Source organism: Procambarus clarkii, chromosome 22 (assembly GCF_040958095.1).
Source record: "Procambarus clarkii isolate CNS0578487 chromosome 22, FALCON_Pclarkii_2.0, whole genome shotgun sequence".
NCBI lineage: Eukaryota > Metazoa > Arthropoda > Malacostraca > Decapoda > Cambaridae > Procambarus > Procambarus clarkii.
The window spans coordinates 40033314-40100065 of record NC_091171.1 but is presented as its reverse complement, the minus strand read 5'-3'; the positions used below and the strand labels follow the sequence as shown (position 1 = coordinate 40100065).

At 40.5% G+C, this 66752-nt stretch overlaps 3 protein-coding genes across 4 annotated transcripts in view; 2 read left to right on the top strand and 1 right to left on the bottom strand.

Moving 5' to 3' along the window:
• Positions 1–7326: 7326 nt before the first annotated feature.
• APP-BP1 (Nedd8-activating enzyme E1 regulatory subunit APP-BP1) lies at positions 7327–22528 on the bottom strand. The gene is made up of 9 exons (XM_045745945.2): positions 22413–22528; positions 19698–19862; positions 18335–18517; positions 16872–16965; positions 13950–14199; positions 12408–12687; positions 9839–10041; positions 8931–9067; positions 7327–8668 (listed from the first exon to the last, which is right to left on the bottom strand). Exons 1-9 carry the CDS (start codon positions 22517–22519, stop codon positions 8438–8440), a joined length of 1650 nt encoding a protein of 549 aa, XP_045601901.2. The 5' UTR covers positions 22520–22528; the 3' UTR covers positions 7327–8437.
• A 3691-nt stretch (positions 22529–26219) lies between these two features.
• LOC138367537 (uncharacterized) lies at positions 26220–26942 on the top strand. Its single transcript, XM_069329226.1, has one exon. It carries the CDS (start codon positions 26220–26222, stop codon positions 26940–26942), a length of 723 nt encoding a protein of 240 aa, XP_069185327.1.
• A 20351-nt stretch (positions 26943–47293) lies between these two features.
• The window catches only part of sdk (sidekick cell adhesion molecule), a 404110-nt gene continuing 384651 nt past the window's right edge, over positions 47294–66752 (top strand). For both annotated transcript variants that reach the window (XM_045746005.2, XM_045745957.2), the window contains exon 1: positions 47294–47795. In XM_045746005.2, coding sequence (XP_045601961.2) covers positions 47735–47795 — 61 coding nt within the window. In that variant the 5' untranslated portion in view covers positions 47294–47734. The remainder of the gene's footprint in view (positions 47796–66752) is intronic.

Sequence of the window (66752 nt, the reverse complement as noted above, 5' to 3'; positions counted from 1 at the left end):
TGACAGGGGTACAACTAACCACCGATAACTATAACTACTAATGTAGTTGTTCAACACACACCCTGTCAATGTAGTTATACTTTACAAGTACATTGACGGGGTAGATATGGACGGATTATTTAACAATTATTTAACATTTATTTATTTATATACAAGAAGGTACATTGGGTTTGTGAGAATACATAGCATAGTACAGTATTTACACTCTTGTAAAGCCACTAGTACGCGCAGCGTTTCGGGCAGAAACAAAAGGGACTACTCGCACAAAGGGACTTAGGTGGAAGCTGAGTTTTAGTCTAAGTGTTTTTTCCCCACCTCACCTTGCCCGAAATGCTATGTACTAAGCTCTATCTATAAATCCAACATTATGTTTGTAACTAATCCTCTATGTATGTACTTTTACCTGAATAAATATTTGATTTGATGTGATTTGATTTTGACATCAACCAGCAGCTGCTACATCAGCCAGCAACTGCTACATCAACCAGCAGCTTTGTGAAAGAGAAAACATGCACTCTCTTGAACATTATATTGTAGAATGTCCCATACTGACTGACTTTCACCCTCCTGGGCTAAGGTATGCTGAACTCTGTAATTACTATATGAGTACTGGAACACTTGATGATATATTGGACTTGTATCCAAGATTGACTATGTAATGTATCATTTATTCAATGTATATATATGATATAACTATATAACCTGAGCTTGTAAAGGCACCTTCATCACCTTCAGTGATTACGTGCTTAATTGCACACTAGTTTCTTTATCAGCTATCTCACCCTGCCAGAGTAAATGAGACAGATGTATGTGAATGCATGTGTGTGTATATATGTATGTATATGTGTGTGTGTATGTATATGTATGGGTATAAAGTATATATGGAAGCTGATCAGAATTACATTTCACCTTTGAGAATGTACATTAATGACACTATGTAAAAGACACATCAAACACTTTATGTAGGGTATACGTAAATCTGTGTATCTATGTATTTACCTATGTAGGTTAGCTAAGCATTTTAAAAGCACCGAATCACCTTCTGTGGTTGAGTGTTCAATAAACCCTTGAACTATATGTTTAACACTTCTCTAACCCTGTCCATGGACGACAGAAGAAAATGTATATATGCTGGTTAGCATTGTAAATGTGTGGCCACGTCTGTGGTAGGAAAAAAAAAAAAAAAACTGTCTGGCTGTTGGTGGTCCCATTGTTTTTTTTTTTTTTTTTTTTTGAGATATATACAAGAGTTGTTACATTCTTGTACAGCCACTAGTACGCGTAGCGTTTCGGGCAAGTCCCTGGAATACGATCCCCTGCCGCGAAGAATCGTTTTTTCATCCAAGTACACATTTTACTGTTGCGTTAAACGGAGGCTACAGTTAAGGAATTGCGCCCAGTAAATCCTCCCCGGCCAGGATACGAACCCATGACATAGCGCTCGCGGAACGCCAGGCGAGTGTCTTACCACTACACCACGGAGACTTACAGAGAAGGGGGCGCCCGCCTGTTGCTGACGCTCAGGTAAGCTGTTCCTGTGTTGACCTGACCTCCTCCTCCCTCCTCGTGGTGATCTGACCTCCATCCATCTGGTGACCTGACCTTCTTCCTCTACATTTTGACCTGACTTCCTCCAGGTGTTGACCTGACCGTCTCCTTCCACGTGTTTGCCTGGTGGTGGTGATGGGTGGAGGTGTCCAGTTACTGTACTCATCTAGTTGTACTTCCCTAAATTGCCAATCAACTGGTTGATACCTGGTTGATACCTGGTTGATGGGGTTCTGGGAGTTCTTCTACTCCCCAAGCCCGGCCCGAGGCCAGGCTCGACTTGTGAGAGTTTGGTCCACCAGGCTGTTGCTTGGAGCGGCCCGCAGGCCCACATACCCACCACAGCCCGGTTGGTCCGGCACTCCTTGGAGGAATAAATCTAGTTTCCTCTTGAAAATGTCCACGGTTGTTATTTCTTATGCTTGCTGGGAGGACGTTGAACAACCGCGGACCTCTGATGTTTATACAGTGTTCTCTGATTGTGCCTATGGCACCTCTGCTCTTCATTGGTTCTATTCTACATTTTCTTCCATGTCGTTCACTCCAGTACGTTGTTATTTTACTGTGTAGATTTGGTACTTGGCCCTCCAGTATCTTCCAGGTGTATATTATTTGATATCTCTCTCGTCTTCTTTCTAGTGAGTACATTTGGAGGGCTTTGAGACGATCCCAATAATTTAGGTGCTTTATTGCGTCTATGCGTGCCGTATATGTTCTCTGTATTCCCTCTATTTCAGCAATCTCTCCTGCTTTGAAGGGGGAAGTGAGTACTGAGCAGTACTCAAGACGGGACAACACCAGTGCCTTGAAGAGTACAACCATTGTGATGGGATCCCTGGATTTGAAAGTTCTCGTAATCCATCCTTACAGGATGTACAGGATTTCGAGCCTATTGGGCTCTATTATATGAACACTTGAAACTGTGTATAGAATCAATTTCCACCACATCACTTCCTATCTTGAGGTTATCTTGAGATGATTTCAGGGCTTTTTAGTGCCCCCGCGGCCCGGTCCTCGACCAGGCCTCCACCCCCAGGAAGCAGCCCGTGACAGCTGACTAACACCCAGGTACCTATTTTACTGCTAGGTATCAGGGGCATAGGGTGAAAGAAACTCTGCCCATTGTTTCTCGCCGGCGCCTGGGATCGAACCCAGGACCACAGGATCACAAGTCCAGCGTGCTGTCCGCTCGGCCGACCGGCTCCCCGCATTTCATTTGTTAACTATTCAGACACTAAACAAATTCTTTCGTTTGTTTCACTCTAAGGTTCTTTTGGGCACTCAATTTTTACCTGTGTCCCTTAGTGTGTGCCCCTTTTGCTAAATAAACTGTCTTTGACTACCCTATCAATTCTTTTGAGAATCTTGTATGTGGTGAGCATGTCCCTCTAACTCTTCTGTCTTCCAGCAACGTGAGGTTAAATTCCTATAGTCTCTCCTCGTAGCCCATATCTCTCAGTTCGAGCACTCGTCTGGTGGCAAACCTCTGAACCTTCTCCAATTTAGTCTTATGCTTGACGAGATATGGACTCCATGCTGGAGCTGCATACTCCAGGATTGGTCTGACATACGTGGTATACAAGGTTCTGAATGATTCTGTAGCGAGTAGATTATCCAATAATATACTCGCTCCAAATGCATTGTTAATATTCCTATCAACCTTTGGAGATGAATGAGGTGAGGCGTTGCCCGAGCAATACGGTGAGGAGTTGCCCGGGCATATAAGCAGCAGGATAGCAAATATTAAACCAGAGTCTACTTTCAAGTGTGGTCTAGAGCAGACACTTGCGAGATACTGTACCGACGCTCAGTGCGCTCAACTCACACCAAAGTATCACCTGTGTACTTCTGTATATTCGACCAAATATATATATAGTATCTTAGTGTCTGTGTTTATTTGTCACCATACTTTACGTAACAATAGAACCGTTACAATTCCTTACACAAGTTTCTAAATGTTATTCTTATGTTGGCCTATAATAATTCATGGGAATAGTGAGTACAACGGCATGGAGACAGTCCTCAGGGACTGACGACGACTCCCAGACCTGGTTATACAGACTCAGCAAATACTGAGACGTGCAAGAAGGGAGATGGTGAAGCATCTCATAATGAATGTCATCCGAACCCGCTGCCGTAGAACCGCAGAGGGCCAGGGCAGACTGAAGTTCAGAGAGAGAGAGAAGGGATCGTTATAGGGAAGGCGGAGATGAGTGCGGAAATCTAAGGGATGAGATTCAAGAACGGGCTTACGAAGAAGGAAGGATCGATGAAGATGAGAACCAGAACTAACAGTAGAAAAGTTGGAGCCCAGTTCGGTCGCGACCTTCACTGGGTCCGCCACAAGAGTACCACGGAGGAGAAGAACCGGCGAGACATCTGGAACGAACTTACCCGCTATCTTGTAGATCTTCTTCAAGATCTGCGGCAGAGGAATATCGAACGTAATGATGGAAACATAAGATTTCCAACTCTCACGTTTAGCTGTACGGATGGTCCTACGGGCCACTGCACTTGCCTTCCGAAACAAAATAAAAGAATCAGCCGTCTGCCGGCGTCAGTGTTTCTTCCAGGCTGCACGCTTACAGCAGACAGCCCGAGCACAGTTCACATTCCACCAGGGAACGCACTTCCGCGTGCCCCGGGAGGTGGAGCGAGGAATAGAGCGCAGGGCAGCGTCGAAGTCAGTGTCATGAAAAAGGAGGAGGGCGCGAGGAAGAGGCAGAGAGGAGAGGTCAGAGAGAGTAGCACGGAGGGTGAATAGGCACCAGTCAGCCTTGGCAAACTGCCACCTAGGGGTGGAGGGGAGGGTAGAAAGAGAAAAAGAAAACGAGGATGGGGAAATGGTCACTGTTATGGAGTTCATCAAGAACCCGCCACGTGAGATCTAAGTACAGGGACAACGAGCAGAGAGAAAGATCAAGACAGGAAAGAGTGCGAGTCCGAGAGTTCACATCTCGATGTACATCTCTAGGTTCTCCAAAATATTCAACAAAATACTTCTGTAGTTCTCCCAAAACTGCTGCACAATGAAGTCCTCTTCAAACACCAGGGATGCTTCCTCACTGGTTCCACAGAGACACGTGAAACTACCCTCACTGCTCCCTTACACTGCTTGAGGTAAACTGCTCACTATGGCATTCTGCTCTCCCACAGATTTCAGCATACACTTCTCCAGCCTCGAAGTTTCCTCCATTAACTCCTTCCCCCGCCTCAAAATTCTTCCATCAACTCCTCCCCCAAACAAACCTGCAATTCCATTGCCATGCCAATACGTTTCACTACTAATACATAATTAAATGTATTCACAGAAAATAAAACTCCTCCATCCGACAAATCTTCAAACTCTAACGCGTCGCCATGACGGTCTTCCCCCACCCTGGGCGAGTCCATCTTCGACGTGTCCAGACATGCTGCTGGCCACAGCCACCAGCTGGGGGCTTCCCCCTCCCCCTCAGTCATCCACTGACCTTCGTCGAGGGAGGACGTATCACTCCTCCCTCTATGATGTTCTCCTACCTCTACTCTCTTACTCCTGCTTACTGCCTTAATAAAATATCTATCCTACATATATAAACATCTACCATGATCGCTGGGCACACGATCAAGCGCAATTAACCACTGTAACAAGTGTTATATGAGCTTACCGCAGAGTCTGTCTCGAGGGCGCTCAGGTCCTGGTCCTCACAATGGCGCCCACTAAGGTCACCCACAAAATCTCTATAGGGCGGCCTCACAAAGCTTCTTCTAGTCCTGACTTGAACACTTTAAATCGTCCTCGAGCTTAATACCTGCTTGATCACCTCCTCTTGTAGGAGCACACAATTAGGGCTTCCTCCTTTGCCAGGAGCTCAGCAAAGCGCGACCCTCTTTCCCGACCTGTTACTCAAGTAAGGTCAAGACATCCTAGCGAGCCTCACATCATGTCCTCAAAGTATCGACATCTCCCTCTGTCAGTTATTTACATGTTCACCCTCTACTCAAATTTTAAATTTAACCACCGACATTTATTGCATAGATATATATAATCTTTTCTCTGACCCTCTCAATTTGGTCTCGTATGTGGAATAACTCTCAGATAGGTAGACCCGTTCTTCAGGCTTCCTGGGGTCATAACAGTATGTGTGTATTTACCTAGTTGTATTCACCTAGTTGTGTTTCACCTAGTTGTGTTTGCGGGGTTTGAGCTTTGCTCTTTCGGCCCGCCTCTCAACTGTCAATCAACTGTTTACTAACTACTTTTTTTTTCCACACCACACACACCCCCCAGGAAGCAGCCCGTGACAGCTGACCCCAGGTACCTATTTACTGCTAGGTAACAGGGGCATTCAGGGTGAAAGAAACTTTGCCCATTTGTTTCTGCCTGGTGCGGGAATCGAACCCACGCCACAGAATTACGAGTCCTGTGCGCTATCCACCAGGCTCATATACACACTGTGTATGTGTGTGTATATATGTATGTGTATTTGTATACAGGCTATGTGGAAGCTGGTCAGAATTCCATTTCACTTATGTAAATGCACGTTAGTGACTATGTAAAAAGACACCTTGAACAGTTTATATATATACTTTATATGACATGTAAATCTGTGTAGTTTTGTGTGTAGGTTAGATTAGAATTTTCAAAGCCCTGCAATCACCTGTGGTTGATTGTTCAATAAATCTCTGAATTATATGTTTAACAGAACTCTAACCCTGTCCATGGAGGACAAGAAAATGTATATATACTGGTTAGCATTGTAAATGTGTGGCCATGTTTGTGGAAGAAAAAAAAAACTTACCAACATGTGCCCAACAGTGCTCTAAGCAGAAGTTGGGCCATGTTGGCAGAAGAAAACATGGTCTGGCCAACATGACTAAGTTGGTAGAAGCAATGGTTAATCGAACAAAAATACTAAGGCAGTATGACTACTATACAGCACTAAACTCACCATGTATAGTGAATTGAGAATATGCATTATAGTTCTTTGCAGGTAACCAGTGGAGAGGTTGAATGGTAACTCAGGAACGTATAGGAATACAGTCCCTCATAGTGTCTGCTTGATCCTATTCCAGCTTAGCTTTATAGCCAGACTAGCCAGTTTAGTCACACTTGTTTCACCCTTATTATTCATCCTTTCCATCAACGCAGCAGTTTCCCTCCAGGAGCTGCAGTTACCAGATAGCATTATTTCCAGGACGAAGGAAACATGGATCACCATGACAGCAAACACATGGATGACAAAGTCAGAGCTCTGGTCCAGCTTTTTTCCTAGAAGTAGCCTAGCCACTTGGACTGAACGGTAGAGCGAAGGTGTCACTTTTTGCAGGTCGGCTTTCGATCACCAAGTGGCTGGGCACCATTCCTTCTCTCTGTCCCATCCTAAATCCTTGTCCATGTATCCCTTCCGAGTCCTACATAATCTTTAACAGCTTGGCATTTTCTCCTGATAATGACCTTACCTTGCCCAGAAGTGTGGCATTGTAAACCAAGCCAGGTGCCTGAAGAACCTATCAACAGAGCATGCTGGGGCTCAAAGTATTAAGGCCTTACTAATAACTATGCAATTTAAAAAATTGAAATAACCCAGAATAAGGTAGCAAATGACGACAAATTCACATTTATCGTGTTAAGATCATTTGGCTTAGAAATAATTTTTTTGTAACGGAATGATAATTTATTTTTTCTATAATTGTACCAGCAGCAAAAGTGTTAACGCATGATAATCCTGCAATATAAGTCTCGCACCTTTTAAGAAGCATCCTGAACAACATTAGTACAGAGGTTAATGTAACAAATTTGCACAGTTGAAAGATTTACTTAATTACATACAGTTCTTGTTTACAGATACAAATGCAGTACAGTAAATAGCCAATAGCCTCTGACATGAAAAAGGATTTTCAAAAAACTTTATATATCATATTTCTAAGGAGATTTCACATTAATTCATTATGTACATATATTGTTAAAATATCCTTTTATTTTACAAAAACAGTTCACTGAAATATTTTGAACAATCTTTGTTGCATGCAAGGCAAACATTTCCTTCATAGGGAAAAAAGAGAGACTTTCTTAAACCAGAATTTGAAACAAAAAAAATTATTATTATTTTAGATACCATGACATCAACTATCTGTCTTCCATAACCTAGGCACTTTAATGCCCCAATTCCAAGAATATCTTCATATTTCACCAATAATAATATACCGATTCATACAACATTTATAATTAGTTTTTTAATTTTGTGCAGTCATGAAACAAAATTAACCAACATTAAAGTCACTGGGTCCACAAGATCCCTATAGTAAGGCGAATCTTTCATCACCAACATTTCACTCGGGGGGTAAACTTAAATCAAAACTTCATCAAGTTTACACCAGATTAAATAGTATAAAGGCTCAAATTGCATTTCTTTTACTACAATACAGTATTTTGTTCTGGTATTCTGACAAGATAAACTACGACCATTACAGTGACATGGTTCATTAATCGCTATGACCATTACAGTGACATGGTTCATTACTCACTATGACCATTACAGTAACTTGGTTCATTACTATCTATAACCATTAGAGTGACATGGTTCATTACTTGCTATAACCATTACAGTGACATAACTCATTTACGATTCTGAAACTGCCACAGAACTGGTTAAAACTCAAGTTAATCTCGTCAATAAACCGAAATAAATACAGCAGCAAACTTACCACCCCTAGAATGCAAAGAGTGTCCCCTGCATAGAATAATTCAAACACGCTGCAGAATATGGAGTACCTGTACATGATACTAAATGGGTTAAATTTGTGTAAAATTGGGAAATTAGTATGTGCTTGTACAGCCTATCAATATTGTATACCTGTATTTATATTTAGATGACTCATTATTGCTAGCAGTCAAATCATAGAGCAATCACAGCATAAACGTTTCCGATGTTGCTGTTATGGCATTATAGATGTGCGTGTTGCTAATGGGAACATACTGACCGGTAATTATCTTTATAACTTCTTGGGCTGCACATCCACCAATATATGCAGCTATCGAGTGCACCTCTGCTGCGCCATACCGACACATCTCGTGTATGAAATCGTCCTTGATAATAGGTCCACAACCCCAGTCTGCTAACAACCTATTTACACAAACCTGAGAAAGTAAGGCCATTATATGAATACTCATATGAAAGAAAATAGTTTTCAGTAACATTCATATTTACCATAAAAAAAATTTGCACAATACTTCTAGCATTTAAAAATAAATACACAATTTGTTTATCTTGTATTATAAATTACAGTGGCTACAAAGAAAACTGTCAAGGAGCCAGAAAAATAAATCACCAGTACAAAAAGATATCATAAGGTATCCCTACCTGGGTAACCAAATTAATTATGTACCCTCCACCACTGACCTTTAGTCGTACAATGTCAGTTTCCACTTGATCCTGAAAAAAGCCTGGATAGGCTCGAAACTCGGAATGAAACTGATCCACAGCTCGGAGCATTACATACCACACTAGCTCACTCTCAGGATTCTCCAAGTGTGCACCTGAAGAAAATATTACATTTGCTGTCTAATTTTATGAATGTACAAGAAATGATCTTCAATCATGTTATATGCTGTATGAACTTTCAATTTTTTGGAAATGTACAGTATCTTTTAAATCAATTTTAGGGATAACATTTATTTTCTGAACAAAAGAACTTCAATAAAATTCATATTAATACACCTCACACTACTACGCATCATATAAATCCCTAGCATGTGAAGTCACGCAGCCACAATTTTTTTTTCCATGTGATATTATTGAAATTACAGGAAGTACTTATTAACTTCCTTATTAACTACTTATTAACGTATATTTACTTAGCCACCTCAGATGTGAAAATGATCTCTTTAAGTGGTTCCAGTCTTGATTATGACAATTAAATCATACAACAATGACTGAATTATGTAAAGCACAACTATCAAAGTTAGAGCCCCTGATACTGCTCGCCACTCACAACTGAGGTATGTAGGTGCAGTACTGTAGTGTAAATACTGTCATTACTCTTCCAACTCTTTCACAAAATTATAAACAAAAATGTGCCTGCATGATATTAGTGCAAGGGGGTCCAGCTAAGTAATCTTATAAGCTACAGAACCTCATTCTTAGTTTTTTATTTTCCTCTGAGCTTTATGAAAAAACACGTTTTGTTACATCATTATCAAAAGAGCAAATGACATTAAAACATATGTACTAATTTTGCCATATTCACACAACTGGAACTAAATACTACAAAGAATACATATAAGCAGACAGCATTTAAGTACACACACCTATTTCGCCAAGATTAATGCTGCCCTTGTATTCCTCTGCGATAGACTTGCCCTTAACAACTCTCAGGGCATGAGAATTCTTGCAAAATGTTTTAACATCACTGTCTATTGATGCCATAATTTTCCTTGGACCCAGCTGCTGGCTAAGTTCTTGCACTCGTCTCAAGACCCAGTCGGCATCTTGTGCTGCTTGCTCACGATAACTGCCAAAAAGAACTCGTTGCAAAGTTGCCAAGACAGTGGTCTAAATTAACTAATATAGCCATATATATATTATAACTATATAACTAACAATAATCAATTAATTAAATTAAATAGAACATAATCTAAATAAAACTAACAATAATCAATTATAAACCTATGTAGAACAGGGTTGTGGTGTTGGAAGTTAAGACTATACTGAACTTCCAGTGATACCCATCATGACAGCAAAAGTTAATAGATTTAAACCCTGCTGCTGATCAACACAACCCTTCAGAGACCAGAGCAAAACATTAAAATACCTTTATAAAGTATCCGCGCTCAAATTTTTTCCTTTTTTTTTTTTAAGAATACTTTATAAATTTAGCACCAGTTTTACCGATAATGAAAAATATAGCTAATGTTAAGCCACTAGTTTATTCAAATATATTCTAAATTTGCATATTAAATCTATCTAAAAAAGAAAATGAGTTTACAAAACTGTTACATGTCAAAGTCACTATTACTTCGAGATTTTCAAGGATGATCCTGAGAAATAAAGGCAGGACATTATGTGTATTAATTGTGAAACCTTAAACACACAAGAAACAATTCTCAGACATCATTTTACATATTAGTGATTTATAGGAATTATTGTTTCTGGGTTTTAATCCTTAAAGTGCAGTCATCATTATATGCTAATTGACACGTGAAATGCACTCCTATGACGATTTAAATTTTCTGTCAACATTAGAATTACAATGTTGCTGTAGTTCAAATAGCTCAATTGTTTTTCCCAGCAATCACAAAAGGCCACAAAATAATTTGATGTTAGATGTAGTTCAGCTCGGGCCGGTCTCTGAGCATCATATGATGAGTGTAGCACTTACTGGCCCAACAAACATCTTCACTGTACTATACATTATTTCATCATTTGGTATTTTTATTTTTGCATACAGATTCCTTACTTTTGCATACATTTCATACAAAAAATTTTAGTTTTGTCCTGGCTTCTATCAAATTGTAATGCTGATAAATGTTATATTGAGTACCATACACAAATATATGAACGAGTGCAAAGAAGATTATCAAAGATAATTATCAAAAGAAGGCACCAAACCGAGAAGGCTATGTAGCACCATCAAATGTGCAGAATAATCAGAGGGCGCTAAATATCACCAAGGATGCCAATACGAGAACAAAAACGCATAAGGCGAACGATATCAAAAGTATCCGAGTCACCAAGAATTCTATTGAGGGACAGGTGACCGCGAGGGGCGGTCGGAAAGCAAGACACACGCTCGTCCTGGAAGTCAGGACATTCAAGCAGGACATGCACAACCGTAAGAGGGACAATGCAATTAGGACAATAAGGAGCAGGGCGGCACTCCATCTAGTGACCACGGGTTAAGCGAGTATGGCCAATACGCAACCTCGCCAGAGCCGTTTCCCATCGCCAGTTATGGTGGTAGGAGGACGGCCACGAGGAAACGCACTTAGGGAAGGCTGACCTAAGCACATGCAGCCCCGATACACTTCAGGTACACCTGGCCATCACACCACGAAGATAAAAACACTGCCAGGAAACAGAGGCCAAAGTTGATGACCTCCCTGGATTGCATTAGCCAACAAACTGGAATGGCTGGGACATCGGTGCAGGGAGTCCGGGGCTCTTCCCTCCCCCTCCTAGGTGGGGGGGGGGGGGGGGGGGGGAGGTCTGCGCGGACAAGCAGCGCAACAGTGGGGTGTGACGTTTGCTTGTTTCCATGAGATTGGTGGGAGTTCTGCCTCTCTGTTCAGCTGCAATTTTCTTACCATGTGGGGTCTGTTTTGTTATGCCTACCTTTCTGGGTGCCTAACCCCAGTTGATGGCAGAGAAAGAAAACCCCCAACCACAGGGAAGGGAGGTTTTCCAGGGTCATTGCTGCCTGTGCCTCTCTAACGGGGGCCAGGATCTGGCTCATGGTCCCCATAAGGCTGAGCTCCTTTGACCAAAACCCTGGTCTAATGAATTGCATATTAGCCCGATAGCTCCAGGGAGCTGAAGGGGATCCCCACAGAAAATCATCTTTTATGACCTACCACAACCAAATTATAGATTCTAGAATTTATTCTTCATTTTTCAAAAACTAGCCATCAATTTCTCTAACTTTATGCTTGAATGAGTCATAGAATTTTGTAAAATAAACAAAATCACACGCGAGGTAACCCAAATAAATGCCACAGTGGGTGTTAAACAAGTTACTGTGGTCACTGATTTTGTTGAGAGAATACTTGCAATGGAATTAATTACTCAAATGATGACAGCACATTAAATTGCCTGTAGAGATAAAAGAATATTTTGATTTAATTATTCTTAATAAAAAAACTACAAGTAAATATTGCGTACAGGTTCTGAATTTTGATGTACTTCTCAGAGTCGGCAGTCATATCTGGTATTGTTCCCCTTACTGGCAAAGCTCCACGTCCCTCTGAAGTAACAAATTCATGAAGGGCTCTCGCCATAATCCAAAAAGGTTTAGTTGTAGGACTAGGTGTTATAGATGCCGCCTCATTGAGGATGGATTGCACTCCAGCTGGTATGGATGTAGGCAATAATGATGTATTAACGGCCTTTATTGCTTCTTCAAAGTTTTCTTCGGGTTCGTTGTTTTCTCTCTCTCTCATGCCTAGAATTATAAAATGGAAACACTGGTTATTTAAGTAATATTTCTTGTTCAGTATAACTAGTGTGAAGTACAAAGGTACAGCAAATTTTTCAAGCACAATCAATTTTACAAAAACAGTATAGTAATGCTCTACAATATCTGCAAGTTCAAACTGTTTAATACACTCTTGAGCCCAAGACACTAATTTTTCCAGGAATCAAGAAAGCCTATTTAACACATGTAGTAACCAAATATAACTACAAATCAATATATTTTTATCCAGTTCTGTATACACAGCAATCCTCCTCATCCTGTGATGGCCAGGCACGCAGCCCAGGAAGCATCGATCCTATAACTCAATTCCCAGGACAAGACCCGAGCACTGGGGCCAGGAAATGCAGTCCCGGCGCATAACATTGGATCACCAGACCCACCAGCAAATCTGGGATCTACCGGAGACAAATACAGTAGTCTATAATCCTTATGCTCCCCACTCCCATCACTTCATAGAAAGAGCCAGATTCTGATCCTGTCATCTCCCAAAAGCACCTCCCTAAAGCTTGGCTGGATCCAGGTACTTCACCATTCTGCTTTGGTGAAAACACTAACAATATTAGCTTTTATTCTCTCTGGGAACTTGCCATACTTGAGGAAGTGCAAATGTGTACAGTGCATACAGTACAGTACATATTGTACATATTTCCGTCAAACATTTCAAAACCTAGAAGTGTACAACACAAAGGTTTAAATGCTGGTCTGGCTCTCGTAAAAGTGAAGCTGTCATCACTTGTTTGCACTGAGAAACAGAACTGAGAAAAAATTGAAGAGTTTGTCAACAAACACATACAAGTATTAAATGGAACAAAAAATGTGAAACAAGAAAATAAGTCAATAATATATTAAATAATCAATAAGGATGCTGACAAAATGGAGTAGACCACCAAATGGTACTGTAATGTTAGTGTAACCAAAGAGAAGAATGATCAGTATGGGAATAAATGATTCCCCTTTTTACTTCTCAAACTGAAGTGCTTCCATCAGCAATTGAAGGCCAACCACCTCACAATGTACATCAATGCCATTATTTACATGCACTTAATACAATTAATTGTGAGCGTACAATGTTAAAGAGAAAGCCTTTATAGTGCAAAACAACCTAGGTTTTCCAAATCTGGTAAAACACCTCGTACAGATTTATTTTCTTTTTTAAGCAGACAAAAATGGTTTAAAGATAAATAACAAAATGAAAAGAAACCTTATATGAACATTCACATGACTCATACCTGTTTTACAAAGCTCAATGAATGCTTTTCTTTCTTTATAATTCTTAGGTGGAGCTCCATGCTGCTGATTCCAAAGCTGTAAATACTTGTAAAGAATGACAACGTATGGAACATGAGAATGCTCTTTGTTGTCCATGGCTTCAAGGTCGAGACTATCCATATATTTCTGTAATGCAGGGAAGGGTCTGTCCAAACGCAGATCAGGAATCTCATTATCAGGATGGCTCTCGACCACTGTATGCTCTTCCATCTGTAACAAGTACATCTCTTCAAACAAGAAATATCAGATAAAAGCTTGTGTCACTGTACTGTACTAAAGTGCCATTTTAAAAGCAACATTTTAAATCAATCTGCAATGATGAAAAGTAGATTTTCAATCATTGCATTTTCCTATACCATCAATTCTTTAATACCATTTCTTTCTGTCCAAATCATTGACAGAATAACTTCCATGAATCTACTTGAAATTATTTTCCATTAATGTTAATTAATAGAACTGAATTTTCATGAATGATGTGTAAAAAAAGGGATAATTTAGAAAGGATAAATTAAATTAAATACACATCAGGCACAGATATACAACATTCAGCCAATATTCTGACATGCATTTCAGGCTACACAGAATTACCGTATTATATTACCGTATTATTATTATTATTATTATATTATTATTATTACCGTATTATAACTATTACCATTTACTTTTAATATTACTATGAATTCATTTCATTTCTTACACTACACCTGCATGCCAAGCTTTTAACTTGGTTGCTTTTAGGCAATTCAAACATTTTTAGGATCATCATAACATCAATTTATTTTGTTTGTATCACCGAGAGTCTGATGCCTGGTAAAAATCACTATGTACTGTACAGTTATTTAACTACATTTGTAAATGATAAATTTAAAATGCAAAATTAAAGGAATAAATAATGAAAGTTACACATAAATATTTAATGTAATGTGTAGTTTTTCTTTTTAAAATTAGAAACAGAAACCTATGTAATCATGTCCAAGATAATTAGTCAAATGCCTTCTAGTAGTTTGTACCTGGCATGCTAATTACCATTTTCAACATTAGCATCATATTGACTTCAACAACCTCTTACTTCAATGCATTCCACTTGACAACCACCTGTACATGGAACAAAAGCTTTCTTACATCTCAATACCTATCGTATACCTGTTGATGATTCTGTGGATCAACGTCCCTGCGGCCCATTCTCTGACCGGTCCTGGCTGGTGGTCCGGTCAACCAGGCTGTTTAATGTGGCTGCTCGTAGCTTGACATACGAGTCACAGACTGGTTGATCAGGTACCCTTTGAAGGTGTTTATCAATGACTTAATTGCATGTTCAAGAAATCAAGAAAACAGTTGTAGGACTGCAAGTTCAAATTGTTTAATACACTCATGAGCCCAAGACACTAATTTTTCCAGGAATCAAGAAAGCATATTTAACACATGTAGCAACCAAATATAACTACAAATCAATATATTTTTATCCAGTTCTGTATACATAGCAATCCTTCTTGAACTGTGATGACCAGGCACACAGCCCAGGAAGCACCAGGCCTATAGCTCAATTCCCAGGACAAGACCTGAGCACTGGGGCCAGGAAATGCAGTCCTGGCGCATAACATTGGATCACTAGACCCACCAGTAAATCTGGAAATCTGGGATCTACCAGACAAATTGTTTATAATCCTTATGCTCCCCACTCCCATCACTTCATAGAGCCAGATTCTGATCCTGTCAATCTCCCAAAATATCCAGGTTCCATTTATGTCCCCTTGTCTTACCACTTTTAATTTAAATAAGCTTCCTTTGTCCACTTTGTCTATTCTCCACAGGGTCTTTGTATGAAGTGATCATATCCCTCGGTTTCTTCATGGTTTTAAAGGCGAGTTCCTTTAATCTATCCTCATAGCCATGCCCCCTCTCAATTCTGGTACCATCTTAATTGCAAACCTCAGAACTTTCTCATGGTGGTTGTTTGTTTACACCCAGGTGGGTACAGGAACAGATGACTTTTGGTCCCTGTTAACAGGCCAAGAGCTTTTCCTTCCTATAGCTTCTGGAAAATTTTACCTACTAGTTTTCCCGGGAATACGACCCACCAACCAATTAACAACAACGTACTCAATTACGTTGTTGAACGTGGGTAAGCAGAGGCAAACAGTTAAGGAGTGGCACCCAGCCAATCCTCCATGACCAAGACTAAAACCCAGACCAAGTAGTTTGCAAGGCACGTGGGCGAGTATGTTACCATTGCCTCACCAAGGTGTGGGTTCCATGCTTACATTACAGAACACTTATTTGCATTGAATTCCACTCCTTAAGTTTGTTAAGGCCTCCTTGTAGCACCTTAGTCATTTATTTTATTATTTTTATTTATACAAGTTCCTACATTCTTGTACAGCCACTAGCACGCATAGCATTTCGAGCAAGTACTTAATCCTAATTTTCACACACACACACACACACACACTCTCCCCCAGGAAGCAGCCCGTAGCAGCTGTCTAACTCCCAGGTACCTATTTACTGCTAGGCAAACAGGTGCATCTGGGTGAAAGGAACTCTGCTCATTTGTTTCTGCCTCCGCCGGGAATCGAACCCGGACCTTTAGGACTATGAAACCTGAGCGTGTCCACTCAGGAGTTAGGCCCCTCCTCAGCCATCAGCTGATTAACTTTGCATTGACTGTAAACATTGACATTATATGCACTCACTCCTTCTGGGAGGTCATTTACATAAATTAGAGTTATATTCTGAAGAACAAAATTTAAATTACTGTACACATATAATGAATATTGTATGACTTAATACAAATTTATTACAAAATTGTCATAGCTGCAAACAGGTACAGACTATAAACTTCAAGTTTAATTAATTTAATAATTAACCAAAAGACTTGAGCTCACCTGCACTCGTATGTAGCCTATCATGCCATAGCTGCGTACTACCACCAGCGGAACATTTGCTTCCCACACAACTTTGGAGAGCATCAACAAGGTACTGTAAAATAAGAAAAAGGAACTGCATAGTAGTTTTAAAATCCCACAGAATGCAATTCAGCAAATAATATGGTTCACATAAATATACAAATTATCAACTTCAATCCTCATACAGTACTTTATACTCGTGCAAAAAATTAAGTGCCAGTGGAATATACATAAACTATGTTGGTGGAGTCAATTAATTATCACAAGAAGGCACCAAGCCTGGAAGACTATTTAGCACCCACTGTGGTACAGAACAGTTAAAAAGTGCTAGATATCACTGAAGTGCTAGATAGGGTGTCCGAATTGCTCATTTGATTGAGACGTGTGCTGGCCAGTCTCTTTAATTACTATTCTTGTATTACTGTGCGCACGTTTGTGTGTTCCCGTCTCATGCTTCAGGGCAGCCAACCCTTGCAGGTGTGAACTGCCAATATTTCATAAATTACTATTATGTAGTTGTTATTATATGCATAGAACTGCAGATGTTCTAGTTTCTGTTCTTTATTCAGGTTTATTTGTTGTTTTATGTACCCTGAGAGGTTATAAAGTTGGTACTGTGTAGCAGACACGTAGGGCCGGATGAGCTGCCTGCCTTCACTGTTTTGGTAGCTGTAGGTAGGGAATGTTTTGTGCTCTGTTGAGCATGTAGTATTGTTTATATTTTGTCGGGCAAGGTAAGACTTGATTATTTGTGGACGATTGTTTTTGAAGTTATCAATGTATCTATACAGTATATATTTTGACTTGTAAATCTTGTTAAGTTACATACATTATATATTTTCCTGTGGGGACTTAGTCATTTGCTTCATGACATGTGGGACTAACTTTTGGAAGGAATTTTGACTTTGCCAGTCCAGTTGGAACTAAGTTTTTTAGAGGGCAAAGTGTATAGTTTCATTGATATGTTGCTTTGTTATGTTAATAATAAGTTGTCCCCGCACTGATTACTCGATTGTTGTCGAGTCTTGAGACTCGAATTTTGATTAGTTCTTAGTGACTGCTTTTGAATGTCACCATTTATCCATTTTGTCCACAATTTAGGTGCATTTCACTTTTTTTGTTGAGCTTTGTCATCTGATTAACTTAGTAACATCTAGCTGCAGTGACTAGTACCTTGAGATTAGTGCACCTTGACAAGTGCACTTTATTGTATGATGATGATTAACTTTATTGTGGTGTATATCTTGTAAAGAGCTATGTCATGCAGATTATAGTCACCCCAGTAAACTGGGGGCTTTTATTCTAGACTTTCACTATATCCCTAGGCCATTAAAGTTGTGATTTACTTGAGGCCAAGAGTGCCAACCATTGAGCGGGAGGAAAGAAAACCACGAGCTTTACTTGGGGTGGTCATGACATAACAGTAAAATTACATGCCCTACCATTCTGGCAAACAAGTGGCAATAACACAGGTGAATGAAGTGAAGAAATCTGGCTGGTTGTCAAGAATCTCCTGTAGAGGTTGCTCAACAAATGTACCTCGAACTTCATGATTTAACTCCAGCAAGAGTCGTAGTGCTACTTCCCCTCGTGGTCTTCCGACACTCTCACTATCCACAAAAAAACTGAAAAAATAAAGACATTCCTTTACCATTCTCAATTCCCAATCATTTTTTATGCTGTAAATGAAATAAAATAAAAAATGTCTAAGACAAAGATACAATTACAGTAATTTGAATTTTAAGGACTATTAAATAGAGAAATTTAATAAAATACAAAATGCATAGAATAAAAATTATTAGTACAATTTAAAGAATTTTATATTAGCAACATAATACTGCATAGTTAAAATAATTTAAAGAATTTTATATTAGCAACATAATACTGCATAGTTAAAATAATTTAAAGAATTTTATATTAGCAACATAATACTGCATAGTTAAAATATCTGATGAATTCTAAATATGGTTAATCCTCTTGAAGGTGAGCTGCAAGAGAGAACAATACAGCAGAAGATAATGGCACGGATAGGATATCCAAACAATTTGCCTAGCAGAACAAGAATAAGATATGATTAGATTTTATAAAATTCATTGTGAAACTCCTCTATAGTAGTCCCATAATTAGCTGATCATTTATTCTGCAAAAAAATAACAATAATACAAAACACATAGAAGACAGTGTTATGAATTCACAAATCACAATCACAGTCAAAATGATGGTTAATCTCACACTGGCACCCCAAAAAGAAAGTCAAGTGAGACTGAAGAGTCTACAGGGTTAGAACACATTCAGTCTGTCATTTTTTTATCAGACAAGGGGCTTCACAAGCTACCCTTACCTGCCTTCTCGATCATTCAGGGCACTTAAGCTACCTTCATCCCACAACCAGCATCTACCACAAAGTAACATCCAAGGAAGAGGAGTTTATCATAATACAAGTACTGTACATACTACAGTAGTAGCAGCAGCAACAACAAAATGGAGGAACTTTTAATATATATAATATATTATCAAAACAGAAATCTTCTAGAGAAGGAGAAAAAATTCTAAAAATAAGCAATCCCGATTACCAAAATACCAAAGGAAAAAATTATTCAAATACTGTACTGGTAATGAGTCCAATAAAAGATACAGTACAAAGTAAGGGAAGCAACTGCAAGGAAAGCCCCATCAAATCTTACAGGAATCTCAAAGCCATGGGAAATCATCTAGATTAACCACCAATTTTGATATGGTGAAATAGCATACAATGTACAGTACTATTGCTGAAAACGACAAAAAGTATTCGGTTTCTCGACTTACTTGTTGCCAACATCTGTTGGTGTGACCTTAGCATCATCAACGATGGTGATAGCTCCTACGCCTGGCAGAACTAGGGACTTGAATGTTTCTGTTCCTGCTGCACTGGCATTGATCAGACAAACATGGCCACATTCTAACGATGACTGTCCATGATCTCCCCATAATCTGAAAATAGAAATATATACAGTACAGTATTACAATACTGTACAGTACCCATGAACATCAGCCCAATTTTTTGAACGATGATATGTCATATTTGTATCTTGTCACCAGGTCATGATATCAACATCATATCCAATCTCCTGTTCCTAAAGCAAGATGTCTGGATGAATGTTCCACAATGTTGAAACTACTGTACCGATTTTATGCCTTCTAAAATTTGTCTATCACAGTGAACATCTTTCCTAAGCAAATGTAGCTTAGAGTATTGCAATGAAAGGTTAAAAACTATTAAATAAAAATAATAAATAAATAAAAAATAAATAAATAAAAACTGGCAAAACCCAATAAACTGTGGTAAAGATTCTGGTGCAGTAAATGTCAAAATATGTAAAAATTCTGAATTTATTAAATAAAATTAGTCAGTAGATTTAAAGTAACAAAACACTGGATCATTCTTGAATTAATGCACGAGGAAATTGACATCTCAGTAGTACAGTCGGGTTCGTTCTTGACACAATCAGGAATCCCAGGTTCAAATCCCAGGCTGAACAGAAATGGTTACGCACATTTCTTCTCATCTAATGCCTCTATTCACCAAGCAGTAAATAGGTACAAGTTACCTATTAATAAGTACTGTACAAGCAGTAAATATTTAAATAGTAAATAGGTACAAGTTAGGTAACTTGTGTGGTTGTAACCTAGAGGTCTGTAGTTTCAACAGTTGGGGTGAAGGGGGGCCAATACAAGCCTGAAGTATGGAAGTACTGTACATATGAACACACAGGATGGACGTGATTGCGTACCCCCCCCCTCCCCTTGCCCACAACCCTCCACCACACCCCCAACACATATTGGATGATTGAAAGTCGAGCGGCGGAACCAGAGCCGAAGCACAACCCCTGAAAGCACAAGTAGTAAATTTAATATATTCTGTTGATATTTTTGTTGTTCCAATGATTGTTTAATAATTGTCATTTATATTGATCTACTTCAATTAATTATTTTTTTCTTTCATTTAGTTTTAAGTACAGTTTTTTAGTTTTTTTTTTCATTTTATGCCTGAAACACATGCTGTATTAGTAGCTTTAGGCATTGCATCTGCCCTACCCCATGATTCATACATTCTTTTATCTACCCATGATTCATTTGTTCTTTTATCCTATGTATGCATGTACCTGTACTGTATTATACTTTTGCTTACATAAATATATATTATTATGGCTATTATTATTTAAATTTACCTGCCAATTTATTCCACAAATGAACGACCTTAATTCCAAATCAGTATATACCCAGGTCTAGCCTGAATACACAAGGAAATCACAAGAACGTGATACATCCATGAAAGATCTTTGGAGCAGGTCAGGGATCAAACCAGCATTCCGGGGAAACCCCAGGAATATGCCTTAACCCCCTGGACCATGACATGCTAAAGTCTGCCACCAATTTGCATTCCTCTCTTGCAATTCCAGTCTAGAATTAGATATTATATGGTACCAAGAAGTTTTTCAAATTCATGTAGTTACTGATCCAAAAAGTAGAACCTTGCTAGATAGGTACAGAAGCAGGGGTACCAATGGAAGGAAAATTCAAATTTGAGATGACTTTTTTGCATTTTATGCTTTTTCATAAAAAATAATTAATACAGTAATGAGCAAGTGAATTAGAGTAAGGAAGGCATGGAAGGTTGGCCCATCGTGGTCCCCTGTGGACAATGTCCGACCTTGACAGGCGGCAACCTTCAACTCTTGCCCTAATCTCAGCTACCTATTTATTGCCAGGTGACAAGTCATCAGGTGAATGGAAACATCACCTTCTGTTCTGCCATAGGAATTTAACCCACGACTCTTGGCCTGACCTACACATAGGCTACGCGAGGAACGAGATGGAAACGCACCAGACTGCAAGCAGCAGCATCTAACAGCCTGGTTGACCAGAAAACCATCCAGGGGGGCCCCCCCTAGTCACAGACCACCATCCATGGGGCCCCCTAGTCACAGACCACCATCCAGGGGGCCCCCCTGGTCACAGACCACCATCCAGGGGCCCCCCTAGTCACACAGACCATGGGGGCCACTGACCCCCACAACCACGTTAACCATGATACTTAATCACCACACAGTACTGTACATGAACCTTACGCGTAATCTCCAGGAGGTTAGTAACCACCTTAAAAGCTAAGGTGGTTACTAAGCTAAAAGCTAAGAAAACCATCCTCCCCCCCCCCCCAGCAGCTCTCGGGTGACAGCTGACTGGACGTAAACATAAACAACACACAAACCTCACCAAATATACATCATAAATACAACAGCTAGAGCACCGAGGGAGAGAGAATACGTCATTGTATGACAGTTTCGTGTTGGTCTGAAGACATATCAACCTCTGGAGGAGTTATTAAAGCCACTTAACAAACATTTTACTGACCATCCAGCAACCATACTTTATTTCCTCAACACCGTCCAGGGGGTAAAGTATATACACGCTCCCTGTATATACCCCGAGATAATGGGTAGAGCTCTCGGTGTATATATCCCTGACCTTATGACACTTCACCTCAGCTGGCGGTCGTATCTCTTGGACTTGTCGGAGAGCTCGCAGGACGGGGCGCCGGACGCCTCCATCTTCCCACACCTGGACCAACCTTCCCCAACACAACACATTTCGTACACCACGCTACTCCCCCCTGGGATTTATTTATTCATTTTTAGTTATACACATCTAACCTAACCTAATGTAACTTAACCCAATGCTGCTTAATTTGACGATATATATACAGCTTTAGCAATTAGAAGACGAGCTATGTAGGGGGGTTGGCTATCTCTTTTTCGTACACGAAGTTTAAGGCAATCTAACCTAACCTATGATGATCTGTCATGTCTTGTCTGCAGTATGGATGTAAGAAACACTTAACAACTACGTCATAGTCTTAACAAATATATTTCTAATGAACTGACTAGCGAACGTAATTAGATGTGTACCAAATGTCCACATTGTTTTCGAAGGGCGGTGAGCGGCGACAGCAGAAGGCCGCCATCCGGTCCCTTAATGACTTGGGATGGACGGTAAAGCGAAGCTTTATGCAAGTCGGCGTTCAATTCCCGACCGTCCAAGTGGCTGGACACCATTCCTTTCCCCCATCCCATCCCAAATCCTTATCCTGATCCCTTTCAAATGCTGTATAGTCGTAATGACCTGGCACCTTCTCCTGATAGTTCCTTTCCCCTCCCCTTCATTTATTTATTTATTTATTTATATACAAGAAGGTACATTATGTTTGTGAGAATACATAGCAGAGTATTTACAATCTTGTAAAACCACTAGTACGCGCAGCGTTTCGGGCAGGTCCTTATAACCTAACAAATAATTTTAAGTAGGTAAATTCTAGCGGAATTAATAAAATGATAACAGATACATTGCAAGAAAGAAAAAAATGAGATGAGAGAGATTAGTAGGTATATTAAAGCACATTGGTATATTAAGGCTCTCATTGTTTGCAGTAACAGCTTGATTGGTAATTTAAACGAAGATTAATAGGCACCATACAGCAAATTGAGAGTACATATAAGAAGACAGCAATGATCACAATGGTAAAGTTGTTTGGATTGGGTACACGAAGATTGGGAGATTGGGTAGCATGTACGTGAATGACGCAAATGTTGGACAGCTTTTCAATTCATTAGGGACTGAGTTCCATAGACTAGGTCCCTTTATTTGCATAGTGTTTACACAGATTAAGTTTGTCTCTGGGGATATCAAAGATATATTTATTTCTGGTGTGGTGATAATGGGTCCTATTATTACCTGAATTTACCTGAGGGGCACTAACACTCGTGACCTCGATGAAGACAAGAAGCTAGCGGCTTGTCAAAGGTCCCTCCATTTGCCATGATGATCTCTTCGAGTTGGATTTTAAAATTAAGAGTTTTGGCATTAACAGCTTCGGCGAGTTTTCGTTTCATTGGGTTTTCATGGGTGAAAAAGCATCTCCTGTTCTCAGTCTTACACTGTAGCTTGTTGAGCTTGAAACCGTTGCTCCTTGTTTGTGTTACGTCTGAATTTATGAAGAAATTATCCGGATCAACATCCTTCAAAATGTTCAGCATTTTAAGTTTCAATGAGATCCGCCCTGTCATGCCAGGTTTGCAGTGTTGTTAGCGCTGTGGCCCTCAGCCGTTCCTGATACGTGATTTGACTTAACTCTGGAATAATTTTTGTTATTCAAGTTGTCTGAGGGAGCCGGTGGCTGAGCGGACAGAACACGGGGCGCGTGATCCTGTGGTCCCGGGTTCGATCCCGGGCGCCGTCGAGAAACAATGGGCAGAGTTTCTTTCACCTTGATGCCCCTGTTACCTAGCAGTAAATAGGTACCTGGGTGTTAGTCAGCTGTCACGGGCTGCTTCCTGGGGGTGGAGGCCTGGTCGAGGACCGGGCCGCAGGGACACTAAGCCCCGAAATCATCTCAAGATAACCTCTGTTTTCCTATAAATGGGCTCAGGAACTGAATCTTAAAATTCATTAAGCTAAGCAGGTTACAGTCCTGAGCTAGTAACAATAATGTTTATATGAACAATGGATTCGAGAACAGTCTCGAATAATAATAATAAATTCAATAACACAATAAATTATAATAATAATTTATTGTGTCAGGGGACAGGCAGCCAGAGTATATTTATACCCTTTAGGTTTATATCGAGGTCCATCCACCCAGGAGGTCCAATTACAGACCCCACTCAGAATGCAGCCTCATAACAAGCTGCCTGGGTACCTACTTCCTGGTAGGTGGCAATTTCAGCGCCATCTATGAGTCTGCACTCAAATTTCCCGGTATTGGGTGCTACGCAATCAACGCCATCTGTTGGTGGTGGAGTGGCATCGGTGAAAGGCTCCGGTTTCCTGCCTCAGTTAGAAGAGGAGGTTGATGATGATGACCTCTGGTGGGTGGCGTATCGAGATCAACGCCATCTAGGTTGTGGCTACAATTTACAATGTCAATTCCCCGGTGGAAGAGTGTTATCATAGGGTCACCCAATATGCTGTCTGTCTATCTAATAACGTTTTATGTTCACAGAGGTGACGTAAGGAGGCGATTGATTTGAGGAAGGCAATTCTCCTTGGGCAGTCTAAGAACTCTTGACTTGGTCCTGTGAGAGGACAAAGTGGCCACCGTCGGTTATAGCAGTGTGTTAGCTGCTGGTTTTTGCAGTGTTGGATGGGTCGACGTACCGGGGATTGGCCAGGAAGAGTTATTGAGTACCCATAGACAACCTGTCCTGTGAACAATAGGTTATCGAGTACCCGCAGACAACCTGTCCTGTGAACAATAGGTTATCGAGTACCCGCAGACAACCCGGCCTGTGAGCTATAGGTTATCGAGTACCCGCAGACAACCCGGCCTGTGAGCTATAGGTTATCGAGTACCCGCAGACAACCCGGCCTGTGAGCTATAGGTTATCGAGTACCCGCAGACAACCCGGCCTGTGAGCTATAGGTTATCGAGTACCCGCAGACAACCCGGCCTGTGAGCTATAGGTTATCGAGTACCCGCAGACAACCCGGCCTGTGAGCAATAGGTTATCGAGTACCCGCAGACAACCCGGCCTGTGAGCAATAGGTTATCGAGTACCCGCAGACAACCCGGCCTGTGAGCTATAGGTTATCGAGTACCCGCAGCTCTCTGTATGAACGGCAGCAGAAAAGCATCAGAGAGAGCAGTCCAAGGACATAAACAACAAATAATGGTGACACTTCATATCCATTACACAAATTGTTTAATAGTGTTAGCACTGCCTGTTATTTACCTATCATTTAAAAAATAAGTGTGTAATAATATTATACGGTTCTATATATATGTTTGAAACATTTACATTAATTACAATGACATTGACACAGTGTTCTCACACTTGGCATTTTTGTGTTCGAGTATAAGAGCTAAGGCTTAGTCAAGCTGAAGTCTGAAGCCTAGTAGGCACTTGTTTGACCTTAATAGCCCTGCAGGGTTATTAAGGTCAAACAAGTGCCTACTGACTAACCAGCAAGTATACTTAACTCCTGGACACAGTAAACTCTCAATGTATATACACAAGAAACTGAAAACTGACCTTGGGGGTATATATATAAATGTCATCTATTAATTTAAACTGGCTGTTGGCCGTCTTATATTGCAGAGTCTATCAGTTGGCCTGTTGGGTCTTGATTGGCTGCTTGCGGACCAATCATGCAAGTGGATTGGGCAATCACGCGTGAGGTTTGCAGAATCTGATTGGACGCTTCACTTCTCTGATCAGTGATTTGTTTGAGGTTGAGCGTAAGGCCTGTGGCATGGTTCCACACTGTTGTGGCATGGTTCCACACTGTTGTGGCATGGTTCCCCGCGCCTGTGGCATGGTTCCCCGCGCCTGTGGCATGGTTCCACGCGCCTGTGGCATGGTTCCACGCGCCTGTGGCATGATTCCACACGCCTGTGGCATGGTTCCACATTCCTGTGGCATGGTTCCACACGCCTGTGGCATGGTTCCACGCGCCTGTGGCATGGTTCCACGCGCCTGTGGCATGGTTCCACGCGTCTGGGGCATGGTTCCACATTCCTGTGGCATGGTTCCACATTCCTGTGGCATGGTTCCACATTCCTGTGGCACGGTTCCCCGCGCCTGTGGCACGGTTCCACGCGCCTGTGGCATGGTTCCACACGCCTGTGGCATGGTTCCACGCGCCTGTGGCATGGTTCTACGCGCCTGTGGCATGGTTCTACGCGCCTGTGGCATGGTTCCACGCGCCTGTGGCATGATTCCACACGCCTGTGGCATGGTTCCACATTCCTGTGGCATGGTTCCACACGCCTGTGGCATGGTTCCCCGCGCCTGTGGCACGGTTCCACACGCTTGGGGCATGGTTCCACGCGCCTGGGGCATGGTTCCACGCGCCTGTGGCAAGGTTCCACGCGCCTGTGGCACGGTTCCACGCGCCTGTGGCAAGGTTCCACGTGCCTGTGGCATGGTTCCACGCGCCTGTGGCACGGTTCCATGCGCCTGGTTCCATGCGCCTAGGGGGCCTCGTAGCCTGGTGGATAGCGCGCAGGACTCGTAATTCTGTGGCGCGGGTTCGATTCCCGCACGAGGCAGAAACAAATGGGCAAAGTTTCTTTCACCCTGAATGCCCCTGTTACCTAGCAGTAAATAGGTACCTGGGAGTTAGTCAGCTGTCACGGGCTGCTTCCTGGGGGTGGAGGCCTGGTCGAGGACCGGGCCGCGGGGACACTAAAGCCCCGAAATCATCTCAAGATAACCTCAAGATAGCCTGTGGCATGGTTCCACGCGCCTGTGGCACGGTTCCACGCGCCTGTGGCATGGTTCCACGCGCCTGTGGCACGGTTCCATGCGCCTGTGGCACGGTTCCATGCGCCTGTGGCATGGTTCCACGCGCCTGTGGCATGGTTCCACGCGCCTGTGGCACGGTTCCATGCGCCTGTGACACGGTTCCATGCGCCTGTGGCAAGGTTCCATGCGCCTGTGGCATGGTTCCACGCGCCTGTGGCAAGGTTCCACGCGCCTGTTGCACGGTTCCACGAGCCTGTGGCATGGTTCCACACTCATGCAGCGTGCGTTCCACGTTCCTTATAGCACATGACAGAAACCACTTACCTCAACATAATAAGAAACATTTCTGTACATAAAAAATGTGTACAATATATATATGGACCAAGAAAGTGTCCCACAAAAATTATATATATACCAGAAGCGTTCACGGAATGTTGCTTTGGACAATGTTTACATTTGAGGCTGCTTTGTCTCTGCATGTCTGGCGCTGTATTTCCCCCATCGCTCATTGGTTTCACATTCTTGAATATCCTGATAGTGTACATTTTTGAATATCTAGTGTAGAGCACCTGACGCAAGGTAGAGTAATGCCGGCAAGTGTTGTGGAATGCTGAGTATACATCCGGCTCCTCACCGGTCTGTTTCCGGGGGAGGATGGGAGGGTCTCTGTGTCCTGAGGTTGAGAGGGACGCTATCTCCCCCTCTCTGAGGCAAGGGGATACATATAGTATGCTATCTCCCCCTCTCTGAGGCAAGGGGATACATATAGTATGCTATTTTCCCCTCTCGGGGGTAAGGGGATACATATAGTATGCTATCTCCCTCTCTCTGAGGCAAGGGGATACATATAGATCACTATCTCCCCCTCTCTGAGGCAAGGAGATACATATAGTATGCTATCTCCCCCTCTCTGAGGCAAAGGGATACATATAGTATACTATCTCCCCCTCTCTGAGGCAAGGGGATACATATAGTATGCTACCTCCCCCTCTCTGAGGCAAGGGGATACATGTAGTATGCTATCTCCCCCTCTCTAAGGCAAGGGGATACATATAGTATGCTATCTCCCCCTCTCTGAGGCAAGGGGATACATATAGTATGCTATCTCCCCCTCTCGTAGGCAAGGGGATACATATAGTATGCTATCTCCCCCTCTCGGGGGTAAGGGGATACATATAGTATGCTATCTCCCACTCTCTGAGGCAAGGGGATACATATAGTATGCTATCTCCCCCTCTCTGAGGCAAGGGGATACATGTAGTATGCTATCTCCCCCTCTCTGAGGCAAGGGGATACATATAGTATGCTATCTCCCCCTCTCTGAGGCAAGGGGATACATATAGTATACTATCTCCCCCTCTCGGGGGTAAGGGGATACATATAGTATGCTATCTCCCACTCTCTGAGGCAAGGGGATACATATAGTATGCTATCTCCCCCTCTCTGAGGCAAGGGGATACATATAGTATGCTATCTCCCCCTCTCGGGGGTAAGGGGATACATATAGTATGCTATCTCCCACTCTCTGAGGCAAGGGGATACATATAGTATGCTATCTCCCCCTCTCTGAGGCAAAGGGATACATATAGTATACTATCTCCCCCTCTCTGAGGCAAGGGGATACATATAGTATGCTATCTCCCCCTCTCTGAGGCAAGGGGATACATGTAGTATGCTATCTCCCCCTCTCTGAGGCAAGGGGATACATATAGTATGCTATCTCCCCCTCTCGTAGGCAAGGGGAAGACGGATAGGACTCTTCCTGTCCTAAATCTCAGGGATGAATAGGCTGCTTCGTCAACGTGACTTCCCAAACTTTGCGTTGCTGATGAATGTGTTTGTTAAATTTAACTCTTATTATGTAAATTTTACATTCCGAAATATTTCGTAGACATGTCGCCTTGTTTCATCTATGAATTTTTTAAATAATCCAAGCCAGAATATCCACTGAAGCATATCCCAGAGGCCTGAAGTTGACGTCAATGACATCATTGGACTAAGTTATTGTATGCATACAACGTCGCTGGACTGTTAGATAATCTATGATAATAAACATTGGATAATGTATTGAATAACACCATGAAATAAACATTGGATACTGTATTATATAACACCATAACATAAACATTAAATAATGTATAATGAAATACATTTCGTTTGCCTTCGACAGACAATACTAACCAGCATATATACATTTTCTTCTTTCCTCCATGGACAGGGTTCATGGTTCCTCCATAGAGATCTGTTAGACATAGTTCAGTGATTTATTGAACAATCAATCACAGAAGGTGATTGATGTGTTTTTAAAATGCTAATCTAGTTACATATATGCATACAATTACGTCTATCCTACATAAACTGTATTCGAGGTTTGTTCTTTTACACATGATGTGATTAATGTGCGTTTAAAAAGGTGAAATGCAATCCTGACCAGGTTACATATATATATACAGTGAAATAAACACTGGATAATGTATTCTAAACTTAAATAAACATTAGGTATTGTATTATAAACGCTGTGCATTAAACATTATTTAATGTGTTATAAAAACCCGTGAAATATTGATTGGATAATGTGTTATATAACAGTGAAATAAACATTGGATAATGTACAATAGAATACCTGAAATCAACTAATATTACCAGTTGTTACAGATATTGAGTTTAAGGCTTATGAAACCTGCGAGAGGGTTACTAGGCTCGCCACAATACCTTGCTGACCAACCAGCAAGTATGCTTCAGCCATGAACATAGTCTACAACCAAAGTAAACTCTGTGTTTAAACACCGAAACGCTGGATACACCTTTCCGTGTATATTACCATTAAAATAAGTATATCTATTTACATAAATAAAGCGTAACAAATCTTGGAAGTGGAAAATTTTCATAATGCCATTGCAGCAATATAATATATTTTAATAAATCACATTACTCACGCCCTGCAGGAGAGACGAGATTTAATTTAAATGTTAAATGGTGGTGTGTTAATGTTAAAATAGGGTAGAGAGAGTGAGGCGGAATTTGTGCGTTACATTACTGTTGCGACATTTGAGTCTCTCCTCCACTATGATGTTATTGCCCGGTCCAACCGGCTACAATACTCACAGGTTTTCCAGATTTTGCCCAATAAAATTGAATCCATTTATTGTAGAAAACTGATCGTACAAATAATTTTGCACAAATCATCAAATATAATAATAATTTGTTGTTCATTTGCCTTACTTTTAATGTGAATATGATAGATGTACATAGTATCATAGTTTACTTAATTTTAACTATGCCTTGACAATTATATATGCACTGAGAGGTTTATTTCTTGATCGAGAGGTCACGACCTCTCCGCAGGGTGCAGTCGCACTTCCACAGATCTCTTAGTATCAGCTAATGATACTGGTAATGGCTCCAAAGGGCCACCACTTACGGGCTATTCATGTCCGTGCCACCTTTTGGGTGGCTTAATCTTCATCAATCAATCTCTTTTCTTTATATTCGATGCATATACATAAAGTTTACTTTAGAGGTGGGTAAAGTAAACTTGTTAGTCGGTATACTATATTGATGGCATTAATTCCGCCTCGCCAAGAGTTTAGCCGAACACTGAACCGAGAAGAGGTGTGCCTAGATTTGAGGACCTTCGCTAAGTCAATAACCATAAATCCCAACAGGAAAGAGAGGACTAGGAATTGCAATATAAAATTTGTGGTTGAAGGAGAGGCTCCTCTTGAGTAGGAAGGCCTGATCAGAGGTCGGGCTGAGGTGACCTGGACCCCCAGGAATCAATGCCAGGAAGTCATAGCCTTCATAAGTTGGGATGGAAAGCTCTTCTGGTGCACTGTTCTCGAAGTGACCCTGATGGAATGTCTAAAGCTCTTGAGTATAATTTTCTTCCTATTAATTGAGCGAGTTTTAAACCCCAGGCGGAACGTCTCACAGTAAACTCCTCATTGCCTGTTGTATTAGACAAATGAGAAATAATTATATTGAAATACAGTATGTTTCACAAGGAGTGTGTTATTCTTAAGAACAGACGACTAACACAACGCAGTATGGGATCTTCAACGTACATGACAGTCCGTTCACACTAGGGTCTAGATTTTATGATCTAGGGCCAGATTCACGAAAACACTTACGCAAGCACTTACGAACCTGTCCATCTTTTCTCAATCTTTGGCGGCTTTGTTGCCAATTATTAAATAGTTAATGAGCTCCGAAGCACCAGGAGGCTGTTTATAACAATAACAACAGTTGATTGGCAAGTTTTCATGCTTGTAAACTGTTTCATAAATGTAACCAAAGCCATCAAAGATTGAGGAAAGATGTACACGTTCGTAAGTGCTTGCGTAACTGCTTCGTGAATCTTGCCCCTAGAGTTTACTTATCACAGGCGTACGATACAACACGTACTAACTTTCCCTAACCTTTCGCTGTTAATATTAATTAGTTCGGGAATGTGTAAATTTTCAAAGCTTTCATATCCATAAAGACTTAGTTTGTACACTATTGGGCCCACAGCTTGCACTATAAATTTTGGGGCCCATGTGTAAAAGATAAGAAAATGGCATTACTAAAATATCTGTGGCGAACTTTTATGAAACCATCCGTAATTATAAATATCATCAGTACATATAAACTAACACTATAATATTATGTTGTTAGTTTCTGTATGCCTCTGTATGACTATCCATCCTGTGTGATGGGGATTTTTTAGCATCACCTAGTTAGCTTTTTTGACACGCTGTACTCCACTTCATATAGTCTAGGGTAGCTGCACAAATGCAGATGTACCTCATGTATTAAAAAAAAAATGCTTAGTATCTTTGCAGAGCGTTACCCACGAGACCCTAGAAGCCTGTGCCTTCAGATAACGTATTTTTCTGACGTTGCTGACATTAATTAGATCCGGAAACATCCCTGAAGATTGTATGAGCCTCTAATTTAATTAGAGTTGCCGGGGAAGAAAACTCCCAGGCCTGAGAGAGATCACACAACTACTTTTGTGGGAGCATGTTGACCTCAGATGCCACCTTTATTTGTTGAGGCTATTTTATTTAAACGAGCAGTCTTGACAACAGGCGTGGGTTTGTGTACTGAAGTATTTGCGCTGGTAGGATTCAACTTCAGTTCTTGGGTCCCCGCTCTCCAACCATTGGTGGTCTAATGCAATGACTTCCAACCTAAAAATGCCTTCTCTTACATATATTTCTATAATTGTTATATTGATTTTGCTTCTGTAATCTCTTCATCGAGTTATCTGGTTCCCTTCCTTCCTTCCTTCCCTGGCCACTTCGAGGGGGTGTAGGGTTTCTATATAGCTTCAGGGCCGCCATTCCCCCCACCCCCTAAGAACAGCTAGTTCTCGCCAGTGTCCCCAACGTCAAGAACTTATTGAAAAGTGTCTTATCCTAACCTTGTGATCCTGTGGTCCTGGGTTCGATCCCAGGCGCCGGCGAGAAACAATGGGCAAAGTTTCTTTCATCCTATGCCCCTGTTACCTAGCAGTAAATTAGGTACCTGGGTGTTAGTCAGCTGTCACGGGCTGCTTCCTGGGGGTGGAGGCCTGGTCGAGGACCGGGCCGCGGGGACACTAAAAAAGCTCCGAAATCATCTCAAGATAACCTACCAGAGGACCCACCAACAGATTATGTCTATTTCGCGAGCCACTAGCATTTTCTAGTACGAGAGCTTTTGGCTTTATCTAAAGTTTACGTCAATGTAAGTATTACCAATTGTGTAACTAGCTTCATAAGATCACACTAACGTGATGATGCATCACGTTAGTGTGATCTCTGTGTGTGGTTCACAAGATTGTCATTTGCTTAGCTAAACGAACTATGGTGTTCATGATGTTGTTGTTGTTATAGATTCGCTACCTGGAATGTAAAATTCCAAGTAGCACGGGCTATGGTGAGCCCGTAGGCCTTCATGATGATGATGTTGTTTTAGATTCAGCTACTGCGAACAAAAAGTTTAGTAGCACGGGCTATGATGAGCCCGTAGTGGACTTACCTGGCACAGGAGCGGGGCTGTTACTGTCGTCGAGTAGGATCATTGATTATATATATATGGGGGGTTCAGTTCCTGAACCCATTTATGTGCCTCTGTAACCTTTTCCACCACTGCCATATGTATGGCTATGGAGTGCATAATAAATAAATGAATCAGAACCTTATAGATAGCTATAGCGGGCCAGCCCGAGGCTTTGGGCCCAGCACAGGAATATCCCAGAAAAAAAAAACTGTAGTTGTCTCCCTTGGCGCAACTTCGCCAGGCTTATAGTTGATAATATTATAGTGGCACCATATATACTTTTTTTTTATCCCGGGCTTAGTTTAGCCAGACTTAGTTTATTATTATTATTATTATTATTATTATTATTATTATTATTATTATTTTCTACCACAGAAAATAATTACTTACCTTCTTAAAGGTGCCTTCTTTTGATAATTACTTACTTACCACAGACGTGGCCAGACATTTACAATGCTAACCAGCATATATACATTTTCTTCTGTCCTCCATGGACAGGTGAGAGATTTGTCAAACATACCGTTCAAGTAGTATTGTTGTGATCACAATGAGGCTTCACGACCTTGGACGAAATTCACCGGATTTGCAGCCGATGCTGTTTTTTGTAATCATATCAGCTTTATGTATGATGCAAGCTAAGCATACCTTCTCCAGGGACACTTGCAACATATATTTCTTAATGTCAGCATAGCAACTGAACGTAGCACAGATCAACAATATCGAGGTTAAGTTTAAGTGGCTAGGCTACATATAAGAGGTGGTGGGCAGCAGAGTATAAGGACCTGACGATGTTCTTATTATTTAAGACGAGCCACATATTAAATGAGAGAAGTTGTAAGTAAAGCTGATGGGTACAGTCTAGTCTGACAAAGTAACGCGGGCATCATAAACAGTGTTACGCTGATGAAAAATACTAAATATAAAACCAAGATGTAAACAGCAAGTAGGCCTACTTGCATAATTACTGGAGACAGATTTCTAGTCGTTCACAAAACTATTACAGGACAATGTTTACCTGTATATCTTCCTAATATAACTTTATCCAGTTTTAATCTATATACTGCAGCCTATATAAAATATCACCGCTATTGTAATAGAAAGCTGGGATGCAGACGTCACTGCTGTCACCGAATTGCCTGTAAATAATTTGTATCTAATATTGTCTAACTTGTCAGTTCCACTATTTGTGCCCTTCTTTCAGTTATACTAGCACTAGCCGCCCTTCAGTCTACGTCTCGCGAAAATGTAACGTCATCACTGAAGCCAGCCTAACTACACACACCCATTATCACTAACATATAGAACTACGGGCTACGGGCTACGGGCTACGGGCTCGCCATAGCCCGTGCTACCTGGAACTTTTTGTTCCAAGTAGCGAATCTTAAACAACAATCACTGTAACCATCATAACTACATTGTTATGAGATATTGTGCCATGTCCGCAGAGTCAGTGAGTGAGGATGGTGGACAATACGAATCCAGGACTTTTCAGGTAGCAATGACCAGGAGAAAAAAAGGGAAAAAATGTGCACAGACAGTTAAACGACCGAGGAAATGTAGGGATCGACGACAGACGGTTTCAAAGTTCTATACAAACTCGTGTTCTGGTTCAGGTTCCCGTATCTGCGTCTGGAAAAAGATTTGTATTGTCAGCATTTTGCCAGAGACGTTCCTTCAGGATATCCCACAATTCGGGGTCGGTGAACATTGAGAGTATCAAGGGTTTCAACGGAGTAGATTAGAGCGAGCTAAAATCCCCGCCGTTCCCAACGCATACTTTGCTACATGTGCGTTGGGGAAAATGCTACATATATATTACAGTATGTTTCAGATCTGTATATTAAGTGGTGACTACACCACTGTTACCAAGTCACAGCCCCGCTCCTGTGCCAGGTAAGTCCACTACGGGCTCACCATAGCCCGTGCTACTTGGAACGTTTTGTTCCCAGTAGCTGAATCTTAACAACAACCACTGTTACGGTATCGACACCGTCGCGGAAGTGTGGAGTGGCGATTTCGGCGCCATCTATGGACCTGCACTCCAACTCTCCGGTATTTGGTGCAACACAGACAACGCCATCTGTTGGTGGTGGCGTGGTATTGGCGAAAGGCTCCGGTTTTCTGTCCCAGTTAGAAGAAGAAGGTCGATGATGACCTCTGGTGGGTGGCGTATCGAGATCAACGCCATCTAGGTTGTGGCTTCAATTTACAATGTCAATTCCCTGTTGGAAGGGTATTATCCTAGGGGTCACCCAGTATATTGTCTGTCTAGCTAATGACGTTTTATGTTCACAGAAGTGACAAAAAAAGGGTGATTGCGTCGAGGAGGGCAGTTCGCCTTGGGCTATCCAAAAACTCTTGACTTGGTCTTGTGAGAGGGCAAACGGTGGCCACCGTCGGTTATAGCGGTATGTTAGCTGCTGGTTTATGTGGTGTTGGATGGGCCGACGTACCCGGGATTGGCCAGGAAGAGTTACACGAAGACAGTTGTGCGTCTGTTGAAAAGTGCTGCTAGCGAGCTGTTAGAGACTTCTGCCAGGGTGTTAGCTACCTCCCTTGTGTGTGATTGTTTGACACCTCTGTCAGCGTGTTGCTGGAACCCTCTGCCAGTGTGTATCTGGAGAGTGGAGGTGAGGTATTGGCACATCGTAAACATACGGTGTGTGTGTGTGGACTGGCCCATGTTGCAGAAGGTGAACTCACCGGTGTTTGCCATTAGGTGTGAACGACGTGTACCTGGAGAGTAAATTCACCGATGAACACTGTCTATGTATTGTCCTGAGTGAAAGTGACGCCTTGTAAATATGTATAGTAATACTTTAATTTATATAGTGGTGGAATTGTGTATTGTTTATTCCCCCCTTTTTTTCTTTGCTTTACTACTTGCCGCAGCCAGTTCTTGAAAACTTACCACTGACTTGGGGTTGGATAAGGACGAAGAGGTTATAACAGCAAGAACCCGATTACTGGCCCAAGTGGTTCTAACGCCACCCACTATGGTGGCGCATGGATGCACTAGCCTAGCTCAGTGTAGTGCAGCTTCCCTGACTGCTGTCACGGCTCCTACAGTTACATTCGGCACAATGTCGGAAGATGAGGATGAAACCAATTAAATGTTTCTCGTCGATGACTTGGATAATACTTGTAAATCAATCGGAACAGGAAAAATCCAGATTAGTTTATCAGGTTCGGCGAATTAACACACGCAGTACCTGTAGCTGGCAAGTTAGTAGTAGATTACGAATGGACTTATGATTATTTCCCAGTACTATACCATGCCAGGAATCGTCGCGGAGACAGCGTGACGCTGCTGGAGAGGGAGATGCCGATACCGCTGCATTTCTCAAAGATAAGTGATAGACATTCAACACTGGTCAGCCTGCTGCTCCAGAGAGCCCCCCGCCCCCTCCGATGCCTTCACGCGCCTCCCTCGGGCACGGCTCCTGTAGTCGCCTTCCCGACCTCCAGGAGAACATTCTTTCCTAGAGAAAAACGCCCAATTTATGGAATAAGCCCAATGACGGAAAAAATTAAAATGTTTATGGTAGTGTATGCATACATCGCTACCTACTTTTGTAGTTTTATTTGGGCATATATTAATAATTATTGAATTTAGAAGTCTCTGCAAGAAATTTCTTTTATTTATAATATTCCTACGTGTATTTATTTAATATTACTAAAAGTTTATGTAATTGCAGGCGATGAGTCACAATAACGTGGCTGAAGTATGTTGACCAGACCACACTAGAAGTTGAAGGGACGACGACGTTTCGGTCCGTCCTGGACCGTTCTCAAGTCGATTCAAGTTTATGTAATTTTCTGATCAATAAAAATTAACGAAAGAGAATTTATGAATTACCTATTCTCAACTATTTAACACACATAATATTAAATAGACATGAAAATATTGACCGGAAGCATTGGGTAAGGAAAAGAATTTTGATTTAGAGAACGACTTGATTTGTTACAACCCTGGCCCCATTGTTGCATATGGGGGCCAGATCGTATGGAATTTGTACTTATTATTTATATAGAGAATTTAAGGAACCATTAATAGTGTAATTATAGTTCCCACTGCAAAACCCAATTTCCCAGGAAATCAAAGATCCCAAGACCTTTGAGAGAATGGTGCTTAATAGAGTATTGTATAAAGAGCACACGTCATCTGATATCGATGGTTTCCACACATGGTAAAAGAGTACACAACCTTTCTCACTGTTCATGGCGGTAGAAAGCACAAGTACACATTTCTTGATTTTAAGAAATGGCTTTGATATTGCTAATAGGGAACTGATTATGTATGAATTGGCAAGAATTGATATAGGTGGACAATTATTACAATGGATACGAGGCTATCTTACCAACTGGAAGTCCTTTGCACTGTTCCAAGGCTTCAAGAGTGAAACTAAATTAATGCAACTAGACACTCCACAAAGAGGAGTACCAAGTCCTACCTTGTTTCATGTTCTAATTAATGACTTGCTAAAATGAATCCCAACTAGTCTGGCAAATGTCATTTGGTTATGCAGATGACATCCTTGTACATGCGGAAATCCACCGCGAAAGGCAAACAATCTTAATTTGTATACATACAGCTTGTGAGAGCCTTGGTATTGTAATCAACGCTGCTAAAACTAAGGTATTTAACAGACAAATTGGTAATCGCGAAAGTAGACCATGAAAACTAAAGATGGATAACATGCCAATAGAATGTCTTATTTCAAATACCTTTGTCTCTGTCCCTTGTACCTCAACTGCAGTCAATAAGTTACATCAACAATGTAGATAGTCTCAAGGCTTTCAGAACTGTAGTGGGATACAGCCCTAAATATAAATACGGTGTTAATATTTGAATAGCAAAAATGATGTATTTAGCATATATAAGGTCTCTGATAGACTATCATGCACCACCTTTAGTCCTGCAAAATGGCAAAGTATTGATTGGAAAAAATGTAAAATGAAGCGCTCGAAATTATATTTGGCTGTCCTATAACTTTGGTAGTTATTTGATAACTACCAAAGTTCTCAACATGCAGAAAGAATTAAATATACTTGACATTCAAGATTGATTTAAAATATTCTATCATATAATGGAATTAAAGCTTCTGCGTGATAACAAAAGCAACATTGTGTCAGTTGAACTGTTAGAACACATACATAATGGAACCAGCAAGTCTAAATGGATTCAGAGAATTCACTCGTTAAAATGATGGGACTGCGTGATATATATACAGATGAAAAAGATATATATACAGATGAAAGAGTACAGCACTTCCTTCCACCCTGGCAGATAGTACCTTTTGACATCCTGACCCCTGCATACCCCACCAAGAAACTAATCACAAACAACCCTCATGCTCGGCTTGCTGCTAAATTAAGCACCATAGAACACATTCCCAATATACAAACTAAAAACATCATCGCACGGACCATATACACTGACGGATCACTCAATACAGCTCCAGGAAGGCAGGAAGTGCTGTTATTGCTCATCAGCCCGATGGAAGCACAATCCAAAGGAATATAAGTTAGTAACTGGGCATCCACAATGCAAGCTGTCAAGCTTGCATTTCAGGGCTTGAAATGTGTCAAGTAAAACATGTGTATAGGGTAAATAACAACAGCAGCAGATTAACAGACGTTGTCACAGCTCGAATAAGACTTGGTTACAAGTATCTCTCTGGCAGTTCGGCTTGTATAGGGATCTAGATAAAGTAAAGTGTAAAGTGTGTGGACAAAGACAGGGACACACACTCGAACACTATATCTTGGATTGTAGTAAAATTGAGCCATTTAGAGATAAATCTAAACTCACGTTGTATGAAATGGCAAATCGTCTAATTACTAAGGATAAAATAAATGAAATCCTTGCACTGTTTCCATATTTCGCTTTCCAGTAGATAAACAACATAGGAACAAGTAGTGTATTGTCAATAGTACTAACAAACAGCAGTTCCCCAATGACTGTAATATCTCCGTTGCTCAAACAATTATGTATTAGCGATAAGACCTACCATTGATGTATAATGATTTAATATAAATATATAGCTCTTGAAATAGAACATTCTCTGTAACTAGCTGACATTGTAATTATAAGGTGTGAAGGATAGATGAAATTGTTAATATAATAATCTCCGTTCAGATCTGATAAAGACCTTTTGTGCCCTCTGTAGTCCTTTTGCGCTACCGCTCACAGGATGAGTATAGGGTGCACAATAACCTACTCGCCCCCGGCGGCAACAATCAAATATCTCATTAACAAGCTCTCTGGCCAAAACTGCGGAAAGAATTGCCTCTTACTCGAACTGAATGGAAAAACCAATCCACTGCACCAAAATAACTTTGCTTACAGAAAAGGTGTGGGACCCACAGAATGCCTTACCTCCCGCCTGAATATAATCAATGACAAACCAGGAAAGCTTTTTTGTCTGGATCTAAAAAAATGCCTTCGAGCTGGGGGGAGCCGGTCGGCCGAGCGGACAGCACGGGGACTTGTGATCCTGTGGTCTTGGGTTCGATCCCAGGCGCCGGCGAGAAACTTTCAGAAAGAAACAGAGTTTCTTTCATCCTATGCTCCTGTTACCTAGCAGTAAAATAGGTACCTGGGTGTTAGTCAGCTGTCACGGGCTGCTTCCTGGGGGTGGAGGCCTGGTCGAGGACCGGGCCGCGGAGACACTAAAAGCCCCGAAATCATCTCAAGATAACCTCAAGAAGATAGCCAATGCTCCCGCTACACTGTGATGCCTGGTGGATAAGGATATCAAAGGACACGTTCTTGCTTTTGCCAAAGGAAGACTGCTTAACCGAGAAGCTAAAGTCAATTTTCAAGGAAAAACATCGACCTCAAAGAGGCTGGAAAATGGTACTCCGCAGGGAGGAATACTAAGCCCCTTCCTCTTCAACTGTCTCATGGAACAATTCATGAAGCTCAAGTTACCAAAACCCAAATTGCTTAACTATGCGGACGACTTTGTGGTCATCATCAATGGCAAAGGTGCCAGGAACAAAAGGCGCTAGGCACAAAAATGCCTAGACATTATCAGCAGGGAAGCGGAACCCATAACAGTGAAAATAAACAGCAATAAAACCAAACCAATGGCGGTTAAAATGAGAACTCAAGACATCAGACTCGCAATACAAGGACACGAAATTGAGTGGGTTACCTCTTTTCAATACCTAGGAGTCATAACGGACAGCAAGTTGAAATTCACTCAAGACATTGAATATCTTCGGCAACGTTGTAAAGCCAGATACTCAGCTTTGCGCTCCCTGACCAGTCTTAGAGATGGTGCATCTCTACCAGTACTCAAAATGTACTACGTTCAAGCAGTTAGGTCATTTATTGACTATGATGCTCCTGCTCTTACATCCTTCAGTGATAACCAATGGGAGAAACTGGAAGTGTCTCAAAATGATGCCCTCAGAACAATGCTGGGAGCACCAAGCAACGCGGCGAGAAAATCTAAGAATGGAAACCAACTTACGAGCCTTAGAAAACAGGATCAAACAAAACACCGCAACAGCAAAACTTGTTGGAACCACCGCCAGACTGTCAAAGATAGCATATACAGATCGCTTCATAGAAACCTTCAATATGGAACAAGTGCGTGGACGGATAATCTAGAAAAAATTTCTAGATAGCCCATATCAACACTCACCCTGCCGGAAACGCTATGCGTGCTAGTGGCTTTACAAGAATGTAAAACTTCAAGTCTCTGTACTCTAATAAACCCAATATACCTTCTTGTATATAAATAAATAAATAAAAACTTGTCCGAGGAAGGCCTCGGGTACCATAGTGGTTACGTAAGAGGTAGTTATGGTTTACCGTAGATCTAGTCTGAGGCGCTGGGTTAACCAGTTGATGGTTAAATGCAAACTCAGAATACTGAGAAAAAAATTGTACCACTTACGGGCTATTCATGCCCGTGCCACCTCTTGGGTGGCTTAATCTTCATCAATCAATCAATCGGTTTACCGTATCAAAGGCCTTTCTCAGGTCAATGAAGAGCCCAATTGGGAGCTCATTTTTGTTAAGGGCTGTGTAGATTATATTAAGCAGACTAATAATGTCATCATTGGTACTCTTTTTAGGAACGGAAGCCAAACTGGCAGGGACTTAATGTGCTGAGTTTTACAGAGTAGGGATTGAGCTGTTGGTACATAAATTATTCAAATATTTTTGAAAGTATAAGTAGATTTGATATTGGTCTGTAATTGTTTATGTCAGCTGCCTCGCCTCCTTTATGAACTGTCGTTACTCTTCCTTTTTTTAGGATATCAGGAAAAGTTTGACACTCTAGAGATGTGTCGAATAGCAGAGCTATGGGTGGTGCAAGAGTTGTTGTTGTTTTAGATTAAGCTACTCAGAACAAAAGTTCCAAGTAGCACGGGGTATGGTGAGCCCGTAGTGGACTTACCTGGCACAGGAGCGGGGCTGTAACTGGGTGCAAGAGCAGGGGCAGCAGTCTTATATCGTAGATCATATTTCACTAATGTTCCCAGCTTTGGTTTTAAGTGATTGAATTATGGATATAATGTCTGTCGGGCTGACTGGTAGAAGGAGTAGAGAGTTCGGACAGCTGCCTGTGAGATATGCAGTAACGTGTCTGGGTCTCTAGGATTTTTCTGGCAAAGTTAGCACCAATTGAGGAAAAGAAGCTATTGAATTCTGTTGCCATTTCTAAGTTTGTTTCAAGTGTGTAACCATATTTGGAGAGTTTTATCTGTTTGTTTTGTGATTGTTGTTAGCCTCGTAGGATATTAGAGATGGCGTTCCATGTACTTCTCATATTTCCTTTTCCTTCTTTCAATCTATTCTCATAAAATGAAAGTTTGGCTCTTCGTATTATATTGGTTAGCAATGATGAGTATTTATTAATTTCTTCTTTCACCTTTCCTACTCTTCAACACTTTTACTCTTCATCACTTTTCCTTCATTCTTGTAACCATTTTTAGTAATCATCGTTTTCGCAAATAAATGAACTGCATCAATGAGCAACGTCTTGTTTTACATTTATTTCTGCTGAATTATGGAAGGCGTACAATATTTGATTCTTATTATTATGTAATATTTAAGATTTTAAAAATATATAATTGATAATCTGTAATTTGTTTTAATTCTTTTGTATTTGTATAAGTTATTATAATAAGTTTGTTTACAAAAATAATTTAAAATTAGTATTTACTGCTCTTATACAAACTATTATAGTTTGTTTAATCAAGTAATGTAAGTTGAGATTCAATATAAGTTTTTTATTTAGCGGATTAGTTGTAGTTCTAATGGAGAATATGACGTAACTTTTTTTAGATATTAATTAAAAGTAAACATGATCTTGTTACATCAATAGTTTTTCTTTATATATATATATATATATATATATATATATATATATATATATATATATATATATATATATATATATATATATATATAATGCAATTGACGATTACGAAACACTGATCATTTGTATGCGGAAAATACCACAGAGAAATATGAAAGAGAGATGAACGTTTCGGTCGATCAAAGCCGTTGTCAACACCAGACTGAGAGAAACAAAGGGAGATTGGAGGCCAACAACTGGAACCTGACCACCCATCCCCAGGGGAAGAATTACCCAGAAATAGGTATAGATTAGCTTAAAATAGTCAGGAGGATTAAGCGGTCAGAGAATAAGTATGAAAGATTAAAGAAAAGCCTCATTGAACACACACATAATATATGATTATAATATTGTAATGAGACATTGTAACCCTCCCTATCAGAGTTTTTTCTTAAACTGTTGTGCAATATTGTAACTTAAAATTTTGTCAAGTTTGTACATACCAGTACTAACATTGAGAAGATTTGGACACTGATTAGGGCAAACTCAATCAAATTTCATTCCACAAAACCATTGCAATTGGTAATGCTTTTCGCTCCAACCCAATTAAGTGTGATCACACAAACTTGTGTGTAGATACAATGCCCTAGACGTTTGGGCAGTTCTAATACTATAAGCATGTTGAGACAAATGCAATTGTAAGGATTTTCCTGTTTGTCCAAGGTACACAGACTCACAGTCATTGCAGGGAATCGAATACACACAACCTGCTGTACCAGGGAAAGTTTTTTTTATTAAATTGGGCTTGATCGTACTATCAGTGAACACCAAACTGATATTAAGTTTCTTAAAAACCGGAGAAAGTTTTTCAAGTCACCACCAATGAGTTTTTAATTTCTGGTTTCGCTTTGGGGACATGATTATAAAACGTACGCTTAGCTTGTCTGAACGAGCAATCCAAAAACATCTTAGGGTATTGTAAACTCTTCCAAATTTCATATATTTTAGCAACCTCTTCATCAAAAATCTCAGGGCTGCATACCCTCAAAGCTCGAAGAAACATTCTTGAAAATACTGCCTGTTTAACTTTACTTTATGATTCGAATAATAATGAACATACGACCCCACGTTGGAAGGTTTCCTATACACATTAAATTTTAACCTTCTATTAAGTCTATAAATCATAATGTCCAAAAACGGAAGAGTACCATTCTCCTCATTCTCACGTGTGAATTTTATTGAAGGTACCAAAGAATTAAGTTCATTAAGTAAAACTGTTTGGTCTTGGTCACACGACCATAAGCACAAAATATCATCGACATACCTAAACCAAACTACATTAGCAGGGATAATCCTGGATAAGATTTTTGTTTCAAAGAACTGTATATACAAATTGCTCAAAACTGGGGAAAGGGCATTGCCCATTGCCATTCCAAATATTTGAAAATTTTTCCATTGAAACTGAAATAATTGTCTTTTATACACAATTTGATAAGTTCCAACTCACGTTCGTTTGGGAGCCGGTCGGCCGAGCGGACAGCACACTGGACTTGTGATCCAGTGGTCCCGGGTTCGATCCCGGGCGCCGGAGAGAAACAATGGGCAGAGTTTCTTTCACCCTATGCCCCTGTTACCTAGCAGTAAAATAGGTACCTGGGTGTTAGTCAGCTGTCACGGGCTGCTGTCTGGGGGTGGAGGCCTGGTCGAGGACCGGGCCGCGGGGACACTAAAGCCCCGAAATAATCTCAAGATAACACTATTGGTCTGCAAGCTCAAATTATATTTGGGCAGTTCCTCCCGTAGGAATTCTAACAAATCATCAACAGGTACTTTAGTGAATAAAGCAGTCACGTCAAAACTTACTAGTTTAAAGTCAAAATTTAAGTTCGGTGAGGATAGCTTAGTAACTAAGTCTACATTGTTAAGTGTGAGTTGGAAATAGTGCCAACTATAGGGGACAAAACTTTGACTAGTTTAACACTTAGAGAGTTAATAAGCCGCCGAACCAACTGAACTAATAATCGGTCTTGCCGGATTATCTGGTTTATGGGTTTTTATAAGACCATACATGTAAGGTAGAGAGCGAGATTGACTTGTTAGCCTAGAAATGAACCCTTTATCGCCTTTGCCCGCAGTTTTGAGAGCTTTGCTAAAATGTGCGATCACTTTTTCAGTAGGATCTGTTAACCAATAGATAAGTATCCGTCCTTCAAGGAGTAACTCCATTTTCCAGACCTAGCCATCTTTATTCATAATAACTACTGCATTTGACTTATCAGCCTTGGTAATATGTAATGAGTTATCTTTTTGAACGCATGAATAAATCAAATTGGACAATTAAGAACAGAATTGTTAAGTAAAACACTCTACATCAAACCCTTGCACACAATAATATTTTCAACTGAGACATCACTATACTCTTCGAAATTGCTGAAATCTTAATAAAAAATATATTGTACGTCTTAATTAAAGAACTGTAACAATATGCAATATCAACATTTGAAATAAGTAAACAAAATAAAGACAAATAATAGTAAACTAAAGAAAAAATTAAAAAAAACTCCAGCATAAACTCAAATAAAAAATACATTGAAAAATACAACAAAATACAAAAATACAAAAAGAATAAATCAAAATACAATGCTGGCGTTTTTTTTTATTTTTTTCTTTAGTTTACCATGACCTTATTTTTAATCATTTCAAGTGTTGATATTGTATATTGTTATACTGTAGTTTTTTAATAAGACGTACAATATATTTTTCAGTATTTAGTTTTATTTAATATTTATGTTTTTATAAGGTTTTAGCCAGTATTTTACAATTGTTTTCTATTTTCATTGTTTTTTATATACATTTTTTGTAAATGTGAATTGATTATTATAATTGTTGTATTAGTGTTGATTATCCCCATTTAAGTTATCAGCATCCACTAAGTTTAATCACTTTGCGTAAGTTAAATAGAGTAGTTTGTTTAATTATCTTGAGTTAGGTTTTATTTAGTTTGGTCATTTAGAGGTAAACTTAAGCGATTTGTTTTATAACCAATGTTGTTTGATATCTCTTGTTTTTCTTCTGATAAGTAATTTTATTGTGACATGTTTTTCATTTGGATCTGATGATGACTACGAGAAGTATTCGAAACGTTATGCATTTTAAAGCAAAGAATCTGAAACAATATGTTTTTTATAGCAATGGTTTTCCTATTCATATATATATATATATATATATATATATATATATATATATATATATATATATATATATATATATATATATCGGCCAAATCCAGTAAGTACAGAGAACTGGATCACCACTACAATATTGTCCCCATTGCTTCTGAGACACTCGGCGCCTGGGGTAAAAGTGCTACCAGTTTTTAGAAGGAACTGGGTTCTAGACTAATTGAAACAACAAGGGACCCTAGAGCTGCCAGGGGCCAGATTCACGAAGTACTTACGAACGTGTACATCTTTCCTCAATCTTTGACGGCTTTGGTTACATTTATTAAACAGTTTACAAGCATGAAAACTTCCCAATCGACTGTTGGTATTATTATATACCGCCTCATTGTGCTTCGGACCTCATTAACTGTTAAATAATTGTAAACAAAGCCGCCAAAGATTGAGAAAAGATGGACAGGTTCGCAAGTGCTTGCACAACTGCTTCGTGAATCTGGTCCCAGCTTCCTTTTCCAGCGCCTCAGTGTGGTGAAATTTGAGGGGTAAATGAACACTGCATTCAGGGTTCCTGCCCGCCATCTGAGGAGCTGGAGGAACTCGACAACTTATGATAACCATATTTGTACCCTATATGTAATTCCTTTTTTGTTACAAAGTTTAAATAAAACAAATATATGTGTATATACAAAAGAATGGGGGTGGTAGAAGAAAATGTTAGTGTTCAATGAGAATCCACAAAGTCTTCTCTGAATACTCCTTATTTTCTTCTCCGAGGCTATGGGTCCCCTCATTTGTACCAGAGGTGTGTGTGTGTGTGTGTATATAATATATATATATATATATATATATATATATATATATATATATATATATATATATATAATATGTGTGTGTGTGTTTTTATTTATTTATTATACCTGCTGGTGAACGTATTTACAAATATGAATTCTTATGTGTATTTTTACATAGAAATGTACAGTTTTAAGTTGTATTGATACATGGTATAGAAGTGAAGAGATTAATATTATATACATATACCTTTCAGCAGTGAAAATTACAATGCCTAATAATAAAATCAAATATATATATATAATATATATATATATATATATATATATATATATTTGATTTTATTATTAGGCATTGTAATTTTCACTGCTGAAAGGTATATGTATATAATATTAATCTCTTCACTTCTATACCATGTATCAATACAACTTAAAACTGTACATTTCTATGTAAAAATACACATAAGAATTCATATTTGTAAATACGTTCACCAGCAGGTATAATAAATAAATAAAAACACACACACACATATTATATATATATATATATATATAATACAGTACACATCTGCGCAGACAGCATGCGCAGGCATTCAAAGTTTATCCGCGCTGACAGACGTACGATATTACAACCCGTATAGAAGACTGGCTTAAACTTTGAAAAAAAGACTAAATGTTTATATGTATATATTATAATTGTTTTAAATAATGATATTGTGAATATATATATGGGATTAGATCAAAGTAAAAAGTTGAAAATAAATCAGGAGGAAACTCATGGGAGAGAAGCCGGGACGACACGAGACGACCAGTTGACCCCTGGATACCGTCGGGGGAAGGTGTGTGCTGGTCCCGAGTGTGTGTGTGTGTTAATGTCTCGCTGCAATGGCCTGGATTGTGTTCTCAAGTTCTTGTAAAAAGGAACCGTGATTTATAAATGAATTAAATTATCGAATAAGTTTATGATCGACTGCCTAATGGTAATAAAGCAGGCAAGGAGCATTTAGCGACACCTGCGGCTGAGTAACTCAGGTGTGCGAGAGGTGAATTTTTCTCAGGTGATCCCAGTAAACTTTTTATCAAGTCGCCGTGTTAAGTTTTTGTGATTTAAATCGTTAAGAAACGTGAATTTTCGAGCGATTGGAAAAGGAATTGGGCATGTAGAAGGTGCAGGGAGGACTTGTGATCACGTGGCTGGTGTGTGTGTTGAAGGAGTGTGTGAAGAAGTGACTTGTGTCGCCCAAGATGGGGAAGGTGGCGGCGTTCCTCCTGATCCTGCTGAGTTTGTCCTCGTCTCACGCTCAAGGTGAGTACTCTCCTCCACTCTCCTAACACACTCTCCTTCCTCTCTCCTCACCAGACCACTAACCATGAGGGAAATTTGCAATATATATTAACCTTTTCCCCGCACAAACTACCATCAACTCAATTTTGTTTACCATTAAATGCTCGCTGGTCCTGGAACAAGCTTCTCATTTCTAGTAAATGGCTTTTCATTTGTACGCTAAAGGGTAAGGTAAGTCCTCTCACTCTTCTCCCCCCCCAGTGTTGTTATTCCAGTGTTGGAGGGACCTACTGGACTTGCATTCAAGTCTCCCAGGTGTGTGTGTGTGCTCCAGGTCCCTGTGGTCACCTCAGGAGATGGGCTCACTATTCACAAAGGAATCCTGGCATCTTAGTGGCCTCGAAATTATGATCAGGAGGGAAATTTGCCATTGTTTTGGTTATAGTTTATTAGACGTGTGTATATATATATATATATATATATATATATATATATATATATATATAATATTATTTAATGAGATGCATGGATCATATTGCAGGTAAAGGGTGGAATTTTTATGTTTTATGCGAATATCCGTTTTGGGAGGATTGCTGGGTAGGCTTCTCACGTCCTGTGTGGCAGTGGCCGGCCCGGCGCCCACAGTTCTCCTCCCACTGTGTATTGTGTGGAGGTAAACCTGTTTGAGGTGGGAGATTTTGTGACGTACTGCAATGTGTAGGTGAGGTTACATCATTTATCAGAATTAACATCAAATGAAAACTTGTATTCATAAATGATTGTACATTTTTACAGGATACACAGCCGGAATTACTGGCGATGTGATCTTCGTATATTAGATTAAGTAATTATCAAAAAGGGAAGTACTTAACCAGAAAGTAAGTAAATGTCTTATTACAATTAACTTAGTGACGTACATACATGATACATTTGCTGACCTGAGGTTAATAGTGAAGTCTTAGGTAATAACAAATATTAAACACCATTTTTTCAAATTGTAATCAAAATATGTACGCATAGTACATAGCCTGGGCGAGAACCGGGCCGCGGGGACGCTAAGCCCCGAAACCATCTCAAGGTAACCAGCCACAAGGCATAAAACGTAAACATAATAACGCCTTACTGAGTACTTGTATATATATTAAACATTAGTGAAGCACTTCTACAGGTTAGATATATAGAATTGTTACAAAATGTAAAGTATATTGTTTAAAAATTTGAAATATTGACTAATACCATTTTCCGAAACCTCATTTATTTGGACTAGTTTCGCCAATTTATTTTGACGTCTTAGTATCCATCATCTAAAGACTGGAAAGTTTCTACTACTAGTCTACCGCAGAAAAAGCTTTAATACAGTACAGCTGCCGACACTTGGCTAGCAAGTGAGGCGTGAACGCAGATGGGAATGAACAAATCCACAAGGGCCGTGACGAGGATTCGAACCTGCGTCCGGGAGCATTCCTGCCCTTGTAGATTTGTTTATTTGATGCATGACGTTAGTGTGATTTCTGTGTGCAGATGGGAATGATTCAGTGTCAAGGTTTGTGAGGTTTAAGGCCCCCTGCAGCAGCTGTAGTAGCTCCAACGGTCATTGTGTAAACCGTAGTTTCTGCCATAGATTCTAATTTTCTAGCCTGTGTATCTCGTATTTTTGCATTTAGCTGTGTAGCTCTATGTTGCTTTGTCGTTTCCATTTATCTGAATTCTGATTTGTATTGTCTGAATTCCATAGTTATTTTGTGATCTATAAAGTTGAATTACAGTTATCAGTATTGAATTGCTATTATTACTTGTAGCATAATATTTTGTAAATGTATATTAACTTGTATTTTGGTAACTGCTAATTATAAAATTACAAAAATAAATAAATAACAGTACAGTATCTGTCCTTACTCTGGTAAGATGTTTGGCAAGTGTTAATATACAAGTATTCAAATACTGTACTGTTGGTTTTCAAACGGTAAACTACAGTATAAATATCAGCCGGAATACTTTCAACTAATCTTATATTGTGAATGGTATTTTGTGTATATTTTCCTCTCGATCGTGACCCCACAGATGTGTTACAACATGGGGGAAGGTAAGCTAAACTGCCTTTGTAGAAAACACTCCATTGAAATGTCCAATTCTCTTATCAGCTCGCCTTTACTTTGCGCTCAGTGTTTACTTTGCACGTTCTGTAGAGTCTTTCATTCCATTGAGAAGCTATTTTCGTGAGCGTGTAAGGTACGCAGAATTTAAAACAGGATTGCATTGGGGGGGAAAAGCATGTTGGCTAGTCCGAAGTTGAATTATTTGGCTTTTTTGACAATATTGTATTTGTGAAGGGGGGGAATATTTCGTAGTTTTCCAGCACTATGACGATATAGCCTAAGCTAGTAATAATAACAGTAATAATAATGCAGTAATAATAATGCAGTAATGATAATACAGTGGTGGTGGTAATATTTGTACATTTAAATAATAAATAAATAAATAAATATGTTTATTCAGGAAAGGTACATACATACAAGTGATGTTACATTAATGGATCAATATATAGATTGAGCTAGTACATACAATGCCTAAAGCCACTATTACGCAATGCGTTTCGGGCAGTATTTATAATAATTATACAAAGATTATAAGGAAAATATAGTGACTAATATTTTTATAACGTAGTAATAATGTTATTAATCCAGTAATAATGACAATAAAATAATGGTACAGGTAATTATAGGCCTAATATAGTCGCAATAACAATACAGCATTAATAATTATTACACTAATTAACCTTAAAGTTCTGTGCTGGGTCTCATATCAGGCTCGAAACCTGTCAGTCATAAACAGTAATAATGGTAATACTGGTAGTATTAATTAGTAATTAGTAATGCTGTTAGTGTTTCTATACCAACAGCAACCTATACTAACAACAACAATAATATTAATTATTGTTAGTATTATTAGAGTTAACCAAAAAAAACATTGAGGGGTTACTCGCTAAAATTCCATAAAATTGGATATTATTAGATTGTTGTAAAATATAATAAAAATAAGGTTACATTTCGGCTCTATAACAAGGCTTTGTAAAAACAAATAGTCCTTTTTTGACCATCATAGCAGTTTGCATCAGACCTTACCGGGGGAAGAAACTTCTCCAAATCGCAGAAAAAAAACGTGAAATTGATAATTTCCCAACTCCTTAAAATGCATTTTGATTTTGATTTTTAATTTAACGTATCATTTTCATGTATCAAGTAAATAATTTTTAATTTGCGTTTTACGTGGTTTCCTCATCCCTGTAGTTGAACAGTCAAGGTGACCTAAGTAGACCGATATATTTGAGCCATAAATCTCTTTTATCTTTTCAAACGTTCGTGTTTAAAGTCATGCTGTTGTTGGCTTTAACGAAATGGCATGTTTATGTGGTTCAGAATGATTCACATTCACTGTGTAGATACGGTTCACCTCTTAACCTTTTAACATATGATACGGTTGAAATGCCACTCCTACCTTACCTGTAACTTGCGATGATTCTGGGGGTCAAAGTCCCCCCGCGGGCCGGACTGTGACCAGGGGCCAGATTCACGAAGCAGTTACGCAAGTACTTACGAACGTGTACATCTTTCCTCAATCTTTGACGGCTTTGGTTACATTTATTAAACAGTTTACAAGCATGAAAACTTGCCAATCAACTGTTGTTATTGTTATAAACAGCCTCCTAGTGCTTCGGAGCTCATTAACTGTTTAATAACTGTAAACAAAGCCGCCAAAGATTGAGAAGAGATGTACAGGTTCGTAAGTGCTTGCGTAACTGCTTCGTGAATCCGGGTCCAGGGCTCCTAAATCCTAGCAGCAGTATTAAGACCATATTAATTAATTCATAGAGCAAAAATGTAACATATTCTTCCGGCTTGGCTCCCTCTTTTGATATTTACCTAAAAGCAAAATGTATTTCTACATTAAATGTTCAGCATATGTCAAGATGATGGTATGAATTGGCATTAGGCATGACAGCTGTGTGGACAGCGCCTTGGATTCGTAGTCCTGAGGTTCCGGGTTCGATCCCCGGTGGAGGCGGAAACAAATGGGCAGAATTTTTCACCCACGGTTGTTCAACGTCCTCCCAGCGACTATAAGAAATATTGCCGGAACAACCGTGGACATCGTCAAGAGAAAACTGGACTGTTTTCTAAGAGAAGTTCCGGATCAGCCGGGCTGTGGTGGGTATGTGGGCCTGCGAGCCGCTCCAAGCAACAGCCTGGTGGACCAAACTCACACAAGTCAAGCCTGGCTTCGGGCCGGGCTTGGGGAGTAGAAGAACTCCCAGAACCCCATCAAGCAGGTACCCTGATGCTCCTGTTCACCTAGCAGTAAATAGGTACCTAGAAGTTAGACAGCTGCTACGGGCTGTGCTTCCTGGGAGTGTGTAACAAAAAGGAGGCCTGGTCGAGGACCGGGCCGCGGGCACGCTAAGCCCCGAAATCATCTCAAGATAAGAAGATAACGTTCCAAACGCAATATTTCAAGAAAAGTGTGATTTGTCAGAGCATTAAGAAAGATCGAGAGGGGGGGGGAGGCAAATAGGCTGTCAGGCATAATGGTCTGTAAAGCCAATATTTCTTTAGTTTTTCTCAGTATTTATTGCAGACGACGGTAATAGCTTCCTGGGAAGGGAAATCATAGTGTGCGTCTTTAACTTTATAACTAACGTGCGTAGTTGTAAAGTTTTATACATTTAATTTTAGTACTGTATAAAATAATCCAAAATACAGTAGCTTACACTTTCATATATATATATTTTTTAATATTGTGTAAGTTTTTAAATATTAAGGACGCAGAAACAAGTGTTACGTACATTAATTATTTTAACTTGTAATTGTGTGCCACTTAGTCATCAACAGCACTCGACATTCCTTTTAAGTACAGTCTACCTGTCTCCGATATTCCCCTTTATCTGTACCCCACCATTCACATATCATACACACCCGTCACCAAGAACGGAAATGAGAATCTTGCTCTTCTCAAAGCTGTCACACTTGAAACAATTGCCTCCTCCAACGAAAATTTAAGATCTCACGAGCACTGTGTCTCCTCCGACGGGTCAGTCCAATCGTCTATTGAACGGACTGCAGCTGAATGTAGGTTTTATAGAAATAACATTTGTATACAGACTATCCGTGTCAGGTTAAACAACGTGCTGACCTCCACATAAACAGAACTAGCGGCCACAACTAGCTAACAGAACACTAAAATCATAGGAGGAGGAATAATATTTTTGTGATTATTTCAAAGTCTGCGCTTCAAGCAATCGAAAACTTCTGGAAGATCGACAGCAAGAACCTCATACTAGCAATTATAAATTACCTAATTGCTGCACAGAGTAAAGGGTTTCTAATCTCCTTTGTATGGATACCATCACAAACAAATATAACCCATCATAATGACAGACATTGCAGCCAAATTAGCGTGTAACAAAAATGAAGTTGAATTAGACCTAGGTATCCCCATCTCTGCTGTCAAAACTATTGTACCAAACACTCAGGCCTGATAGGAGAGAAATTACTGTCTCCCAACGACCTGAAAGCACCAGTATAAAAAGCTATGGTTTGTTCAGACCTGAAACCTATGTTTATGGGCAGGCAGCACAAAACGTCCACCAGACTGTGCGACACAGTGGTTGCCAGGATCAGGTTGGGTTACCGTTACCTGTGGCAGGTGGCTGCAGGTGACGGATCTCCCAATCCTGAGCACTCCAGGCGCAAACTCTGTGAGCAGGAACTGGGACAAGATCTCGCACACTACATCACCGAATGCCCAGTTATCAGACCATTCAGCCCCATTAGCATGAGGTACTTGGAGCTTTACAATTACTTTATTCACTCTCGTGTTCTTGAGGATATCCTCATAATGCACCCAGAGTTTGCCAGTGCAGACTACCTATTACATGCCTTTGTATGACCATACGGTGTGAGTTTTTTTTTTTTTAGCATCACATAGCTAATTTTTTGACATGTACACCCTTTCTATAGTCTAGGGTAGCTGCACAAATGCAACGGGCTCACCATAGCCCGTGCTACTTGGAACTTTTTGTTCCAAGTAGCGAATCTTGAACAACAAACAATGCACAAATGCAAATGTACCTAAATGTGTTAAATTGCTAAAAATACGTATATTTTATATATATAAATATATATTAAATATATATATATCGTTGTATGGCCAGCAAAACTTTTATTAAAATTATTGCCGATTTGTGATTTCATTCTCAAGATACAACAGTGTGAGAGTAGGTACATTTAATGAAATCGTGAGTTTTATCATCTGTGGTAAGGGGTCTTCAACTCTACTTGAGACAAAGGAACCTATTTAACGACTCGCAAGTCCACTGTGAGCCGTCACAGTGGCTGATTGTGGACTTGCAAGTCTAAAATCAGTAATCGCAACCTGGTTGTCTTGAGATGATTTCTGGGCTTCTGATCTGACACTTTCTGCAGGAACCTATCGAGTACCTTCTCGTTGCATTTGCTTGTAACATATAGAACCTTGGACAGCTGATGCTGATGGTGTGTTTTTACAGAGGTCAAACATCCCACAGTAATACTCAGTTTGATTTTTCAACCATTCATATCCTTGTGTTTGGGGTTATCTTGAGTTGAGTTGTTATCTTGTGTTGAGGGGGTGATCAAAGAATATTTAGGTTAGTAAGTACCAAGGCCAGTTAGGCTAATTTTGTGTTGAAAAGAAAAAACTGTTGTAAAAATAATATTTTTTGGAATACCGTAAGTCTAATTATTTACTAAATTATTTACAAAAATAGATGTAATTTGTTGACCACCGTTTTAGAACGACTGTATAAGTTTTGCTATTCTCGGGTTTCTGCTGGACGCAGAAAATCCATTTGGCTGAGGCTGTGCCCAAGATTTAAACTTAAATTCCAGTGGGGAGGAGCAAGAACGTGAAGAGCGACCAAGGATGCTTGCCACTAGACATCACAAGATGGACGAGGGCAGCGCTGACCGCCTTCTGGTTAAACCACTTCTCCACAATGTGAAACCTGCGGCGTCTTGCAACTTTTAATTTATACCGGGTTAAATTGCCAAGTTGGTAAAGCGCCCATTGAGGCTATTTCGCTGTCCTTGGGACGGCTATTAAAGCTATCGGAAACCTCTAAATTGGGTCGACTATTGTAGGATGCTCGCCTTAATGTCCCCATTCGAAAGCTGTGACAATGTTACGCGGTTGAAATATTGAATTGTCTCGCTTCTGCTGTGGTATTATCCTCCTGTTATGAAATGCAGTCATTAGTGTGATTTTTTTTCCTTGTGAACAATGAAACGTCGAGGGTTTTACTTGTTTCGCAATTTTGTTGATTTTTAGCAGTATGATGGTACTATTAATAAATGTGAGCAGTGCTCAGCAGTAGGGCGGCTGCTATTCGATTTGTTTTATAATATTCCTGTACTTCATTGTTGCGTACAGATCACCTTAAGTGAAATAAAGATACGTGTAGTATCTTTAGGACAGTAGGAAAAATACGAAACATTTGTATTGCCTCATTGTTCCTTTTTGCGGCATCAAGTCTATAGCATTTTTATCTGCAAAATCATTGCTTTTAAATACTTAGTATTGACTGTTTCTGCGCTTAAATTTGACACTAGATAAATATATTTGTATTATGAAGTGAAATGCATTCGTTATATTCCTTTAAATCTGTACACTTTGTTCTTGCAGACTTTAAATGTTATAGTCGACCCAAGACGCTACAGCTTCGACACAGCAGACGGCAGACTACGATGCGGTCGTAGTCTGCTGTCTGCTCTGTGTCGAGGCTGTAGCGTCTTGCAAGACTTTAAATGTTATAGTAGTGACGTATTTAACATGTAAACATTGGACATGTTAAGTTGCCCAGGGTGGTGACCGTAAAGAACATGTAGATAGGCTGCAGATAGTGGGACAGTCTTCCACTGTCTTTTGCAGATACAAAAATCAGCATGAAAATTTCCTCTGTAGAAGACACTGAAAAACTGCAGATAGTCTTCGATTGGACAACTGAAAATAACATGATGTTTAATGGTAACAAGTTCCACATACAATATTTTGGTATGGTGGAAGCGAGGAACTTAAACGAAACACAGGGTGCAGGACACAATCAGACCTACTCATAGAAGGAAAGCAACATGTAAAAGATCTGGGAAGTATAATGTCTGACGACCTGACATTTAGTGAACATAACCGAGCAAATATAGCGGGGGCCAGGAAAATAAGATGGATTATGAGAACATTCAAATTCAGAGACACCACAACAAGGCTAATACTTTTTAAATCACTGGTTCTGTCCTGTCTTGAGTATTGTTCCATACTTCCCCTTCAACCCGTTCTCGCAAATTCGTAAAGTCAATATTGACTTATTAAATAAGTGCATAGGTGACATACTAAACATAATAGATACCCTTAAAAAGCTTCATAGAAAACACCGACCTTACCTAACCTTGTTAGTATCTTAAGATAAGCATCTTATAGCTTCGTAATTACAATTGTTACTTAACCTATTATAGGTATAGGTTAAGTAATAATTGTAATTACGAAGCAATAAGATGCTTATCTTAACATACTAACAAGGTTAGGTAAGGTCGGGGTTTTCTATGAAGCTTTTTAAGGGTATCTATTATGTTTAGTATATCACCTATGCACGTAGTTAATAAGTCAATATTGGCTATACGAATTTGCGAGAACGGGTTGTCCCCTTTCAGAGCAGGAGAGATATCTGAATTAGAGGCAATACAGAGAACATATACGGCACGCATAGAAACGATACAGCTTCTAAATTAATCGGAGCGTCTCAAAGCTCTCAAAATGTACTCTTGGAAAGACAAAAGGTATCGAATAATATTTACATGGAAGATACTTGAAGCCCAGGTCCCAAATTTGCACAGTAGAATAACAACATATTGGAGCGAAAGACACAAGAAAATGCAGAATAAAACCAATGAAGAGTAGAGGTATAGGCACAATCGGAGAACACTGAACATCAGAGGTCCACAGTTTTTCAACACCCTCCCAGTAAGCATTATAAATATTACTGGAATAAAGGTGGATGTATTATGCGCTTAGATAAGTTCTTGCAAGAAGTGCAGGACTAACGAGGCTGTAGTGGATATGTGGGCCTGCGGGCCGCTCCAAGCAACAGCCTGTTGGACCAAGTTACCACAAGTGGAGCCTGGCCTCGGGCCGGGCTCGGGGAGTAAAACAACTCCCAGAATCCTCTCCAGTTATGCACCAGGGACATGTTAAAAGAACGCAAAGCGAGTACTGGACGCAGTACATAAACTGCCCGCGGAATATTAATGTATTTTTTATTATTGGTGTCCAAACTGGGTGGTCTGTTATGTATTCATAATTTTGGGAATTCAGAAGTTTATGTCTTGCATTGGACGGACAGAACTGGTGGATGGGGGCGAGTGTTGGGCCCGGTGGATAGGGGCGAGTGTTGGGCCCGGTGGATGGGGGCGAGTGTTGGGCCCGGTGGATAGGGGCGAGTGTTGGGCCCGGTGGATAGGGGCGAGTGTTGGGCCCGGTGGATGGGGGCGAGTGTTGGACCCGGTGGATGGGGGCGAGTGTTGGACCCGGTGGATGGGGGCGAGTGTTGGGTCCGGTGGATGGAGCGAGTGTTGGGCCCCGGTGAATGGGGCTAGTGTTAGTGAGCATAATGTATAATAGGGCGTGGCTCACGCACCCCATAATACACACCCATCACTTACCACTCGCTCACCCTTCCTGCTTCATCACAATATTTGTAGCCTAGCCGCTGCTGCTTTGACGAATGCTGATGAGTTGTAGCCAAACCATTACCAGGAGGCGTTTATTTTTAGCACATTTAAGCGCGTCTAAAACACTATTTTAGTCTAGTGAGGTTATGTAGCCTAAATTAGTGCATGTATTCGTGCTGAGGTAAATGTAAGAACTGAATACTACTAGATAGTGTCTAGTCTACATAGAATTTAAGCTTATGTGTTTTTTCATATATAGCACTAGACTGAAATGTTTAACTGATAATTTGAAAGTGTTTGAGTATTTTAGTGTTATTTTTGTCATTTGACGAACCGTAATCGTCGTAGCCATTCACTACGTTGAAAGGCAGTAGAAATTAGTCAGGTTCATGGAAACTGGCTGTCATAGGACTACAAATATCCGATTCGCGGGACAGATAAGTAGTATCTCGTTTATCTGAAAGCAATACTAGGAAAAAAATACTTATGTAAATTTGGGCGTTGTGGCCGGCTGGTCGATGTGGAACGTTAAATCTCTGGCGCGAGCCACTGGCGGTTACGGCAAGCTGTGTCGCACTGGTGGCGACATTGTCTTCACAGCTCTCCGCTCTCGCTTTCCTCCTTCATAACAATATATATGTTGTATTACATCTTCGTGTGGGATCTTCGAGAGACTCTGAAGGTCTAGTGGCTTATAGCACCTAACGCTTGGTATCTGTACCATATGTTGGTGCCTTTATTGAATACAAGTGTATCTAGTGCTTCAATACCTAATGACATTTTAGTTCCCTTTCATATTTGCTTCTTGAAGTTATGAATAGAGGAGGCTTCTACAACCGCTCGCTGTAGGCGCGTTCCACTGGTTTACCACTCAAAACTGAATGTTAGTTTTTGCTTGAACAAATCCACAAGGGCCGTGACGAGGATTCCTTGTTTTTAACTTTCTTAGTTTTTCCTTGTTATCAGGCTTGTTTGTCTTCTCAGTTTCCCCTCTGACACATTGTCTGCTTTCCGTTATCTTGCACAAACTTTATATTTCAACTATTCGTCTGTAATAGTTATACATCTAGACCAGCCTATCTACATCACTTACCATATAATTCATGCATTGACCAAGGGTAGCATTACCCATCCATTCATGCATAGAGCTTACCCACCACCCACATCATTCGCCTATGTATACTCATCCCTCACTCACCCATTTATAGCCATCCACTCCACCTACCCTTGGGCATCCTACTCACCCATCCCAATATTGTCTATCCACCTACACATGGCTTACCCACATCGCCCATCTATACCCAACGCCTCCATATCCGTCCCCGCCATTCCTGCCCACGTCACACGCCTGCTAAAGGATTTTGGCAGTCAGTTGACCAGACCACACACTAGAAGGTGAAGGGACGACGACGTTTCGGTCCGTCCTGGACCATTCTCAAGTCGATTGTGAAGAGGAAGTAGATGCAGGCAAAGTGTGTGGTCTGGTCAACTTACTTTAGCCACGTTATTGTGACTCATCGCCTGCATTTGGCAGTCATATTGAATATGCTCTGCTTGGGTTATTGATTCAATAGTACTGTATGTGTAGTTAATTTCATAAACTGTCTTAGTTTTGTGACAACAGTATTAATGTATTTGTATCCCCGAATGTTTTACTTTCAACTCTAGCAGGAATAATTTATAATTAAATGAGATCTCTCCAGGCTAGGTGGGAACATTACCTTTAAACAATACAATTAGTGGTTGGCAACACAGCCTCGACCTGGTCATACATGCACACTCCTATAGGCAGCTCTTGTCTTGTCACTCTTTAGTTATGGTAACGCCAACGGTTGGAATCCCCCTCCACATTGTAGATATATAAGTGGACATTGTGAAACTGCTCGCTCATAAGAATTGTTTTCCAGCCTAGCCTTCGGTGAGCAGTGGGAAAGTATACCGTGTCGTTAATATTAAAAAATTATTAAAATATAAATTGCATGGATAATAATTGGTTATTCGCTGTAACCAAAATATTCACAAGATTACAACTCGGCAGTTCTAAATTCATCCCGTCATTTTAATAAAACATCGCATTTTGACGTATATCATCTACATAAGGCCAAAAATTGTCGTACTGTACTAGGAAAGGTCCCGTTTTCTGTTTTGGGTCCTCTGGTTGGTTAGAAAAAGGTCACTTTAGTACGACAGTTTCTAGACTTTGGGAAACCTGAGGAGGACGGGCTGCTAAATTAGCATAATATGTCTGCAATCTTCGATAATATTTCCGAGGAATAATCCGATGTAATATTGTTAATTTACATTCAGTATAAGGTCATTATCACGAATAATTTTTACTAAAATTAAACAGTACGACTTGCCACTCACACAGAGCAGCAGGAGGGCAAGAGACAGTGTGTACGCACAATCCTAGTTATCACAATTGTCAATTTATCCCAATTAATTATTATTGGTTTGTATCAGGGATGGCGTGGCAGCTGCCCACTTATCTATCCAGGTCGGTTTTTATAAACTAAAAAAGCCAGAGTGTGTTCAACAAAAATTTAATATGCTTTTATATGGACCAACTTTTTTATTTTTAATTTAAACTTTGTTTAAACAAATAAAACCAAACCTGGCCGGGTTGGGTTTTAAGAAAAAAAAAAGTTTTTTTTACCAACATTGATTTGTTTAATCTTGCACCAATATGATAATGACTGCTCATCATAATAAAGAGTAACGTTGAACCAACCTCTGAACAAATGAACCAACCTCTATTTCCTGGGTCTACATTAATGACGGCTACTCATCCAGTAAGCAAATATTATATCAAGAAAACGCACTGGCAAGCGTTTTAATGACAGGCCGTAGAACTGTTCTAAGATTCATCACGTAAGGAATAGTTAATTCTAAACTTGGCAACTCTGTTGCATGCCTGAAAACGGGTTAGGGAACAGTGTGAGGGGGATGGGGGGGGGTGTTCTAATCCCCACTCCCCTGGTTCCACATCCAACGTAAATAAGGTTGGGTTAATGTCCTCTGTTATTGCTGAAGTCACAGGTTTGTTCATTATCAAGAATGCTTCGTGAGGTTATCAATACTCGTACTGATGTAAGTGTTCCCAAATGATTCGACTGCCAGAAAATTGGGCGCCCTATAATGGGTATCTCTCCAGACCACTGTACACTACAGATGCTGTCCAAGTGAGGCATTCCTGAGGTCTTATGGATCTGTTTCAACAATGGACCAGGGCTGCTGGGAGGAAAAATTCTTAACAGGTGCTCTTCTTGCCCAGGTAAAGATGGCCGCTACTCTAACTCTTCAACTCACCCTCGACTCAAGTTCATTACATCCAGCGGTTGACCCCACAGACGCATTCATAAATTTTGACATGCTGTTCATTCAAAACGGGAATTTTCTCAAATATTTATTAATATTATACAATATTAATATATTGTGCTTATATAGGCATAAGTTAGATTAGGTGTTAAGGTTCTGTTGGCGATTATTTGGAATTGTAGTACGCGGGTGAAGCATTTATAGCGTTGTGGTTCGAACAAAATTCGTCAGTGAAGCACTTGTTCCGGATATGTTGGAACGTCAGCAGTTGTGAGTCGTGTGTAAACCGATTTTCATTCATAAACAGGGGGTTTGGCGGTTGCATGTAATCACTTTTGGGTCTTTGTTTGGAGGACGGGCTTGATTCGAAACATCTTACGGGGTTCAAATTGTCCGAAGGGTCCAAATAAAGCACACATTCCAGCCCGTCCTCCAAACAAAGATCCAAAAGTGATTCCGTGCACCCGCCAAACCCCCTGTTTATGAATGAAAAGCTGTTTACACTCGACTCACAACTGCTGACGTTCGAACATATCCGGAACAAGTGCTTCACTGACGAATTTTGTTCGAATCACAACGCTATAAACAGCCCGTTCTCCAAACAAAGATCCAAAAGTGATTCCATGCACCCGCCAAACCCCCTGTTTATGAATGAAAAGCGGTTTACACACTACTCACAACTGCTGACGTTCGAACATATCCGGAACAAGTGCTTCACTGACGAATTTTGTTCGAACCACAACGCTCTAAATGCTTCACCCACGTACTACAAATACAAATTATCGCCAACAGAACCTAAACACCTAACCTAACCTATCCTATGCCTATATATACACAATATGCTAATATATTATAATATAAATTTATAGTTGAGAAAATTCCCGTTTTGAATGAACAGTATGTTAAAATTTATGAATGCGTCTGTGGGGTTGCCTGCTGAATGTAATGGACTTGAGTCGAGGACCGGTTGCACATTCCCAGCCCGTCAAGACCCAAAGGTGATTCCATCCACCCGCCAAACCCCCTGTTTATGAATGAAAAACGGTTTACACACGACTCACAACTGATTTCGTTCGAACACTTCCGGAACAAGTGCTTCACTGACAAATTTTGTCCGAATCATAACGCTATAAATGCTTCACCCACGTAGTACAAATACAAATAATCGCCAACAGAATCTAAAATAGGGCGAGGACGGGTTGCACATTCCCCATAGGGGCTGAGTAACGAGTGACGATTGCCAAGAAATCTCAGGGCGCATTGGATGACATTTGACTTCGTAGGTCATCTCCATTGGCACTCCAAGATCACTTGACACGAAAGCCTTGTTGCATCTCAAGCGTCTTCTTGTTAAACATTGAGCAGACATACAGGAATAATATGATCCGTCATTTAAAAATATAAACTCTTAACTTAAATGTTCCCGGCTCTCTTGACGTTTGTTGTTATAGATTCAGCTACTCGGAACAAGTTCCAAGTAGCACGGGCTATGGTGAACCCGTAACTTACCTGGCACAGGAGCGGGGCAAGTAGCACGGGCTATGGTGAGCCTGAGGTGGACTTACCTGGCACAGGAGCGGTGCGTCTCTTGATGTGCTGGTCAAGAATGAGTATGACCAAAGAAAGCAGAGTAGTGTTAGGGTGAGGTGCAGGTACCACCAAACACAACCAAACATTGTCTACCAAACACTGAACACCACATTCGCTTCTCATTCTGCATGTTTGTTCATTATGTACAATATGTATTCGGAATGGGGGGGGGGAGTATTTGTGAAGTTGTGTTGATAATTTAATAGGTAAGAAGTTGTAACGGTAAATATAATTTTTATAGCGGGGGTAAAGCTTAAGTTATTTTTTATATTTAAGAGTGGAGTTAGTGATTGCATTTACTCTAGAGGTAACACACCTCAATTTGTGAAGGTTCTAGCAATCCTCCGTGACCGTTAAGAATTACTAGTTAAACTTTTTAAAGTTTTTTAGAGTTAGTTTTCAGAGTTCGGAATATTTCAGAGAGTTTATTTTACGCAGGTGTAAGGAGAATACAGATGTGTAATAAGTATACAGATGTGGGATGGCGATAAGAGGTGTGTGTGCAGGTGTTCCATGATGTAGAGCAAACTGGGCATAACCGACACCACAGTAACATTTCTTAAAACTTAGTAATGGAGACCTTTCTTTTTGTTTCAAAATTTTCGGTGTTGAACTTTCCACTGTAACAGGTTACAGTGGAAACAGGTCAGATATGTTACTTGATGTTACACAAGTTACACAATGTTACTCGCTATTGATTTGTTAAACTCGCTTCTGTGCAGACGAGGAGTCACAATAACGTGGCTGAAATATGTTGACCAAACCACACACTAGAAAGTGAAGGGACGACGACGTTTCGGTCCGTCCTGGACCATCCTTAAGTCCTGTGTTTGCTGTTGATAGTCTACAAAGATGAGGGACAAAACTCGTCAGGAAGCGAGCAACACCACTGAAGTGTTACTACATTAGTCACGAAGGCTAGATGCAGCTTACCAGAGCCACTATACCCGTCATCGATATTGAAGCCGTCGTGGCCGCAGTCAGTGCCTCAATAACCCACATTTTAGTGCTTTCCAGCGGAGTTATTCCCCGGAATACGCTGTTTAGGGCATTGTATATGAGGTTGGCAGCCTGGTAATGTGGGTTGTGGCAAATGATTCGAAGAGCAGTGGCCTTCATAGAGAGGGGGAAGGGTGAAGGAAGAGAGAGATCAACACTAATCTGTATTAATGTACGTCTGTTCAGCTAGCTCAGTCGATTAAGGCAGCGTCTAGGATGCTCTCGGACGCAGGTTCGAATCTTCGTCACGGCCCTTGTGGATTTGTTCATTTAATGTACGTCTGTGTATCAGTCGATTGATTGATGAAGATTAAGCCACCCCAAGAGGTGGCACGGGGCATGAATAACCTGTAATATCAGTCAAGACCGTTGTTGTTTTAGATTCAGCTACTCGGAACAAGTTCTAAGTAGCACGGGCTATGGTGAGCCCGTAGTGGACTTACCTGGCGTCAGTCAGACCTATTGTTGTTGTTTCAGATTTAGCTACTCAGAACGAAGTGTCCATGTAGCACGGGCTATGGTGAGCCCGTAGAGTCAGACAGTGTGTGTGTGTGTGTAAATATATACAGCAGCCTTCGGTTGTGTATGGATTGGGTAGGGTGGGGTGAGCGGTCGTCCAACTTCCGGTTGCTCTGGTCTTGCCGGAAGTGTTGACTGGTAGGGTGTTGGGTGGCAGCTTCAAATCTACACATTATTTGAATGATTTTGTTGCAAATGTTTTGTAATAGATTTGAACATTTTTTACATTAAGCTATATCACGCACTTTCATTATTATTCTCTTAGTTGTGTGTTTTACACAATGAACTGCAAGTTCGCACTGATTGAGTAGCAGTGACAAATAAATTCACCTCTACGCAAAAGTGTAATTGCCCTACAATATTTTTTTTTTAATTGTGCTAAATCTGATACAGTAGTTTTATCCTTAAAAGATGTGTTGGGCGGAGTGCTGTGTTGGGCAGCCTAAATGTTTGTGGACGTTATAACCTAGCGGTAAGTAGTACATATACGGCGTAGATAGATCGACTGGTGACCGGGGAGCGTTCGTAACAACAACAAAGGATAGAGGTCCAGCTGCTAGCCCTTCGTGCCCAGAGGGAAGGATAGATGGAAGGGAGGGGGGGGGAGTGTCCTTGGTTAGGGGAAAGGGGGGGGGAGTGTCCTTGGTTAGGGGAAAAAGGGGGGGGGGAACTGTTAACGCTTTTTGTCCAGTAACGTTTATGGAGTTTGTCCTGCGTTTGTAAAGTTCTGGCGGGAGGCTGGTTAAAAACTCGTTCATATTTAATAACTTTTTAATGCGGCGTGGCACTGTTTTACTTTGTAATATAGCTTGTATCAGACCAGCCTTCTCTATTATACGCTTTCATTTCGCGGACAAGAATGTTTCTGTGGAGAAATTTATATTCTTAAGTGCAGCTAGATATTAGTTTTATTTTTTCCTCCGTGTACTACCACATAAACACTTTATTTGTACCTAATATAAGTTTAGGTTTTTGGGGGCTTATCTGCCATTGATATTAAAACATATTACTTAATTTTTATGTATTATGGCGGCTACATTATACATAAAGTCTACATTGTAGCCTATATATGTGGGCACAAATAAATGTATTGAGGCCTAAATATCAGGGGTCTTGGACCAAGCTCCAGTACTCACCTAGTTGTGTTTGCGGGGGTTGAGCTCTGGCTCTTTGATCCCGCCTCTCAACTGGCAATCAACTGGTGTACAGATTCCTGAGCCTACTGGGCTCAGTGTCTGTGTCAGCCTATTTCCGTGTCAGGCAACGGATACAAGCTCGTACAAAATAGTATAATTCAATATTTTACTCCTTGCCAGAGCCTAGAGGCATACGAGGAGACTTCATACAGAACAGCGAATTTGCTTTGTATCATGGACATAGACATGACATGCCCGCGTCTAAAATGGTAGGTAATGAGGCACAGAGGGAGGGTTGGGCTTGGTTGGAAGTCGGATGAAAGACAGGGAGATGGTGGGTGGGGAACTAGAGACATGGATGATGAGGTACCATGTGTATAGCTACGTAAATGGTGAGGTACCATGGGTACAGAGACAGGAATGGTGAGGTACCATGGGTACAGACACAGGGTTGATGAGGCACCATGGGTAAGAACCAAGGTTAGAGAGAGGGCGAAGGGGTGAGGAAGCTAGGCTAGAAGGAGTATAAGGATGGAGGAAGCCGGTCCTCACCCCACCGCCATGTGTGAGGGAGCCGTTATCGCATTTCAGCGCGTGCCCGCGGGTTTAGTCGGTTCGCATTGTGACCAAACCCCCTGTGGTAGCTTCTGGTCTCTCTCTGTACCACTGAACTGTTACATACAACGAACCAATGGAATACGAGCCAGTGTCTTCCGTAACATTGGCAAGAGTTTCATCACCATCTTTAAACTTTATAGCCTCGCAGAAGAAATAATATTTAAAAAAAGCTAGGCTTCATTTTCAAACGGGTTATAAGTTAGGTAAACTTGTATCGGCTGTAACTAAGTTAAGTATTACTAAGCCTAACCTAATAATAGCTCCTAAGAGGGTGTTTAGTGGCAAAGGGAGTAGCCCAACACTCGCCAGAGGGGGTTATATTAATAGTAATTTACTTCATTCTACTTTCAGTGCCGTAACAAATGTCTATTTGTTACAGCAAGTAACAAACAAGTAACAAATGTCTATTTGTTACAGCAAGTAACAAACAAGTAACAAATGTCTATTTGTTACAGCAAGTTAATAAGTTAATTATTAAGTATGTTTGCTTGGGTTTGTTAGCCAAGGCGTTCAGCTATTAGCATCAACTAATTTTCAACTAAAATTATCGGTTAATTTAATTTGTTTGGTTTTTAAAGCATAGGCTAATGGATAAAAAGTTTTTTTTGGGATTTCTGAAGAAAAACTACTTGTGTGATGGTGGTGATCACTCGCATGTAACTACATCTTGAAGCCTAGACTGACACGTACTCCTATTGCTTCTTTAACTCCAGAAATATGAGCTAGCCACGAGTATGGTAATACAGAAATAGCTCAAGAAAACGTTTTGGCTTAGGCTTCGACATTTCCAAACGTTCGCCTTTGAAACTTAGCAGTGAGCGGAGGGGGGGGGGTTATGTTTGGGGTGGAGGAAGGGAGGGGGATATTGTAGGTAGAGGTGGGCCTTGTGGTTGGGGGAGTAGACTACAGCGCCGCCCTTGTGACCCTTCCTCCACACTCACACACACACACACACACACACACACACACACACACACACACACACACACACACACACACACACACACACACACACACACACACAGGGCAAGAGCTACGAGGAGAGG

Coding starts and splice junctions, on each gene's coding strand:
- LOC138367537 (XM_069329226.1), top strand. CDS start 26,220: ATGGTTCCCCGCGCCTGTGGCATGGTTCCCCGCGCCTGTGGCATGGTT.
- APP-BP1 (XM_045745945.2), bottom strand. CDS start 22,519: ATGTGTTGTGTTGGGGAAGGTTGGTCCAGGTGTGGGAAGATGGAGGCG. Junction 16,966..18,334: donor GCCACTTGTTTGCCAGAATG/GTAGGGCATGTA, acceptor CTTATTTTACAG/TACCTTGTTGATGCTCTCCA. Junction 9,068..9,838: donor CATTAATCTTGGCGAAATAG/GTGTGTGTACTT, acceptor TATTTTCTTCAG/GTGCACACTTGGAGAATCCT.